This window comes from Chamaea fasciata, unplaced genomic scaffold (genome assembly GCF_029207755.1).
Source record: "Chamaea fasciata isolate MVZ Bird 193981 ecotype frontalis unplaced genomic scaffold, bChaFas1.0.hap1 SCAF_23, whole genome shotgun sequence".
Classification (NCBI taxonomy): Eukaryota; Metazoa; Chordata; class Aves; order Passeriformes; family Sylviidae; genus Chamaea; species Chamaea fasciata.
The window spans coordinates 7,843,573-7,910,170 of record NW_027094108.1 but is presented as its reverse complement, the minus strand read 5'-3'; the positions used below and the strand labels follow the sequence as shown (position 1 = coordinate 7,910,170).

The 66,598-nt window shown below is 56.7% G+C and overlaps 3 protein-coding genes across 3 annotated transcripts; 1 reads left to right on the top strand and 2 right to left on the bottom strand.

The window, feature by feature from the left end:
* Window positions 1–45,055: 45,055 nt before the first annotated feature.
* LOC136300696 (maestro heat-like repeat-containing protein family member 7) lies at window positions 45,056–48,584 on the bottom strand. The gene is given in 10 exon segments (XM_066203257.1): window positions 45,056–45,418; window positions 45,687–45,788; window positions 45,944–46,099; window positions 46,233–46,409; window positions 46,618–46,755; window positions 46,931–47,045; window positions 47,321–47,504; window positions 47,507–47,735; window positions 47,973–48,120; window positions 48,469–48,584. Coding segments are annotated over 10 exon segments (1,728 nt in total).
* A 7,936-nt stretch (window positions 48,585–56,520) lies between these two features.
* LOC136300679 (LETM1 domain-containing protein 1-like) lies at window positions 56,521–60,345 on the top strand. Its single transcript, XM_066203241.1, has 6 exons — window positions 56,521–56,615; window positions 56,996–57,182; window positions 57,599–57,700; window positions 58,107–58,259; window positions 58,485–58,581; window positions 58,972–60,345. The coding sequence occupies exons 1-6, from the start codon at window positions 56,521–56,523 to the stop codon at window positions 59,040–59,042; spliced, it is 705 nt and encodes a 234-aa protein (XP_066059338.1). The 3' UTR covers window positions 59,043–60,345.
* Window positions 60,346–60,734: 389 nt separating this feature from the next.
* On the bottom strand, window positions 60,735–66,168 carry LOC136300678 (forkhead box protein J1.2-like). The gene is given in 6 exon segments (XM_066203240.1): window positions 60,735–61,090; window positions 63,766–63,878; window positions 64,086–64,328; window positions 64,445–64,623; window positions 64,721–65,372; window positions 66,050–66,168. Coding segments are annotated over 6 exon segments (1,662 nt in total).
* Between the last annotated feature and the right edge of the window lie 430 nt (window positions 66,169–66,598).

The following is a 66,598-nucleotide window of genomic DNA, read 5'->3' as shown; positions in this document are numbered from 1 at the left end:
CGTTCGGGACTGTAGGTGGCCGAGGCCAGGTGCCCGGCAGAGGGAGTTGGGCACAAAGGATGGCCTGTTTCCAGGCGTAAGTAAAGTCAGCTGCCCAGGTCCTTGATGTCAGTTTGTAGGAGGCCTTTGGCCCTCCAAGGGAAGCAAGTCTTCCAGCTTGTGGCAGCTTGCATCTGGAAGAAATCCTGTTCCGTTTGGGATTGTAGGTGGCCGGAGCCGGGTGCCCGGCTGAGGGAGATGGAAAAAATGATGGCCTGTTTCCAGGGGTAAGTAAAGTCAGCTGCCCAGGTGCCTGGTGTCAGTTTGTAGGAGGCCTTTGGCCCTCCAAGGGAAGCAAGTTTTCCAGCTTGTAGCAGCTTGCATCTGGAAGAAATCCTGTTTTGTTCGGGATTGTAGGTGGTTGAGACCAGGTGCCTGGCAGAGGGAGTTGGGCGAAAAGGATGGCCTGTTTCCAGGGGTAAGTAAAGTCAGCTGCCCAGGTGCCTGATGTCAGTTTGTAGGAGGCCTTTGGCCCTCCATGGGAAGCCAGGCTTCCTGCTTGTGGCAGCTTGCATCTGGAAGAAATCCTGTTCCGTTCGGGATTGTACGTGGACGGAGCTGGGTGCCCGGCTGAGGGATTTGGGCGCAAAGGATGGCCTGTGTCCAGGGGTAAGTAAAGTCAGCTGCCCAGGTGCCTGATGTCAGTTTGTAGGAGGCCTTTGACCTTCCAAGGGAAGTCTTCCAGTTTGTGGCAGCTTGCATCTGGATGAAATCCTGTTCCGTTCGGGATTGTAGGAGGCTGAGGCCTGGTGCCCGGCAGAAGGAGTTGGGAACAAAGGATGGCCCGTTTCCAGGGGTAAGTAAAGTCAGCTGCCCAGGTGCCTGGTGTCAGTTTGTAGGAGGCCTTTGGCCCTCCAAGGGAATTAAGTCTTCCAGTTTCTGGAGGCTTGCATCTGGAAGAAATCCTGTTCCGTTCGGAATTGTAGGTGGCTGAAGCCTGGTGCCCGGCAGAAGGAATTGGGAACAAAGGATGGCCTGTTTCCAGGGGTAAGTAAAGTAATCTGCCCAGGTGCCTGGTGTCAGTTTGTAGGAGGCCTTTGGTTTTCCAAGGGAAGCTAGTCTTCCAGTTTGTGGCAGCTTGCATCTGGAAGAAATCCTGTTCCGTTCGGGATTGTAGGTGGCCGAGGCCAGGTGCCCGGCAGAGGGAGTTGGGCACAATGGATGGCCTGTTTACAGGGGTAAGTAATATCAGCTGCCCAGGTGCCTGATGTCAGTTTGTAGGAGGCCTTTGGCTTTCCCAGGGAAGTAAGTCTTCCAGTTTGCGGCAGCTTGCATCTGGAAGAAATCCTGTTCCGTTCGGGATTGTAGGTGGCTGAGGCCTGGTCCCCGGCAGAAGGAGTTGGGAACAAAGGATGGCCTGTTTCTAGGGGTAAGTAAAGTCAGCTGCCCAGGTGCCTGATGTCAGTTTGTAGGAGGCCTTTGGCCCTCCAAGGCAAGCAAGTCTTCCAGCTTGTGGCAGCTTGCATCTGGAAGAAATCCTGTTCTGTTCGGGATTGAAGGTGGCCGAGGCCAGGTGCCCGGCAGAGGGAGTTGGTCAAAAAGGATGGCCTGTTTCCAGGGGTAAGTAAAGTCAGCTGCCCAGGTGCCTGATGTCAGTTTGTAGGAGGCCTTTGGCCCTCCATGGGAAGTAAGTCTTCCAGTTTGCGGCAGCTTGCATCTGGAAGAAATCCTGTTCCGTTCGGGATTGTAGGTGGCTGAGGCCTGGTGCCCGGCAGAAGGAGTTGGGAACAAAGGATGGCCTGTTTCCAGGGGTAAGTAAAGTCACCTGCCCAGGTGCCTGATGTCAGTTTGTAGGAGGCCTTTGACCTTCCAAGGGAAGTAAGTCTTCCAGTTTGTGGCAGCTTGCATCTGGAAGAAATCCTGTTCCGTTCGGGATTGTAGGTGGCTGAGGCCTGGTGCCCGGCAGAAGGAGTTGGGAACAAAGGATGGCCTGTTTCCAGGGGTAAGTAAAGTCAGCTGCCCAGGTGCCTGGTGTCAGTTTGTAGGAGGCCTTTGGCCCTCCAAGGGAAGTAAGTCTTCCAGTTTGTGGCAGCTTGCATCTGGAAGAAATCCTGTTCCGTTCGGGATTGTAGGTGGCCGAGGCCAGGTGCCCGGCAGAGGGAGTAGGGCACAAAGGATGGCCTGTTTCCAGGGATAAGTAAAGTCAGCTGCCCAGGTGCCTGATGTCAGTTTGTAGGAGGCCTTTGGCCCTCCATGGGAAGCCAGGCTTCCTGCTTGTGGCAGCTTGCATCTGGAAGAAATCCTGTTCCGTTTGGGATTGTAGGTGGACGGAGCTGGGTGCCCGGCTGAGGGAGTTGGGCGCAAAGGATGGCCTGTTTCCAGGGGTAAGTAAAGTCAGCTGCCCAGGTGCCTGATGTCAGTTTGTAGGAGGCCTTTGGCCCTCCAAGGGAAGCTAGTCTTCCAGTTTGTGGCAGCTTGCATCTGGAAGAAATCCTGTTCCGTTCGGGACTGTAGGTGGCCGAGGCCAGGTGCCCGGCAGAGGGAGTTGGGCACAAAGGATGGCCTGTTTCCAGGGGTAAGTAAAGTCAGCTGCCCAGGTCCTTGATGTCAGTTTGTAGGAGGCCTTTGGCCCTCCAAGGGAAGCAAGTCTTCCAGCTTGTGGCAGCTTGCATCTGGAAGAAATCCTGTTCCGTTCGGGATTGTAGGTGGCCGAGGCCAGGTGCCCGGCTGAGGGAGTTTAGCACAAAGGATGGCCTGTTTCCAGGGGTAAGTAAAGTCAGCTGCCCAGGTGCCTGATGTCAGTTTGTAGGAAGCCTTTGGCCCTCCATGGGAAGCCAGGCTTCCTGCTTGTGGCAGCTTGCATCTGGAAGAAATCCTGTTCCGTTCGGGATTGTAGGTGGCCGGAGCCGGGTGCCCGGCTGAGGGAGTTGGGCACAAAGGATGGCCTGTTTCCAGGGGTAAGTAAAGTCAGCTGCCCAGGTGCCTGATGTCAGTTTGTAGGAGGCCTTTGACCTTCCAAGGGAAGCTAGTCTTCCAGTTTGTGGCAGCTTGCATCTGGAAGAAATCCTGTTCCGTTCGGAATTGTAGGTGGCTGAAGCCTGGTGCCCGGCAGAAGGAATTGGGAACAAAGGATGGCCGGTTTCCAGGGGTAAGTAAAGTAATCTGCCCAGGTGCCTGGTGTCAGTTTGTAGGAGGCCTTTGGTTTTCCAAGGGAAGTAAGTCTTCCAGCTTGTGGCAGCTTGCATCTGGAAGAAATCCTGTTCCGTTCGGGATTGTAGGTGGCCGAGGCCAGGTGCCCGGCAGAGGGAGTTGGGCACAATGGATGGCCTGTTTACAGGGGTAAGTAATATCAGCTGCCCAGGTGCCTGATGTCACTTTGTAGGAGGCCTTTGGCTTTCCCAGGGAAGTAAGTCTTCCAGTTTGTGGCAGCTTGCATCTGGAAGAAATCCTGTTCCGTTCGGGATTGTAGGTGGCTGAGGCCTGGTCCCCGGCAGAAGGAGTTGGGAACAAAGGATGGCCTGTTTCTAGGGGTAAGTAAAGTCAGCTGCCCAGGTGCCTGATGTCAGTTTGTAGGAGGCCTTTGGCCCTCCAAGGCAAGCAAGTCTTCCAGCTTGTGGCAGCTTGCATCTGGAAGAAATCCTGTTCTGTTCGGGATTGAAGGTGGCCGAGGCCAGGTGCCCGGCAGAGGGAGTTGGTCAAAAAGGATGGCCTGTTTCCAGGGGTAAGTAAAGTCAGCTGCCCAGGTGCCTGATGTCAGTTTGTAGAAGGCCTTTGGCCCTACATGGGAAGTAAGTCTTCCAGTTTGCGGCAGCTTGCATCTGGAAGAAATCCTGTTCCGTTCGGGATTGTAGGTGGTTGAGGCCTGGTGCCCGGCAGAAGGAGTTGGGAACAAAGGATGGCCTGTTTCCAGGGGTAAGTAAAGTCACCTGCCCAGGTGCCTGATGTCAGTTTGTAGGAGGCCTTTGACCTTCCAAGGGAAGTAAGTCTTCCAGTTTGTGGCAGCTTGCATCTGGAAGAAATCCTGTTCCGTTCGGGATTGTAGGTGGCTGAGGCCTGGTGCCCGGCAGAAGGAGTTGGGAACAAAGGATGGCCTGTTTCCAGGGGTAAGTAAAGTCAGCTGCCCAGGTGCCAGGTGTCAGTTTGTAGGAGGCCTTTGGCCCTCCAAGGGAAGTAAGTCTTCCAGTTTGTGGCAGCTTGCATCTGGAAGAAATCCTGTTCCGTTCGGGATTGTAGGTGGCCGAGGCCAGGTGCCCGGCAGAGGGAGTAGGGCACAAAGGATGGCCTGTTTCCAGGGGTAAGTAAAGTCACCTGCCCAGGTGCCTGATGTCAGTTTGTAGGAGGCCTTTGGCCCTCCATGGGAAGCCAGGCTTCCTGCTTGTGGCAGCTTGCATCTGGAAGAAATCCTGTTCCGTTCGGGATTGTAGGTGGACGGAGCTGGGTGCCCGGCTGAGGGAGTTGGGCGCAAAGGATGGCCTGTTTCCAGGGGTAAGTAAAGTCAGCTGCCCAGGTGCCTGATGTCAGTTTGTAGGAGGCCTTTGACCTTCCAAGGGAAGTAAGTCTTCCAGTTTGTGGCAGCTTGCATCTGGATGAAATCCTGTTCCGTTCGGGATTGTAGGTGGCTGAGGCCTGGTGCCCGGCAGAAGGAGTTGGGAACAAAGGATGGCCCGTTTCCAGGGGTAAGTAAAGTCAGCTGCCCAGGTGCCTGGTGTCAGTTTGTAGGAGGCCTTTGGCCCTCCAAGGGAATTAAGTCTTCCAGTTTGTGGCAGCTTGCATCTGGAAGAAATCCTGTTCCGTTCGGGATTGTAGGTGGCTGAAGCCAGATGCCCGGCAGAGGGAGTTGGGCACAAAGGATGGCCTGTTTCCAGGGGTAAGTAAAGTCAGCTGCCCAGGTGCCTGATGTCAGTTTGTAGGAGGCCTTTGGCCCTTCAAGGGAAGCTAGTCTTCCAGTTTGTGGCAGCTTGCATCTGGAAGAAATCCTGTTCCGTTCGGGATTGTAGGTGGCTGAAGCCTGGTGCCCGGCAGAAGGAATTGGGAACAAAGGATGGCCTGTTTCCAGGGGTAAGTAAAGTAATCTGCCCAGGTGCCTGGTGTCAGTTTGTAGGAGGCCTTTGGCCCTCCAAGGGAAGCTAGTCTTCCACTTTGTGGCAGCTTGCATCTGGAAGAAATCCTGTTCCGTTAAAAATTGTAGGTGGCCGAGGCCAGGCGCCCGGCAGAGGGACTTGGGCACAATGGATGGCCTGTTTACAGGGGTAAGTAATATCAGCTGCCCAGGTGCCTGATGTCAGTTTGTAGGAGGCCTTTGGCTTTCCCAGGGAAGTAAGTCTTCCAGTTTGTGGCAGCTTGCATCTGGAAGAAATCCTGTTCCGTTCGGGATTGTAGGTGGCTGAGGCCTGGTCCCCGGCAGAAGGAGTTGGGAACAAAGGATGGCCTGTTTCTAGGGGTAAGTAAAGTCAGCTGCCCAGGTGCCTGATGTCAGTTTGTAGGAGGCCTTCGGTCCTCCAAGGGAACCTAGTCTTCCAGTTCGTGGCAGCCTGCATCTGGAAGAAATCCTGTTCCGTCCGGAATTGTAGGTGGCCGAGGCCTGGTGCCCTACAGAGGGAGTTGGGCAAACAGGATGGCCTGTTTCCAGGGGTAAGTAAAGTCAGCTGCCCAGGTTCCTGATGTCAGTTTGTAGGAGGCCTTTGGCCCTCCATGGCAAGCAAGTCTTCCAGCTTGTGGCAGCTTGCATCTGGAAGAAATCCTGTTCTGTTCGGGATTGTAGGTGGCCGAGGCCAGGTGCCCGGCTGAGGGAGTTGGTCAAAAAGGATGGCCTGTTTCCAGGGGTAAGTAAAGTCAGCTGCCCAGGTGCCTGATGTCAGTTTATAGGAGGCCTTTGGCCTTCCCAGGCAAGATAGTCTTCCAGTTTGTGGCAGCTTGCATCTGGAAGAAATGCTCCTCCGTTCGGGATTGTAGCTGGCCGAGGCCAGGTGCCCGGCAGAGGGAGTTGGGCACAAAGGATGGCCTGTTTCCAGGGGTAAGTAAAGTCAGCTGCCCAGGTGCCTGATGTCAGTTTGTAGGAGGCCTTTGGCCCTCCATGGGAAGCCAGGCTTCCTGCTTGTGGCAGCTTGCATCTGGAAGAAATCCTGTTCCGTTCGGGATTGTAGGTGGCTGAGGCCTGGTGCCCGGCAGAAGGAGTTGGGAACAAAGGATGGCCTGTTTCCAGGGGTAAGTAAAGTCAGCTGCCCAGGTGCCTGATGTCAGTTTGTAGGAGGCCTTTGGCCCTCCATGGGAAGCCAGGCTTCCTGCTTGTGGCAGCTTGCATTTGGAAGAAATCCTGTTCCGTTCAGGATTGTAGGTGTCCGGAGCCGGGTGCCGGGCTTAGGGAGATGGAAAAAAGGATGGCCTGTTTCCAGGGGTAAGTAAAGTCAGCTGCCCAGGTGCCTGATGTCAGATTGTAGGAGGCCTTTGGCCCTCCAAGGGAAGCTAGTCTTCCAGTTTGTGGCAGCTTGCATCTGGAAGAAATCCTGTTCCGTTCGGGATTGTAGGTGGCCGGAGCCGGGTGCCCGGCTGAGGGAGATGGATAAAATGATGGCCTGTTTCCAGGGGTAAGTAAAGTCACCTGCCCAGGGGCCTGATGTCAGTTTGTAGGAGGCCTTTGGTTTTTCAAGGGAAGCTAGTCTTCCAGTTTGTGGCAGCTTGCATCTGGAAGAAATCCTGTTCCGTTCAAAATTGTAGGTGGCCGAGGCCAGGTGCCCGGCAGAGGGAGTTGGGCACAAAGGATGGCCTGTTTCCAGGGGTAAGTAAAGTCAGCTGCCCAGGTGCTTGATGTCAGTTTGTAGGAGGCCTTTGGCCCTCCAATGCAAGCAAGTCTTCCAGTTTGTGGCAGCTTGCATCTGGAAGAAATCCTGTTCCGTTCGGGATTGTAGGTGGCTGAGGCCTAGTGCCCGGCAGAAGTAGTTGGGCACAAAGGATGGCCTGTTTCCAGGGGTAAATAAAGTCAGCTGCCCAGATGCCTGATGTCAGTTTGTAGGAGGCCTTTGGCCCTCCAAGGGAAGCTAGTCTTCCAGTTTGTGGCAGCTTGCATCTGGAAGAAATCCTGTTCCGTTCGGGATTGTAGGTGGCCGAGGCCAGATGCCCCTCAGAGGCAGTTGGGCACAATAGATGGCCTGTTTCCAGGGGTAAGTAAAGTCAGCTGCCCAGGTGCCTGGTGTCAGTTAGTAGGAGGCCTTTGGCCCTCCAAGGGAAGCTAGTCTTCCAGTTTGTGGCAGCTTGCATCTGGAAGAAATCCTGTTCTGTTCGGGATTGTAGGTGGCTGAGGCCTGGTGCCCGGCAGAAGGAGTTGGGAACAAAGGATGGCCTGTTTCCAGGAGTAAGTAAAGTCAGCTGCCCAGGTGCCTGGTGTCAGTTAGTAGGAGGCCTTTGGCCCTCCAAAGGAAGCTAGTCTTCCAGTTTGTGGCAGCTTGCATCTGGAAGAAATGCTCCTCCGTTCGGGATTGTAGGTGGCCGAGGACAGGTGCCCGGCATAGGGAGTTGGGAACAAAGGATGGCCTGTTTCCAGGGGTAAGTAAAGTCAGCTGCCCAGGTGCCTGATGTCAGTTTGTAGGAGGCCATTGGCCCTCCAAGGGAAGTAAGTCTTCCAGTTTGTGGCAGCTTGCATCTGGAAGAAATCCTGTTCCGTTCAGGATTGTAGGTGGCCGAGGCCTGGTGCCCGGCAGAGGGAGTTGGGCACAAAGGATGGCCTGTTTCCAGGGGTAAGTAAAGTCAGCTGCCCAGGTGCCTGATGTGAGTTTGTAGGAGGCCTTTGGCCCTCCAACGGAAGCAAGTCTTCCAGTTTGTGGTAGCTTGCATCTGGAAGAAATCCTGTTCCGTTCGGGATTGTAGGTGGCCGAGGCCAGGTGCCCGGCAGAGGGAGTTGGGCAAAAAGGATGGCCTGTTCCCAGGGGTAAGTAAAGTCAGCTGCCCAGGTGCCTGATGTCAGTTTGTAGGAGGCCTTTGGCCCTCCATGGGAAGCCTGGCTTCCTCCTTTGGCAGCTTGCATCTGGAAGAAATCCTGTTCCGTTCGGGATTGTAGGTGGCTGAGGCCTGGTGCCCGGCAGAAGGAGTTGGGCAAAAAGGATGGCCTGTTTCTAGGAGTAAGTAAAGTCAGCTGCCCAGGTGCCTGATGTCAGTTTGTAGGAGGCCTTTGGCCCTTCAAGGGAAGCTAGTCTTCCAGTTTGTGGCAGCTTGCATCTGGAAGAAATCCTGTTCCGTTTGGGATTGTAGGTGGCCGAGGCCAGGTGCCCGGCAGAGGGAGTTGGGCACAAAGGATGGCCTGTTTCCAGGGGTAAGTAAAGTCAGCTGCCCAGGTGCTTGATGTCAGTTTCTAGGAGGCCTTTGGCCCTCCAATGGAAGCAAGTCTTCCAGTTTGTGGCAGCTTGCATCTGGAAGAAATCCTGTTCCGTTCGGGATTGTAGTTGGCCGAGGCCAGGTGCCCGGCAGAGGGAGTTGGGCAAAAATAATGGCCTGTTTCCAGGGGTAAGTAAAGTCAGCTGCCCAGGTGCCTGATGTCAGTTTGTAGGAGGCCTTTGGCCCTCCATGGGAAGCCAGGCTTCCTTCTTGTGGCAGCTTGCATCTGCAAGAAATCCTGTTCCGTTCGGGATTGTAGGTGGCCGGAGCTGCGTGCCCAGCTGAGGGAGTTTGGCACAAAGGATGGCCTGTTTCCAGGGGTAAGTAAAGTCAGCTGCCCAGGTGCCTGATGTCAGTTTGTAGGAGGCCTTTGGCCCTCCAACGGAAGCAAGTCTTCCAGTTTGTGGCAGCTTGCATGTGGAAGAAATCCTGTTCCGTTCGGGATTGTAGGTGGCCGAGGCCAGGTGCCCGGCAGAGGGAGTTGGGCAAAAAGGATGGCCTGTTTCCAGGGGTAAGTAAAGTCAGCTGCCCAGGTGCCTGATGTCAGTTTGTAGGAGGCCTTTGGCCCTCCATGGGAAGCCAGGCTTCCTGCTTGTGGCAGCTTGCATCTGGAAGAAATCCTGTTCCATTCGGGATTGTAGGTGGCCGGAGCCGGGCGCACGGCAGAGTTAGATGGAAAAAAAGGATGGCCTGTGCCCAGAGGTAAGTAAAGTCACCTGCCCAGGGGCCTGATGTCAGTTTGTAGGAGGCCTTTGGTTTTTCAAGGGAAGCTAGTCTTCCAGTTTGTGGCAGCTTGCATCTGGAAGAAATCCTGTTCCGTTCAAAATTGTAGGTGGCCGAGGCCAGGTGCCCGGCAGAGGGAGTTGGGCACAAAGGATGGCCTGTTTCCAGGGGTAAGTCAAGTCAGCTGCCCAGGTGCCTGATGTCAGTTTGTAGGAGGCCTTTGGCCTTCCAGGAGAAGTAAGTCTTCCAGTTTGTACCAGCTTGCATCTGGAAGAAATCCTGTTTCGTTCGGGATTGTAGGTGGCTGAGGCCTAGTGCCCGGCAGAAGTAGTTGGGCACAAAGGATGGCCTGTTTCCAGGGGTAAATAAAGTCAGCTGCCCAGATGCCTGATGTCAGTTTGTAGGAGGCCTTTGGCCCTCCAAGGGAAGCTAGTCTTCCAGTTTGTGGCAGCTTGCATCTGGAAGAAATCCTGTTCCGTTCGGGATTGTAGGTGGCCGAGGCCAGATGCCCCTCAGAGGGAGTTGGGCACAATAGATGGCCTGTTTCCAGGGGTAAGTAAAGTCAGCTGCCCAGGTGCCTGGTGTCAGTTAGTAGGAGGCCTTTGGCCCTCCAAGGGAAGCTAGTCTTCCAGTTTGTGGCAGCTTGCATCTGGAAGAAATCCTGTTCCGTTCGGGATTGTAGGTGGCTGAGGCCTGGTGCCCGGCAGAAGGAGTTGGGAACAAAGGATGGCCTGTTTCCAGGAGTAAGTAAAGTCAGCTGCCCAGGTGCCTGGTGTCAGTTAGTAGGAGGCCTTTGGCCCTCCAAAGGAAGCTAGTCTTCCAGTTTGTGGCAGCTTGCATCTGGAAGAAATGCTCCTCCGTTCGGGATTGTAGGTGGCCGAGGCCAGGTGCCCGGCAGAGGGAGTTGGGAACAAAGGATGGCCTGTTTCCAGGGGTAAGTAAAGTCAGCTGCCCAGGTGCCTGATGTCAGTTTGTAGGAGGCCTTTGACCTTCCAAGGGAAGTAAGTCTTCCAGTTTGTGGAAACTTGCATCTGGAAGAAATCCTGTTCCGTTCGGGATTGTAGGTGGCTGAGGCCTGGTGCCCGGCAGAAGGAGTTGGGCAAAAAGGATGGCCTGTTTCCAGGAGTAAGTAAAGTCAGCTGCCCAGGTGCCTGATGTCAGTTTGTAGGAGGCCTTTGGCCCTTCAAGGGAAGCTAGTCTTCCAGTTTGTGGCAGCTTGCATCTGGAAGAAATCCTGTTCCGTTCGGGATTGTAGGTGGCCGAGGCCAGGTGCCCGGCAGAGGGAGTTGGGCACAAAGGATGGCCTGTTTCCAGGGGTAAGTAAAGTCAGCTGCCCAGGTGCTTGATGTCAGTTTGTAGGAGGCCTTTGGCCCTCCAATGGAAGCAAGTCTTCCAGTTTGTGGCAGCTTGCATCTGGAAGAAATCCTGTTCCGTTCGGGATTGTAGGTGGCCGGAGCCGGGTGCCCGGCTGAGGGAGATGGAAAAAATGATGGCCTGTTTCCAGGGGTAAGTAAAGTCAGCTGCCCAGGTGCCTGGTGTCAGTTTGTAGGAGGCCTTTGGCCCTCCAAGGGAAGCAAGTTTTCCAGCTTGTAGCAGCTTGCATCTGGAAGAAATCCTGTTTTGTTCGGGATTGTAGGTGGTTGAGACCAGGTGCCTGGCAGAGGGAGTTGGGCGAAAAGGATGGCCTGTTTCCAGGGGTAAGTAAAGTCAGCTGCCCAGGTGCCTGATGTCAGTTTGTAGGAGGCCTTTGACCTTCCAAGGGAAGTAAGTCTTCCAGTTTGTGGCAGCTTGCATCTGGATGAAATCCTGTTCCGTTCGGGATTGTAGGTGGACGGAGCTGGGTGCCCGGCTGAGGGAGTTGGGCGCAAAGGATGGCCTGTGTCCAGGGGTAAGTAAAGTCAGCTGCCCAGGTGCCTGATGTCAGTTTGTAGGAGGCCTTTGGCTTTCCCAGGGAAGTAAGTCTTCCAGTTTGCGGCAGCTTGCATCTGGAAGAAATCCTGTTCCGTTCGGGATTGTAGGTGGCTGAAGCCTGGTGCCCGGCAGAAGGAATTGGGAACAAAGGATGGCCTGTTTCCAGGGGTAAGTAAAGTAATCTGCCCAGGTGCCTGGTGTCAGTTTGTAGGAGGCCTTTGGTTTTCCAAGGGAAGCTAGTCTTCCAGTTTGTGGCAGCTTGCATCTGGAAGAAATCCTGTTCCGTTCGGGATTGTAGGTGGCCGAGGCCAGGTGCCCGGCAGAGGGAGTTGGGCACAATGGATGGCCTGTTTCCAGGGGTAAGTAATATCAGCTGCCCAGGTGCCTGATGTCAGTTTGTAGGAGGCCTTTGGCTTTCCCAGGGAAGTAAGTCTTCCAGTTTGCGGCAGCTTGCATCTGGAAGAAATCCTGTTCCGTTCGGGATTGTAGGTGGCTGAGGCCTGGTCCCCGGCAGAAGGAGTTGGGAACAAAGGATGGCCTGTTTCTAGGGGTAAGTAAAGTCAGCTGCCCAGGTGCCTGATGTCAGTTTGTAGGAGGCCTTTGGCCCTCCAAGGCAAGCAAGTCTTCCAGCTTGTGGCAGCTTGCATCTGGAAGAAATCCTGTTCTGTTCGGGATTGAAGGTGGCCGAGGCCAGGTGCCCGGCAGAGGGAGTTGGTCAAAAAGGATGGCCTGTTTCCAGGGGTAAGTAAAGTCAGCTGCCCAGGTGCCTGATGTCAGTTTGTAGGAGGCCTTTGGCCCTCCATGGGAAGTAAGTCTTCCAGTTTGCGGCAGCTTGCATCTGGAAGAAATCCTGTTCCGTTCGGGATTGTAGGTGGCTGAGGCCTGGTGCCCGGCAGAAGGAGTTGGGAACAAAGGATGGCCTGTTTCCAGGGGTAAGTAAAGTCAGCTGCCCAGGTGCCTGATGTCAGTTTGTAGGAGGCCTTTGACCTTCCAAGGGAAGTAAGTCTTCCAGTTTGTGGCAGCTTGCATCTGGAAGAAATCCTGTTCCGTTCGGGATTGTAGGTGGCTGAGGCCTGGTGCCCGGCAGAAGGAGTTGGGAACAAAGGATGGCCTGTTTCCAGGGGTAAGTAAAGTCAGCTGCCCAGGTGCCTGGTGTCAGTTTGTAGGAGGCCTTTGGCCCTCCAAGGGAAGTAAGTCTTCCAGTTTGTGGCAGCTTGCATCTGGAAGAAATCCTGTTCCGTTCGGGATTGTAGGTGGCCGAGGCCAGGTGCCCGGCAGAGGGAGTAGGGCACAAAGGATGGCCTGTTTCCAGGGGTAAGTAAAGTCAGCTGCCCAGGTGCCTGATGTCAGTTTGTAGGAGGCCTTTGGCGCTCCATGGGAAGCCAGGCTTCCTGCTTGTGGCAGCTTGCATCTGGAAGAAATCCTGTTCCGTTCGGGATTGTAGGTGGACGGAGCTGGGTGCCCGGCTGAGGGAGTTGGGCGCAAAGGATGGCCTGTTTCCAGGGGTAAGTAAAGTCAGCTGCCCAGGTGCCTGATGTCAGTTTGTAGGAGGCCTTTGGCCCTCCAAGGGAAGCTAGTCTTCCAGTTTGTGGCAGCTTGCATCTGGAAGAAATCCTGTTCCGTTCGGGACTGTAGGTGGCCGAGGCCAGGTGCCCGGCAGAGGGAGTTGGGCACAAAGGATGGCCTGTTTCCAGGCGTAAGTAAAGTCAGCTGCCCAGGTCCTTGATGTCAGTTTGTAGGAGGCCTTTGGCCCTCCAAGGGAAGCAAGTCTTCCAGCTTGTGGCAGCTTGCATCTGGAAGAAATCCTGTTCCGTTCGGGATTGTAGGTGGCCGAGGCCAGGTGCCCGGCTGAGGGAGTTTAGCACAAAGGATGGCCTGTTTCCAGGGGTAAGTAAAGTCAGCTGCCCAGGTGCCTGATGTCAGTTTGTAGGAAGCCTTTGGCCCTCCATGGGAAGCCAGGCTTCCTGCTTGTGGCAGCTTGCATCTGGAAGAAATGCTCCTCCGTTCGGGATTGTAGGTGGCCGGAGCCGGGTGCCCGGCTGAGGGAGTTGGGCACAAAGGATGGCCTGTTTCCAGGGGTAAGTAAAGTCAGCTGCCCAGGTGCCTGATGTCAGTTTGTAGGAGGCCTTTGGCCCTCCAAGGGAAGCTAGTCTTCCAGTTTGTGGCAGCTTGCATCTGGAAGAAATCCTGTTCCGTTCGGAATTGTAGGTGGCTGAAGCCTGGTGCCCGGCAGAAGGAATTGGGAACAAAGGATGGCCTGTTTCCAGGGGTAAGTAAAGTCAGCTGCCCAGGTGCCTGGTGTCAGTTTGTAGGAGGCCTTTGGTTTTCCAAGGGAAGTAAGTCTTCCAGCTTGTGGCAGCTTGCATCTGGAAGAAATCCTGTTCCGTTCGGGATTGTAGGTGGCCGAGGCCAGGTGCCCGGCAGAGGGAGTTGGGCACAATGGATGGCCTGTTTACAGGGGTAAGTAATATCAGCTGCCCAGGTGCCTGATGTCACTTTGTAGGAGGCCTTTGGCTTTCCCAGGGAAGTAAGTCTTCCAGTTTGCGGCAGCTTGCATCTGGAAGAAATCCTGTTCCGTTCGGGATTGTAGGTGGCTGAGGCCTGGTCCCCGGCAGAAGGAGTTGGGAACAAAGGATGGCCTGTTTCTAGGGGTAAGTAAAGTCAGCTGCCCAGGTGCCTGATGTCAGTTTGTAGGAGGCCTTTGGCCCTCCAAGGCAAGCAAGTCTTCCAGCTTGTGGCAGCTTGCATCTGGAAGAAATCCTGTTCTGTTCGGGATTGAAGGTGGCCGAGGCCAGGTGCCCGGCAGAGGGAGTTGGTCAAAAAGGATGGCCTGTTTCCAGGGGTAAGTAAAGTCAGCTGCCCAGGTGCCTGATGTCAGTTTGTAGGAGGCCTTTGGCCCTCCATGGGAAGTAAGTCTTCCAGTTTGCGGCAGCTTGCATCTGGAAGAAATCCTGTTCCGTTCGGGATTGTAGGTGGCTGAGGCCTGGTGCCCGGCAGAAGGAGTTGGGAACAAAGGATGGCCTGTTTCCAGGGGTAAGTAAAGTCACCTGCCCAGGTGCCTGATGTCAGTTTGTAGGAGGCCTTTGACCTTCCAAGGGAAGTAAGTCTTCCAGTTTGTGGCAGCTTGCATCTGGAAGAAATCCTGTTCCGTTCGGGATTGTAGGTGGCTGAGGCCTGGTGCCCGGCAGAAGGAGTTGGGAACAAAGGATGGCCTGTTTCCAGGGGTAAGTAAAGTCAGCTGCCCAGGTGCCTGGTGTCAGTTTGTAGGAGGCCTTTGGCCCTCCATGGGAAGCCAGGCTTCCTGCTTGTGGCAGCTTGCATCTGGAAGAAATCCTGTTCCGTTCGGGATTGTAGGTGGACGGAGCTGGGTGCCCGGCTGAGGGAGTTGGGCACAAAGGATGGCCTGTTTCCAGGGGTAAGTAAAGTCAGCTGCCCAGGTGCCTGATGTCAGTTTGTAGGAGGCCTTTGACCTTCCAAGGGAAGTAAGTCTTCCAGTTTGTGGCAGCTTGCATCTGGATGAAATCCTGTTCCGTTCGGGATTGTAGGTGGCTGAGGCCTGGTGCCCGGCAGAAGGAGTTGGGAACAAAGGATGGCCCGTTTCCAGGGGTAAGTAAAGTCAGCTGCCCAGGTGCCTGGTGTCAGTTTGTAGGAGGCCTTTGGCCCTCCAAGGGAATTAAGTCTTCCAGTTTGTGGCAGCTTGCATCTGGAAGAAATCCTGTTCCGTTCGGGATTGTAGGTGGCTGAAGCCAGATGCCCGGCAGAGGGAGTTGGGCACAAAGGATGGCCTGTTTCCAGGGGTAAGTAAAGTCAGCTGCCCAGGTGCCTGATGTCAGTTTGTAGGAGGCCTTTGGCCCTTCAAGGGAAGCTAGTCTTCCAGTTTGTGGCAGCTTGCATCTGGAAGAAATCCTGTTCCGTTCGGGATTGTAGGTGGCTGAAGCCTGGTGCCCGGCAGAAGGAATTGGGAACAAAGGATGGCCTGTTTCCAGGGGTAAGTAAAGTAATCTGCCCAGGTGCCTGGTGTCAGTTTGTAGGAGGCCTTTGGCCCTCCAAGGGAAGCTAGTCTTCCACTTTGTGGCAGCTTGCATCTGGAAGAAATCCTGTTCCGTTAAAAATTGTAGGTGGCCGAGGCCAGGTGCCCGGCAGAGGGACTTGGGCACAATGGATGGCCTGTTTCCAGGGGTAAGTAATATCAGCTGCCCAGGTGCCTGATCTCAGTTTGTAGGAGGCCTTTGGCTTTCCCAGGGAAGTAAGTCTTCCAGTTTGTGGCAGCTTGCATCTGGAAGAAATCCTGTTCCGTTCGGGATTGTAGGTGGCTGAGGCCTGGTCCCCGGCAGAAGGAGTTGGGAACAAAGGATGGCCTGTTTCTAGGGGTAAGTAAAGTCAGCTGCCCAGGTGCCTGATGTCAGTTTGTAGGAGGCCTTCGGTCCTCCAAGGGAACCTAGTCTTCCAGTTCGTGGCAGCCTGCATCTGGAAGAAATCCTGTTCCGTCCGGAATTGTAGGTGGCCGAGGCCTGGTGCCCTACAGAGGGAGTTGGGCAAACAGGATGGCCTGTTTCCAGGGGTAAGTAAAGTCAGCTGCCCAGGTTCCTGATGTCAGTTTGTAGGAGGCCTTTGGCCCTCCAAGGCAAGCAAGTCTTCCAGCTTGTGGCAGCTTGCATCTGGAAGAAATCCTGTTCTGTTCGGGATTGTAGGTGGCCGAGGCCAGGTGCCCGGCTGAGGGAGTTGGTCAAAAAGGATGGCCTGTTTCCAGGGGTAAGTAAAGTCAGCTGCCCAGGTGCCTGATGTCAGTTTATAGGAGGCCTTTGGCCTTCCCAGGCAAGATAGTCTTCCAGTTTGTGGCAGCTTGCATCTGGAAGAAATGCTCCTCCGTTCGGGATTGTAGCTGGCCGAGGCCAGGTGCCCGGCAGAGGGAGTTGGGCACAAAGGATGGCCTGTTTCCAGGGGTAAGTAAAGTCAGCTGCCCAGGTGCCTGATGTCAGTTTGTAGGAGGCCTTTGGCCCTCCATGGGAAGCCAGGCTTCCTGCTTGTGGCAGCTTGCATCTGGAAGAAATCCTGTTCCGTTCGGGATTGTAGGTGGCTGAGGCCTGGTGCCCGGCAGAAGGAGTTGGGAACAAAGGATGGCCTGTTTCCAGGGGTAAGTAAAGTCAGCTGCCCAGGTGCCTGATGTCAGTTTGTAGGAGGCCTTTGGCCCTCCATGGGAAGCCAGGCTTCCTGCTTGTGGCAGCTTGCATTTGGAAGAAATCCTGTTCCGTTCAGGATTGTAGGTATCCGGAGCCGGGTGCCGGGCTTAGGGAGATGGAAAAAAGGATGGCCTGTTTCCAGGGGTAAGTAAAGTCAGCTGCCCAGGTGCCTGATGTCAGATTGTAGGAGGCCTTTGGCCCTCCAAGGGAAGCTAGTCTTCCAGTTTGTGGCAGCTTGCATCTGGAAGAAATCCTGTTCTGTTCGGAATTGTAGGTGGCCGAGGCCAGGTGCCCGACAGAGGGACTTGGACAAAAATAATGGCCTGTTTCCAGGGGTAAGTAAAGTCAGCTGCCCAGGTGCCTGATGTCAGTTTGTAGGAGGCCTTTGGCCCTCCATGGGAAGCCAGGCTTCATGCTTGTGGTAGCTTGCATCTGGAAGAAATCCTGTTCCGTTCGGGATTGTAGGTGGCCGGAGCCGGGCGCCCGGCTGAGGGAGATGGATAAAATGATGGCCTGTTTCCAGGGGTAAGTAAAGTCACCTGCCCAGGGGCCTGATGTCAGTTTGTAGGAGGCCTTTGGTTTTTCAAGGGAAGCTAGTCTTCCAGTTTGTGGCAGCTTGCATCTGGAAGAAATCCTGTTCCGTTCAAAATTGTAGGTGGCCGAGGCCAGGTGCCCGGCAGAGGGAGTTGGGCACAAAGGATGGCCTGTTTCCAGGGGTAAGTAAAGTCAGCTGCCCAGGTGCTTGATGTCAGTTTGTAGGAGGCCTTTGGCCCTCCAATGCAAGCAAGTCTTCCAGTTTGTGGCAGCTTGCATCTGGAAGAAATCCTGTTCCGTTCGGGATTGTAGGTGGCTGAGGCCTAGCGCCCGGCAGAAGTAGTTGGGCACAAAGGATGGCCTGTTTCCAGGGGTAAATAAAGTCAGCTGCCCAGATGCCTGATGTCAGTTTGTAGGAGGCCTTTGGCCCTCCAAGGGAAGCTAGTCTTCCAGTTTGTGGCAGCTTGCATCTGGAAGAAATCCTGTTCCGTTCGGGATTGTAGGTGGCCGAGGCCAGATGCCCCTCAGAGGGAGTTGGGCACAATAGATGGCCTGTTTCCAGGGGTAAGTAAAGTCAGCTGCCCAGGTGCCTGATGTCAGTTTGTAGGAGGCCTTTTGCCGTCCATGGGAAGCCTGGCTTCCTCCTTTGGCAGCTTGCATCTGGAAGAAATCCTGTTCCGTTCGGGATTGTAGGTGGCTGAGGCCTGGTGCCCGGCAGAAGGAGTTGGGCAAAAAGGATGGCCTGTTTCCAGGAGTAAGTAAAGTCAGCTGCCCAGGTGCCTGATGTCAGTTTGTAGGAGGCCTTTGGCCCTTCAAGGGAAGCTAGTCTTCCAGTTTGTGGCAGCTTGCATCTGGAAGAAATCCTGTTCCGTTCGGGATTGTAGGTGGCCGAGGCCAGGTGCCCGGCAGAGGGAGTTGGGCACAAAGGATGGCCTGTTTCCAGGGGTAAGTAAAGTCAGCTGCCCAGGTGCTTGATGTCAGTTTGTAGGAGGCCTTTGGCCCTCCAATGGAAGCAAGTCTTCCAGTTTGTGGCAGCTTGCATCTGGAAGAAATCCTGTTCCGTTCGGGATTGTAGTTGGCCGAGGCCAGGTGCCCGGCAGAGGGAGTTGGGCAAAAATAATGGCCTGTTTCCAGGGGTAAGTAAAGTCAGCTGCCCAGGTGCCTGATGTCAGTTTGTAGGAGGCCTTTGGCCCTCCATGGGAAGCCAGGCTTCCTTCTTGTGGCAGCTTGCATCTGCAAGAAATCCTGTTCCGTTCGGGATTGTAGGTGGCCGGAGCTGCGTGCCCAGCTGAGGGAGTTTGGCACAAAGGATGGCCTGTTTCCAGGGGTAAGTAAAGTCAGCTGCCCAGGTGCCTGATGTCAGTTTGTAGGAGGCCTTTGGCCCTCCAACGGAAGCAAGTCTTCCAGTTTGTGGCAGCTTGCATCTGGAAGAAATCCTGTTCCGTTCGGGATTGTAGGTGGCCGAGGCCAGGTGCCCGGCAGAGGGAGTTGGGCAAAAAGGATGGCCTGTTTCCAGGGGTAAGTAAAGTCAGCTGCCCAGGTGCCTGATGTCAGTTTGTAGGAGGCATTTGGCCCTCCATGGGAAGCCAGGCTTCCTGCTTGTGGCAGCTTGCATCTGGAAGAAATCCTGTTCCATTCGGGATTGTAGGTGGCCGGAGCCGGGCGCACGGCAGAGTTAGATGGAAAAAAAGGATGGCCTGTGCCCAGAGGTAAGTAAAGTCACCTGCCCAGGGGCCTGATGTCAGTTTGTAGGAGGCCTTTGGTTTTTCAAGGGAAGCTAGTCTTCCAGTTTGTGGCAGCTTGCATCTGGAAGAAATCCTGTTCTGTTCAAAATTGTAGGTGGCCGAGGCCAGGTGCCCGGCAGAGGGAGTTGGGCACAAAGGATGGCCTGTTTCCAGGGGTAAGTCAAGTCAGCTGCCCAGGTGCCTGATGTCAGTTTGTAGGAGGCCTTTGGCCTTCCAGGAGAAGTAAGTCTTCCAGTTTGTACCAGCTTGCATCTGGAAGAAATCCTGTTTCGTTCGGGATTGTAGGTGGCTGAGGCCTAGTGCCCGGCAGAAGTAGTTGGGCACAAAGGATGGCCTGTTTCCAGGGGTAAATAAAGTCAGCTGCCCAGATGCCTGATGTCAGTTTGTAGGAGGCCTTTGGCCCTCCAAGGGAAGCTAGTCTTCCAGTTTGTGGCAGCTTGCATCTGGAAGAAATCCTGTTCCGTTCGGGATTGTAGGTGGCCGAGGCCAGATGCCCCTCAGAGGGAGTTGGGCACAATAGATGGCCTGTTTCCAGGGGTAAGTAAAGTCAGCTGCCCAGGTGCCTGGTGTCAGTTAGTAGGAGGCCTTTGGCCCTCCAAGGGAAGCTAGTCTTCCAGTTTGTGGCAGCTTGCATCTGGAAGAAATCCTGTTCCGTTCGGGATTGTAGGTGGCTGAGGCCTGGTGCCCGGCAGAAGGAGTTGGGAACAAAGGATGGCCTGTTTCCAGGAGTAAGTAAAGTCAGCTGCCCAGGTGCCTGGTGTCAGTTAGTAGGAGGCCTTTGGCCCTCCAAAGGAAGCTAGTCTTCCAGTTTGTGGCAGCTTGCATCTGGAAGAAATGCTCCTCCGTTCGGGATTGTAGGTGGCCGAGGCCAGGTGCCCGGCAGAGGGAGTTGGGAACAAAGGATGGCCTGTTTCCAGGGGTAAGTAAAGTCAGCTGCCCAGGTGCCTGATGTCAGTTTGTAGGAGGCCTTTGACCTTCCAAGGGAAGTAAGTCTTCCAGTTTGTGGAAACTTGCATCTGGAAGAAATCCTGTTCCGTTCGGGATTGTAGGTGGCTGAGGCCTGGTGCCCGGCAGAAGGAGTTGGGCAAAAAGGATGGCCTGTTTCCAGGAGTAAGTAAAGTCAGCTGCCCAGGTGCCTGATGTCAGTTTGTAGGAGGCCTTTGGCCCTTCAAGGGAAGCTAGTCTTCCAGTTTGTGGCAGCTTGCATCTGGAAGAAATCCTGTTCCGTTCGGGATTGTAGGTGGCCGAGGCCAGGTGCCCGGCAGAGGGAGTTGGGCACAAAGGATGGCCTGTTTCCAGGGGTAAGTAAAGTCAGCTGCCCAGGTGCTTGATGTCAGTTTGTAGGAGGCCTTTGGCCCTCCAATGGAAGCAAGTCTTCCAGTTTGTGGCAGCTTGCATCTGGAAGAAATCCTGTTCCGTTCGGGATTGTAGTTGGCCGAGGCCAGGTGCCCGGCAGAGGGAGTTGGGCAAAAATAATGGCCTGTTTCCAGGGGTAAGTAAAGTCAGCTGCCCAGGTGCCTGATGTCAGTTTGTAGGAGGCCTTTGGCCCTCCATGGGAAGCCAGGCTTCCTTCTTGTGGCAGCTTGCATCTGCAAGAAATCCTGTTCCTTTCGGGATTGTAGGTGGCCGGAGCTGCGTGCCCAGCTGAGGGAGTTGGGCACAAAGGATGGCCTGTTTCCAGGGGTAAGTAAAGTCAGCTGCCCAGGTGCCTGATGTCAGTTTGTAGGAGGCCTTTGGCCCTTCAAGGGAAGCTAGTCTTCCAGTTTGTGGCAGCTTGCATCTGGAAGAAATCCTGTTCCGTTCGGGATTGTAGGTGGCCGGAGCCGGGCGCACGGCAGAGTTAGATGGAAAAAAAGGATGGCCTGTTCCCAGAGGTAAGTAAAGTCAGCTGCCCAGGTGCCTGATGTCAGTTTGTAGGAGGCCTTTGGTTTTCCAAAAAAAGCTAGTCTTCCAGTTTGTGGCAGCTTGCATCTGGAAGAAATCCTGTTCCGTTCGGGATTGTAGGTGGCCGAGGCCAGATGCCCCTCAGAGGGAGTTGGGCACAATAGATGGCCTGTTTCCAGGGGTAAGTAAAGTCAGCTGCCCAGGTGCCTGGTGTCAGTTAGTAGGAGGCCTTTGGCCCTCCAAGGGAAGCTAGTCTTCCAGTTTGTGGCAGCTTGCATCTGGAAGAAATCCTGTTCCGTTCGGGATTGTAGGTGGCTGAGGCCTGGTGCCCGGCAGAAGGAGTTGGGAACAAAGGATGGCCTGTTTCCAGGGGTAAGTAAAGTCAGCTGCCCAGGTGCCTGGTGTCAGTTTGTAGGAGGCCTTTGGCCCTCCAAGGGAAGCTAGTCTTCCAGTTTGTGGCAGCTTGCATCTGGAAGAAATGCTCCTCCGTTCGGAATTGTAGGTGGCCGAGGCCTGGTGCCCGGCAGAGGGAGTTGGGCACAAAGGATGGCCTGTTTCCAGGGGTAAGTAAAGTCAGCAGCCCAGGTGCCTGATGTGAGTTTGTAGGAGGCCTCTGGCCCTCCAACGGAAGCAAGTCTTCCAGTTTGTGGTAGCTTGCATCTGGAAGAAATCCTGTTCCGTTCGGGATTGTAGGTGGCCGAGGCCAGGTGCCCGGCAGAGGGAGTCGGGCAAAAAGGATGGCCTGTTCCCAGGGGTAAGTAAAGTCAGCTGCCCAGGTGCCTGATGTCAGTTTGTAGGAGGCCTTTGGCCCTCCATGGGAAGCCTGGCTTCCTCCTTGTGGCAGCTTGCATCTGGAAGAAATCCTGTTCCGTTTGGGATTGTAGGTGGCCGGAGCCGGGTGCCCGGCAGAGGGATTTGGGCAAAAATAATGGCCTGTTTCCAGGGGTAAGTAAAGTCAGCTGCCCAGGTGCCTGATGTCAGTTTGTAGGAGGCCTTTGGCCCTCCAATGCAAGCAAGTCTTCCAGTTTGTGGCAGCTTGCATCTGGAAGAAATCCTGTTCCGTTCGGGATTGTAGTTGGCCGAGGCCAGGTGCCCGGCAGAGGGATTTGGGCAAAAATAATGGCCTGTTCCCAGGGGTAAGTAAAGTCAGCTGCCCAGGTGCCTGATGTCAGTTTGTAGGAGGCCTTTGGCCCTCCATGGGAAGCCAGGCTTCCTTCTTGTGCCAGCTTGCATCTGCAAGAAATCCTGTTCCGTTCGGGATTGTAGGTGGCCGGAGCTGCGTGCCCAGCTGAGGGAGTTGGGCACAAAGGATGGCCTGTTTCCAGGGGTAAGTAAAGTCAGCTGCCCAGGTGCCTGATGTCAGTTTGTAGGAGGCCTTTGGCCCTCCAAGGGAAGCTAGTCTTCCAGTTTGTAGCAGCTTGCATCTGGAAGAAATCCTGTTCCGTTCGGGATTGTAGGTGGCTGGAGCCGGGTGCTCGGCAGAGGGTGTTGGAAAAAACTTATGGCCTGCATAAAGGGGTATAGTAAAGTCAGCAGCCCAGGTGGCTGATGTCAGTTTACAGGAGGCCTTTGGCCCTCCAAGGGAAGCTAGTCTTCCAGTTTGTGGCAGCTTGCATCTGGAAGAAATCCTGTTCCGTTCGGGATTGTAGGTGGCCGAGGCCAGGTGCCCGGCAGAGGGAGTTGGGCCCAAAGGATGGCCTGTTTCCAGGGGTAAGTAAAGTCATCTGCCCAGGTGCCTGATGTCAGTTTGTAGGAGGCCTTTGGCCCTCCATGGGAAGCCAGGCTTCCTGCTTGTGGCAGCTTGCATCTGGAAGAAATCCTGTTCCGTTCGGGATTGTAGGTGGCCGGAGCCGGGCGCACGGCAGAGGTAGATGGAAAAAAAGGAGGGCCTGTGTCCAGAGGAAAGTAATGTCAGGTGCCCAGGTGCCTGATGTCAGTTTGTAGGAGGCCTTTGGTTTTTCAAGGGAAGCTAGTCTTCCAGTTTGTGGCAGCTTGCATCTGGAAGAAATCCTGTTCCGTTCGGGATTGTAGGTGGCCGAGGCCAGATGCCCGGCAGAAGGAGTTGGCCACAAAGGATGGACTGTTTCCACGAGTAAGTAAAGTCAGCTGCCCAGGTGCCTGGTGTCAGTTAGTAGGAGGCCTTTGGCCCTCCAAGGGAAGCTAGTCTTCCTGCTTGTGGCAGCTTGCATCTGGAAGAAATGCTCCTCCGTTCGGGATTGTAGGTGGCCGAGGCCTGGTGCCCGGCAGAAGGAGTTGGGAACAAAGGATGGCCTGTTTTTAGGGGTAAGTAAAGTCAGGTGCCCAGGTGCCTGATGTCAGTTTGTAGGAGGCCTTTGGCCCTCCAAGGGAAGCTAGTCTTCCAGTTTGTGGCAGCTTGCATCTGGAAGAAATCCTGTTCCGTTCGGGATTGTAGGTGGCCGAGGCCTGGTGCCCGGCAGAGGGAGTTGGTCAAAAAGGATGGCCTGTTTCCAGGGGTAAGTAAAGTCAGCTGCCCAGGTGCTTGATGTGAGTTTGTAGGAGGCCTTTGGCCCTCCAACGGAAGCAAGTCTTCCAGTTTGGGGCAGCTTGCATCTGGAAGAAATCCTGTTCCGTTCGGGATTGTAGGTGGCTGAAGCCTGGTGCCCGGCAGAAGGAGTTGGGAAAAAAGGATGGTCTGTTTCCAGGGGTAAGTAAAGTCAGCTGCCCAGGTGCCTGGTGTCAGTTTGTAGGAGGCCTTTGGCCCTCCAAGGGAAGCTAGTCTTCCAGTTTGTGGCAGCTTGCATCTGGAAGAAATCCTGTTCCGTTTGGGATTGTAGGTGGCCGAGGCCTGGTGCCCGGCAGAGGGAGTTGGGCACAAAGGATGGTTTGTTTCCAGGGGTAAGTAAAGTCAGCTGCCCAGGTGCTTGATGTGAGTTTGTAGGAGGCCTTTGGCCCTCCAACGGAAGCAAGTCTTCCAGTTTGTGGCAGCTTGCATCTGGAAGAAATCCTGTTTCGTTCGGGATTGTAGGTGGCCGAGGCCAGGTGCCCGGCAGAGGGAGTTGGGCAAAAAGGATGGCCTGTTCCCAGGGGTAAGTAAAGTCAGCTGCCCAGGTGCCTGATGTCAGTTTGTAGGAGGCCTTTGGCCCTCCATGGGAAGCCTGGCTTCCTCCTTGTGGCAGCTTGCATCTGGAAGAAATCCTGTTCCGTTTGGGATTGTAGGTGGCCGGAGCCGGGTGCCCGGCAGAGGGATTTGGGCAAAAATAATGGCCTGTTTCCAGGGGTAAGTAAAGTCAGCTGCCCAGGTGCCTGATGTCAGTTTGTAGGAGGCCTTTGGCCCTCCAATGGAAGCAAGTCTTCCAGTTTGTGGCAGCTTGCATCTGGAAGAAATCCTGTTCCGTTCGGGATTGTAGTTGGCCGAGGCCAGGTGCCCGGCAGAGGGATTTGGGCAAAAATAATGGCCTGTTTCCAGGGGTAAGTAAAGTCAGCTGCCCAGGTGCCTGATGTCAGTTTGTAGGAGGCCTTTGGCCCTCCATGGGAAGCCAGGCTTCCTTCTTGTGGCAGCTTGCATCTGCAAGAAATCCTGTTCCGTTCGGGATTGTAGGTGGCCGGAGCTGCGTGCCCAGCTGAGGGAGTTGGGCACAAAGGATGGCCTGTTTCCAGGGGTAAGTAAAGTCAGCTGCCCAGGTGCCTGATGTCAGTTTGTAGGAGGCCTTTGGCCCTCCAAGGGAAGCTAGTCTTCCAGTTTGTAGCAGCTTGCATCTGGAAGAAATCCTGTTCCGTTCGGGATTGTAGGTGGCTGGAGCCGGGTGCTCGGCAGAGGGTGTTGGAAAAAACTTATGGCCTGCATAAAGGGGTATAGTAAAGTCAGCAGCCCAGGTGGCTGATGTCAGTTTACAGGAGGCCTTTGGCCCTCCAAGGGAAGCTAGTCTTCCAGTTTGTGGCAGCTTGCATCTGGAAGAAATCCTGTTCCGTTCGGGATTGTAGGTGGCCGAGGCCAGGTGCCCGGCAGAGGGAGTTGGGCCCAAAGGATGGCCTGTTTCCAGGGGTAAGTAAAGTCATCTGCCCAGGTGCCTGATGTCAGTTTGTAGGAGGCCTTTGGCCCTCCATGGGAAGCCAGGCTTCCTGCTTGTGGCAGCTTGCATCTGGAAGAAATCCTGTTCCGTTCGGGATTGTAGGTGGCCGGAGCCGGGCGCACGGCAGAGTTAGATGGAAAAAAAGGAGGGCCTGTGTCCAGAGGTAAGTAAAGTCAGCTGCCCAGGTGCCTGATGTCAGTTTGTAGGAGGCCTTTGGTTTTCCAAGGGAAGCTAGTCTTCCAGTTTGTGGCAGCTTGCATCTGGAAGAAATCCTGTTCCGTTCGGGATTGTAGGTGGCCGAGGCCAGATGCCCGGCAGAAGGAGTTGGCCACAAAGGATGGACTGTTTCCACGAGTAAGTAAAGTCAGCTGCCCAGGTGCCTGGTGTCAGTTAGTAGGAGGCCTTTGGCCCTCCAAGGGAAGCTAGTCTTCCTGCTTGTGGCAGCTTGCATCTGGAAGAAATGCTCCTCCGTTCGGGATTGTAGGTGGCCGAGGCCTGGTGCCCGGCAGAAGGAGTTGGGAACAAAGGATGGCCTGTTTCCAGGGGTAAGTAAAGTCAGGTGCCCAGGTGCCTGATGTCAGTTTGTAGGAGGCCTTTGGCCCTCCAAGGGAAGCTAGTCTTCCAGTTTGTGGCAGCTTGCATCTGGAAGAAATCCTGTTCCGTTCGGGATTGTAGGTGGCCGAGGCCTGGTGCCCGGCAGAGGGAGTTGGTCAAAAAGGATGGCCTGTTTCCAGGGGTAAGTAAAGTCAGCTGCCCAGGTGCTTGATGTGAGTTTGTAGGAGGCCTTTGGCCCTCCAACGGAAGCAAGTCTTCCAGTTTGGGGCAGCTTGCATCTGGAAGAAATCCTGTTCCGTTCGGGATTGTAGGTGGCTGAAGCCTGGTGCCCGGCAGAAGGAGTTGGGAACAAAGGATGGCCTGTTTCCAGGGGTAAGTAAAGTCAGCTGCCCAGGTGCCTGGCGTCAGTTTGTAGGAGGCCTTTGGCCCTCCAAGGGAAGCTAGTCTTCCAGTTTGTGGCAGCTTGCATCTGGAAGAAATCCTGTTCCGTTCGGGATTGTAGGTGGCCGAGGCCTGGTGCCCGGCAGAGGGAGTTGGGCACAAAGGATGGTTTGTTTCCAGGGGTAAGTAAAGTCAGCTGCCCAGGTGCTTGATGTGAGTTTGTAGGAGGCCTTTGGCCCTCCAACGGAAGCAAGTCTTCCAGTTTGTGGCAGCTTGCATCTGGAAGAAATCCTGTTTCGTTCGGGATTGTAGGTGGCCGAGGCCAGGTGCCCGGCAGAGGGAGTTGGGCAAAAAGGATGGCCTGTTTCCAGGGGTAAGTAAAGTCAGCTGCCCAGGTGCCTGATGTCAGTTTGTAGGAGGCCTTTGGCCCTCCATGGGAAGCCAGGCTTCCTGCTTGTGGCAGCTTGCATCTGGAAGAAATCCTGTTCCATTCGGGATTGTAGGTGGCCGGAGCCGGGCGCACGGCAGAGTCAGATGGAAAAAAAGGATGGCCTGTGCCCAGAGGTAAGTAAAGTCAGCTGCCCAGGTGCCTGATGTCAGTTTGTAGGAGGCCTTTGGTTTTCCAAGGGAAGCTAGTCTTCCAGTTTGTGGCAGCTTGCATCTGGAAGAAATCCTGTTCCGTTCGGGATTGTAGGTGGCCGAGCCCAGATGCCCCTCAGAGGGAGTTGGGCACAAAGGATGGCCTGTTTCCAGGGGTAAGTAAAGTCAGCTGCCCAGGTGCCTGGTGTCAGTTTGTAGGAGGCCTTTGGCCCTCCAAGGGAAGCTAGTCTTCCAGTTTGTGGCAGCTTGCATCTGGAAGAAATCCTGTTCCGTTCGGGATTATAGGTGGCCGAGGCCAGGTGCCCGGCAGAGGGAGTTGGGCACAAAGGATGGCCTGTTTCCAGGGGTAAGTAAAGTCAGCTGCCCAGGTGCCTGATGTGAGTTTGTAGGAGGTCTTTGGCCCTCCAACGGAAGCAAGTCTTCCAGTTTGTGGTAGCTTGCATCTAAAAGAAATCCTGTTCCGTTCGGGATTATAGGTGGCCGAGGCCAGGTGCCCGGCAGAGGGAGTTGGGCAAAAAGGATGGCCTGTTCCCAGGGGTAAGTAAAGTCAGCTGCCCAGGTGCCTGATGTCAGTTTGTAGGAGGCCTTTGGACCTCCATGGGAAGCCTGGCTTCCTCCTTGTGGCAGCTTGCATCTGGAAGAAATCCTGTTCCGTTTGGGATTGTAGGTGGCCGGAGCCGTGTGCCCGGCTGAGGGAGTTGGGGACAAAAAATGGCCTGTTTCCAGGGGTAAGTAAAGTCAGCTGCCCAGGTGCCTGATGTCAGTTTGTAGGAGGCCTTTGACCTTCCAAGGGAAGTAAGTCTTCCAGTTTGTGGAAACTTGCATCTGGAAGAAATCCTGTTCCGTTCGGGATTGTAGGTGGCTGAGGCCTGGTGCCCGGCAGAAGGAGTTGGGCAAAAATAATGGCCTGTTTCCAGGAGTAAGTAAAGTCAGCTGCCCAGGTGCCTGATGTCAGTTTGTAGGAGGCCTTTGGCCCTCCAAGGGAAGCTAGTCTTCCAGTTTGTGGCAGCTTGCATCTGGAAGAAATCCTGTTCCGTTCGGGATTGTAGGTGGCCGAGGCCAGGTGCCCGGCAGAGGGAGTTGGGCACAAAGGATGGCCTGTTTCCAGGGGTAAGTAAAGTCAGCTGCCCAGGTGCTTGATGTGAGTTTGTAGGAGGCCTTTGGCCCTCCAACGGAAGCAAGTCTTCCAGTTTGGGGCAGCTTGCATCTGGAAGAAATCCTGTTCCGTTCGGGATTGTAGGTGGTTGAGGCCAGGTGCCCGGCAGAGGGAGTTGGGCAAAAAGGATGGCCTGTTTCCAGGGGTAAGTAAAGTCAGCTGCCCAGGTGCCTGATGTCAGTTTGTAGGAGGCCTTTGGCCCTCCAAGGGAAGCTAGTCTTCCAGTTTGTGGCAGCTTGCATCTGGAAGAAATCCTGTTCCGTTCGGGATTGTAGGTGGCCGAGGCCTGGTGCCCGGCAGAGGGAGTTGGGCACAAAGGATGGTTTGTTTCCAGGGGTAAGTAAAGTCAGCTGCCCAGGTGCTTGATGTGAGTTTGTAGGAGGCCTTTGGCCCTCCAACGGAAGCAAGTCTTCCAGTTTGTGGCAGCTTGCATCTGGAAGAAATCCTGTTTCGTTCGGGATTGTAGGTGGCCGAGGCCAGGTGCCCGGCAGAGGGAGTTGGGCAAAAAGGATGGCCTGTTTCCAGGGGTAAGTAAAGTCAGCTGCCCAGGTGCCTGATGTCAGTTTGTAGGAGGCCTTTGGCCCTCCATGGGAAGCCAGGCTTCCTGCTTGTGGCAGCTTGCATCTGGAAGAAATCCTGTTCCATTCGGGATTGTAGGTGGCCGGAGCCGGGCGCACGGCAGAGTTAGATGGAAAAAAAGGATGGCCTGTGCCCAGAGGTAAGTAAAGTCAGCTGCCCAGGTGCCTGATGTCAGTTTGTAGGAGGCCTTTGGTTTTCCCAGGGAAGCTAGTCTTCCAGTTTGTGGCAGCTTGCCTCTGGAAGAAATCCTGTTCCGTTCGGGATTGTAGGTGGCCGAGCCCAGATGCCCCTCAGAGGGAGTTGGGCACGAAGGATGGCCTGTTTCCAGGGGTAAGTAAAGTCAGCTGCCCAGGTGCCTGGTGTCAGTTAGTAGGAGGCCTTTGGCCCTCCAAGGGAAGCTAGTCTTCCAGTTTGTGGCAGCTTGCATCTGGAAGAAATCCTGTTCCGTTCGGGATTGTAGGTGGCCTAGGCCTGGTGCCCGGCAGAAGGAGTTGGGAACAAAGGATGGCCTGTTTCTACGGGTAAGTAAAGTCAGCTGCCCAGGTGCCTGGTGTCAGTTAGTAGGAGGCCTTTGGCCCTCCAAGGGAAGCTAGTCTTCCAGTTTGTGGCAGCTTGCATCTGGAAGAAATGCTCCTCCGTTCGGGATTGTAGGTGGCCGAGGCCAGGTGCCCGGCAGAGGGAGTTGGGAACAAAGGATGGCCTTTTTCCAGGTGTAAGTAAAGTCAGCTGCCCAGGTGCCTGATGTCAGTTTGTAGGAGGCCTTTGGCCCTCCAAGGGAAGCTAGTCTTCCAGTTTGTGGCAGCTTGCATCTGGAAGAAATCCTGTTCCGTTCGGGATTGTAGGTGGCCGAGGCCTGGTGCCCGGCAGAGGGAGTTGGGCACAAAGGATGGCCTGTTTCCAGGGGTAAGTAAAGTCAGCTGCCCAGGTGCCTGATGTGAGTTTGTAGGAGGCCTTTGGCCCTCCAACGGAAGCAAGTCTTCCAGTTTGTGGTAGCTTGCATCTGGAAGAAATCCTGTTCCGTTCGGGATTATAGGTGGCCGAGGCCAGGTGCCCGGCAGAGGGAGTTGGGCAAAAAGGATGGCCTGTTCCCAGGGGTAAGTAAAGTCAGCTGCCCAGGTGCCTGATGTCAGTTTGTAGGAGGCCTTTGGCCCTCCATGGGAAGCCTGGTTTCCTCCTTGTGGCAGCTTGCATCTGGAAGAAATCCTGTTCCGTTTGGGATTGTAGGTGGCCGGAGCCGGGTGCCCGGCTGAGGGAGTTGGGGACAAAAAATGGCCTGTTTCCAGGGGTAAGTAAAGTCAGCTGCCCAGGCGCCTGATGTCAGTTTGTAGGAGGCCTTTGACCTTCCAAGGGAAGTAAGTCTTCCAGTTTGTGGAAACTTGCATCTGGAAGAAATCCTGTTCCGTTCGGGATTGTAGGTGGCTGAGGCCTGGTGCCCGGCAGAAGGAGTTGGGCAAAAAGGATGGCCTGTTTCCAGGAGTAAGTAAAGTCAGCTGCCCAGGTGCCTGATGTCAGTTTGTAGGAGGCCTTTGGCCCTTCAAGGGAAGCTAGTCTTCCAGTTTGTGGCAGCTTGCATCTGGAAGAAATCCTGTTCCGTTCGGGATTGTAGGTGGCCGAGGCCAGGTGCCCGGCAGAGGGAGTTGGGCCCAAAGGATGGCCTGTTTCCAGGGGTAAGTAAAGTCATCTGCCCAGGTGCCTGATGTCAGTTTGTAGGAGGCCTTTGGCCCTCCATGGGAAGCCAGTCTTCCTGCTTGTGGCAGCTTGCATCTGGAAGAAATCCTGTTCCGTTCGGGATTGTAGGTGGCCGGAGCCGGGCGCACGGCAGAGGTAGATGGAAAAAAAGGAGGGCCTGTGTCCAGAGGTAAGTAAAGTCAGCTGCCCAGGTGCCTGATGTCAGTTTGTAGGAGGCCTTTATTTTCCAAGGGAAGCTAGTCTTCCAGTTTGGGGCAGCTTGCATCTGGAAGAAATCCTGTTCCGTTCGGGATTGTAGGTGGCCGAGGCCTGGTGCCCGGCAGAGGGAGTTGGGCACAAAGGATGGCCTGTTTCCAGGGGTAAGTAAAGTCAGCTGCCCAGGTGCCTGGTGTCAGTTAGTAGGAGGCCTTTGGCCCTCCAAGGGAAGCTAGTCTTCCAGTTTGTGGCAGCTTGCATCTGGAAGAAATCCTGTTCCGTTCGGGATTGTAGGTGGCCTAGGCCTGGTGCCCGGCAGAAGGAGTTGGGAACAAAGGATGGCCTGTTTCTACGGGTAAGTAAAGTCAGCTGCCCAGGTGCCTGCTGTCAGTTAGTAGGAGGCCTTTGGCCCTCCAAGGGAAGCTAGTCTTCCAGTTTGTGGCAGCTTGCATCTGGAAGAAATCCTGTTCCGTTCGGGATTGTAGGTGGCCGAGGCCTGGTGCCCGGCAGAGGGAGTTGGGCACAAAGGATGGCCTGTTTCCAGGTGTAAGTAAAGTCAGCTGCCCAGGTGCCTGATGTGAGTTTGTAGGAGGCCTTTGGCCCTCCAACGGAAGCAAGTCTTCCAGTTTGTGGTAGCTTGCATCTAAAAGAAATCCTGTTCCGTTCGGGATTATAGGTGGCCGAGGCCAGGTGCCCGGCAGAGGGAGTTGGGCAAAAAGGATGGCCTGATCCCAGGGGTAAGTAAAGTCAGCTGCCCAGGTGCCTGATGTCAGTTTGTAGGAGGCCTTTGGCCCTCCATGGGAAGCCTGGCTTCCTTCTTGTGGCAGCTTGCATCTGGAAGAAATCCTGTTCCGTTTGGGATTGTAGGTGGCCGGAGCCGTGTGCCCGGCTGAGGGAGTTGGGGACAAAAAATGGCCTGTTTCCAGGGGTAAGTAAAGTCAGCTGCCCAGGCGCCTGATGTCAGTTTGTAGGAGGCCTTTGACCTTCCAAGGGAAGTAAGTCTTCCAGTTTGTGGAAACTTGCATCTGGAAGAAATCCTGTTCCGTTCGGGATTGTAGGTGGCTGAGGCCTGGTGCCCGGCAGAAGGAGTTGGGCAAAAATAATGGCCTGTTTCCAGGAGTAAGTAAAGTCAGCTGCCCAGGTGCCTGATGTCAGTTTGTAGGAGGCCTTTGGCCCTCCAAGGGAAGCTAGTCTTCCAGTTTGTGGCAGCTTGCATCTGGAAGAAATCCTGTTCCGTTCGGGATTGTAGGTGGCCGAGCCCAGATGCCCCTCAGAGGGAGTTGGGCACAATAGATGGCCTGTTTCCAGGGGTAAGTAAAGTCAGCTGCCCAGGTGCCTGGTGTCAGTTAGTAGGAGGCCTTTGGCCCTCCAAGGGAAGCTAGTCTTCCAGTTTGTGGCAGCTTGCATCTGGAAGAAATCCTGTTCCGTTCGGGATTGTAGGTGGCCTAGGCCTGGTGCCCGGCAGAAGGAGTTGGGAACAAAGGATGGCCTGTTTCTACGGGTAAGTAAAGTCAGCTGCCCAGGTGCTTGGTGTCAGTTAGTAGGAGGCCTTTGGCCCTCCAAGGGAAGCTAGTCTTCCAGTTTGTGGCAGCTTGCATCTGGAAGAAATGCTCCTCCGTTCGGGATTGTAGGTGGCCGAGGCCAGGTGCCCGGCAGAGGGAGTTGGGCACAAAGGATGGCCTGTTTCCAGGGGTAAGTAAAGTCAGCTGCCCAGGTGCTTGATGTGAGTTTGTAGGAGGCCTTTGGCCCTCCAACGGAAGCAAGTCTTCCAGTTTGGGGCAGCTTGCATCTGGAAGAAATCCTGTTCCGTTCGGGATTGTAGGTGGCCGAGGCCAGGTGCCCGGCAGAGGGAGTTGGGCAAAAAGGATGGCCTGTTTCCAGGGGTAAGTAAAGTCAGCTGCCCAGGTGCTTGATGTCAGTTTGTAGGAGGCCTTTGGCCCTCCAAGGGAAGCTAGTCTTCCAGTTTGTGGCAGCTTGCATCTGGAAGAAATCCTGTTCCGTTCGGGATTGTAGGTGGCCGAGGCCTGGTGCCCGGCAGAGGGAGTTGGGCACAAAGGATGGTTTGTTTCCAGGGGTAAGTAAAGTCAGCTGCCCAGGTGCTTGATGTGAGTTTGTAGGAGGCCTTTGGCCCTCCAACGGAAGCAAGTCTTCCAGTTTGTGGCAGCTTGCATCTGGAAGAAATCCTGTTTCGTTCGGGATTGTAGGTGGCCGAGGCCAGGTGCCCGGCAGAGGGAGTTGGGCAAAAAGGATGGCCTGTTTCCAGGGGTAAGTAAAGTCATCTGCCCAGGTGCCTGATGTCAGTTTGTAGGAGGCCTTTGGCCCTCCATGGGAAGCCAGGCTTCCTGCTTGTGGCAGCTTGCATCTGGAAGAAATCCTGTTCCATTCGGGATTGTAGGTGGCCGGAGCCGGGCGCACGGCAGAGTTAGATGGAAAAAAAGGATGGCCTGTTCCCAGAGGTAAGTAAAGTCAGCTGCCCAGGTGCCTGATGTCAGTTTGTAGGAGGCCTTTGGTTTTCCCAGGGAAGCTAGTCTTCCAGTTTGTGGCAGCTTGCCTCTGGAAGAAATCCTGTTCCGTTCGGGATTGTAGGTGGCCGAGCCCAGATGCCCCTCAGAGGGAGTTGGGTACAATAGATGGCCTGTTTCCAGGGGTAAGTAAAGTCAGCTGCCCAGGTGCCTGGTGTCAGTTAGTAGGAGGCCTTTGGCCCTCCAAGGGAAGCTAGTCTTCCAGTTTGTGGCAGCTTGCATCTGGAAGAAATCCTGTTCCGTTCGGGATTGTAGGTGGCCTAGGCCTGGTGCCCGGCAGAAGGAGTTGGGAACAAAGGATGGCCTGTTTCTACGGGTAAGTAAAGTCAGCTGCCCAGGTGCCTGGTGTCAGTTAGTAGGAGGCCTTTGGCCCTCCAAGGGAAGCTAGTCTTCCAGTTTGTGGCAGCTTGCATCTGGAAGAAATGCTCCTCCGTTCGGGATTGTAGGTGGCCGAGGCCAGGTGCCCGGCAGAGGGAGTTGGGAACAAAGGATGGCCTTTTTCCAGGTGTAAGTAAAGTCAGCTGCCCAGGTGCCTGATGTCAGTTTGTAGGAGGCCTTTGGCCCTCCAAGGGAAGCTAGTCTTCCAGTTTGTGGCAGCTTGCATCTGGAAGAAATCCTGTTCCGTTCGGGATTGTAGGTGGCCGAGGCCTGGTGCCCGGCAGAGGGAGTTGGGCACAAAGGATGGCCTGTTTCCAGGGGTAAGTAAAGTCAGCTGCCCAGGTGCCTGATGTGAGTTTGTAGGAGGCCTTTGGCCCTCCAACGGAAGCAAGTCTTCCAGTTTGTGGTAGCTTGCATCTGGAAGAAATCCTGTTCCGTTCGGGATTATAGGTGGCCGAGGCCAGGTGCCCGGCAGAGGGAGTTGGGCAAAAAGGATGGCCTGTTCCCAGGGGTAAGTAAAGTCAGCTGCCCAGGTGCCTGATGTCAGTTTGTAGGAGGCCTTTGGCCCTCCATGGGAAGCCTGGTTTCCTCCTTGTGGCAGCTTGCATCTGGAAGAAATCCTGTTCCGTTTGGGATTGTAGGTGGCCGGAGCCGGGTGCCCGGCTGAGGGAGTTGGGGACAAAAAATGGCCTGTTTCCAGGGGTAAGTAAAGTCAGCTGCCCAGGCGCCTGATGTCAGTTTGTAGGAGGCCTTTGACCTTCCAAGGGAAGTAAGTCTTCCAGTTTGTGGAAACTTGCATCTGGAAGAAATCCTGTTCCGTTCGGGATTGTAGGTGGCTGAGGCCTGGTGCCCGGCAGAAGGAGTTGGGCAAAAAGGATGGCCTGTTTCCAGGAGTAAGTAAAGTCAGCTGCCCAGGTGCCTGATGTCAGTTTGTAGGAGGCCTTTGGCCCTTCAAGGGAAGCTAGTCTTCCAGTTTGTGGCAGCTTGCATCTGGAAGAAATCCTGTTCCGTTCGGGATTGTAGGTGGCCGAGGCCAGGTGCCCGGCAGAGGGAGTTGGGCCCAAAGGATGGCCTGTTTCCAGGGGTAAGTAAAGTCATCTGCCCAGGTGCCTGATGTCAGTTTGTAGGAGGCCTTTGGCCCTCCATGGGAAGCCAGTCTTCCTGCTTGTGGCAGCTTGCATCTGGAAGAAATCCTGTTCCGTTCGGGATTGTAGGTGGCCGGAGCCGGGCGCACGGCAGAGGTAGATGGAAAAAAAGGAGGGCCTGTGTCCAGAGGTAAGTAAAGTCAGCTGCCCAGGTGCCTGATGTCAGTTTGTAGGAGGCCTTTATTTTCCAAGGGAAGCTAGTCTTCCAGTTTGTGGCAGCTTGCATCTGGAAGAAATCCTGTTCCGTTCGGGATTGTAGGTGGCCGAGGCCTGGTGCCCGGCAGAGGGAGTTGGGCACAAAGGATGGCCTGTTTCCAGGGGTAAGTAAAGTCAGCTGCCCAGGTGCCTGGTGTCAGTTAGTAGGAGGCCTTTGGCCCTCCAAGGGAAGCTAGTCTTCCAGTTTGTGGCAGCTTGCATCTGGAAGAAATCCTGTTCCGTTCGGGATTGTAGGTGGCCTAGGCCTGGTGCCCGGCAGAAGGAGTTGGGAACAAAGGATGGCCTGTTTCTACGGGTAAGTAAAGTCAGCTGCCCAGGTGCCTGGTGTCAGTTAGTAGGAGGCCTTTGGCCCTCCAAGGGAAGCTAGTCTTCCAGTTTGTGGCAGCTTGCATCTGGAAGAAATCCTGTTCCGTTCGGGATTGTAGGTGGCCGAGGCCTGGTGCCCGGCAGAGGGAGTTGGGCACAAAGGATGGCCTGTTTCCAGGTGTAAGTAAAGTCAGCTGCCCAGGTGCCTGATGTGAGTTTGTAGGAGGCCTTTGGCCCTCCAACGGAAGCAAGTCTTCCAGTTTGTGGTAGCTTGCATCTAAAAGAAATCCTGTTCCGTTCGGGATTATAGGTGGCCGAGGCCAGGTGCCCGGCAGAGGGAGTTGGGCAAAAAGGATGGCCTGTTCCCAGGGGTAAGTAAAGTCAGCTGCCCAGGTGCCTGATGTCAGTTTGTAGGAGGCCTTCGGCCCTCCATGGGAAGCCTGGCTTCCTTCTTGTGGCAGCTTGCATCTGGAAGAAATCCTGTTCCGTTTGGGATTGTAGGTGGCCGGAGCCGTGTGCCCGGCTGAGGGAGTTGGGGACAAAAAATGGCCTGTTTCCAGGGGTAAGTAAAGTCAGCTGCCCAGGCGCCTGATGTCAGTTTGTAGGAGGCCTTTCACCTTCCAAGGGAAGTAAGTCTTCCAGTTTGTGGAAACTTGCATCTGGAAGAAATCCTGTTCCGTTCGGGATTGTAGGTGGCTGAGGCCTGGTGCCCGGCAGAAGGAGTTGGGCAAAAATAATGGCCTGTTTCCAGGAGTAAGTAAAGTCAGCTGCCCAGGTGCCTGATGTCAGTTTGTAGGAGGCCTTTGGCCCTCCAAGGGAAGCTAGTCTTCCAGTTTGTGGCAGCTTGCATCTGGAAGAAATCCTGTTCCGTTCGGGATTGTAGGTGGCCGAGGCCAGGTGCCCGGCAGAGGGAGTTGGGCACAAAGGATGGCCTGTTTCCAGGGGTAAGTAAAGTCAGCTGCCCAGGTGCTTGATGTGAGTTTGTAGGAGGCCTTTGGCCCTCCAACGGAAGCAAGTCTTCCAGTTTGGGGCAGCTTGCATCTGGAAGAAATCCTGTTCCGTTCGGGATTGTAGGTGGCCGAGGCCAGGTGCCCGGCAGAGGGAGTTGGGCAAAAAGGATGGCCTGTTTCCAGGGGTAAGTAAAGTCAGCTGCCCAGGTGCCTGATGTCAGTTTGTAGGAGGCCTTTGGCCCTCCAAGGGAAGCTAGTCTTCCAGTTTGTGGCAGCTTGCATCTGGAAGAAATCCTGTTCCGTTCGGGATTGTAGGTGGCCGAGGCCTGGTGCCCGGCAGAGGGAGTTGGGCACAAAGGATGGTTTGTTTCCAGGGGTAAGTAAAGTCAGCTGCCCAGGTGCTTGATGTGAGTTTGTAGGAGGCCTTTGGCCCTCCAACGGAAGCAAGTCTTCCAGTTTGTGGCAGCTTGCATCTGGAAGAAATCCTGTTTCGTTCGGGATTGTAGGTGGCCGAGGCCAGGTGCCCGGCAGAGGGAGTTGGGCAAAAAGGATGGCCTGTTTCCAGGGGTAAGTAAAGTCAGCTGCCCAGGTGCCTGATGTCAGTTTGTAGGAGGCCTTTGGCCCTCCATGGGAAGCCAGGCTTCCTGCTTGTGGCAGCTTGAATCTGGAAGAAATCCTGTTCCATTCGGGATTGTAGGTGGCCGGAGCCGGGCGCACGGCAGAGTTAGATGGAAAAAAAGGATGGCCTGTGCCCAGAGGTAAGTAAAGTCAGCTGCCCAGGTGCCTGATGTCAGTTTGTAGGAGGCCTTTGGTTTTCCAAGGGAAGCTAGTCTTCCAGTTTGTGGCAGCTTGCATCTGGAAGAAATCCTGTTCCGTTCGGGATTGTAGGTGGCCGAGCCCAGATGCCCCTCAGAGGGAGTTGGGCACAATAGATGGCCTGTTTCCAGGGGTAAGTAAAGTCAGTTGCCCAGGTGCCTGGTGTCAGTTAGTAGGAGGCCTTTGGCCCTCCAAGGGAAGCTAGTCTTCCAGTTTGTGGCAGCTTGCATCTGGAAGAAATCCTGTTCCGTTCGGGATTGTAGGTGGCCTAGGCCTGGTGCCCGGCAGAAGGAGTTGGGAACAAAGGATGGCCTGTTTCTACGGGTAAGTAAAGTCAGCTGCCCAGGTGCTTGGTGTCAGTTAGTAGGAGGCCTTTGGCCCTCCAAGGGAAGCTAGTCTTCCAGTTTGTGGCAGCTTGCATCTGGAAGAAATGCTCCTCCGTTCGGGATTGTAGGTGGCCGAGGCCAGGTGCCCGGCAGAGGGAGTTGGGAACAAAGGATGGCCTTTTTCCAGGTGTAAGTAAAGTCAGCTGCCCAGGTGCCTGATGTCAGTTTGTAGGAGGCCTTTGGCCCTCCAAGGGAAGCTAGTCTTCCAGTTTGTGGCAGCTTGCATCTGGAAGAAATCGTGTTCCGTTCGGGATTGTAGCTGGCCGAGGCCTGGTGCCCGGCAGAGGGAGTTGGGCACAAAGGATGGCCTGTTTCCAGGGGTACGTAAAGTCAGCTGCCCAGGTGCCTGGTGTCAGTTTGTAGGAGGCCTTTGGCCCTCCATGGGAAGCCAGGCTTCCTGCTTGTGGCAGCTTGCATCTGGAAGAAATCCTGTTCCGTTCAGGATTGTAGGTGGCCGGAGCTGGGTGCCCGGCTGAGGGAGTTGGGCAAAAAGTATGGCCTGTTTCCAGGGGTAAGTAAAGTCAGCTGCCCAGGTGCCTGGTGTCAGTTTGTAGGAGGCCTTTGGCCCTCCAAGGGAAGCCAGGCTTTCCGCTTGTGGCAACTTCATCTGGAATAAATACTGTTCCGTTCTGGATAGTCGGTGGGAGAGACCAGGTTCCAGAAACAGCAAGTTTGTCACAAAGTATGGTCTCTTTCCAGGGGTAAGTAAAGTCACCTGCCCAGGTGCCTCAGGTCAGTTTGCAGAAGGCCTTTGGCCCCCAAAGGGAAGCCAGGCTTCCACCTTGTGGCAGCTTGCATCTGGAAGAAATCTTGTTCTGTTCAGGATTGCAGATGGCAGAGGCTGGGTGCTCCGCACAAGGAGTTGGCTACAAATGATAGCCAGTTTCCAGGCGTAAGTAAAGTCAGCTGCCCAGGTGCCTGATGTCAGTTTGTAGGAGGCCAATGGCCCTCCAAGGGAAGCCAGGCTTCCAGCTTGTGGCAGCTTGCATCTGGATGAAATCCTGATTCGTTCGGGGTTGTAGGGGCAGAGGCACGATTCCAGGCAGAGGGAGTTGGGCACGAATGATGGACGTTCTCAAACGGAAACTGAACTCACCTGCCCTGGTGCCTGATGTCAGTTTGTAGGAGGCTTTTGGCCCTCCAAGGAAAGCCAGCCTTCCAGCTTATGGCAGCTTGCATTGGGATGAAATCCTGATTCGTTCTGGGTAGTAGGGGGCAGAAGCACGATGCTAGGCAGAGGGACTTGGGCACGAATGATGGTCTTTTTAAAAGCGAAACTGAACTCACCTGCCCAGGTTCCTGATGTCAGTTTGTAGGAGGCCTTTGGCCCTCAAAGGGAAGCCAGGCTTCCAGCTTGTGGCAGCTGGCACCTGGAAGTATTCCTGATTTGTTCGGGATTGTAGGTAGCAGAAGCACGATCCTTTACACCCATTTGGGAGATTTAATAGTGATTTCAGGCTATTTTTTGCGGGGTTTTTTTAAACCAATTTTTTCAACTTTAGGCCTTTTGGTTGAATTTTAGGGCTTTTTGGATTCTTTTAACTCCATTTGGCTGATTTGAGGCCTAACCATGGAGATTTAGGGTGTATTTTAGTGCCCTTTGGGTAATTTTTGGCCACTTTGTGGGGATTTTAATCCCATTTGGATAATTTGAGGCCTAACCTGATCCAGTTTAGGGAGGATTTGAGGCCCCTTTGGAGAGTTTTAGGCGCATTTTGGGTGATTTCAGGGCAAACCGGGCCCTTTTACGACCGTGCGTCCCCTTGGCCGCGCCCCTTTCCCCTCACAGTTCCCGCCCTTTCTCAGACCACGCCTCGTTCCATTCGTTCCCCGCCCTTTCATTGGCCACGTCTATTTTCCCTTGGGCCCCGCCTATCTCTTGGCGCGTTCGGTCCAGTGCATGCGCAGATGACCCGGAAGTGGCTCCCCCGGTCGCCGCCATCTTTGCTCCCTGTCCCCCGATCCGGCTCCGGCGTGTCCGAGACCTACGGTAGGGCAATGGGGGATCGATAGGGGATCTCTAGGGGATCTCTAGGGGATCTCTAGGGGTCTGGGGGGACTTGGGGGTGTCTTTAGGGGGTTTAGTGGGTGGTCTGTATGGGGTTTAACGGGGTCCATATGGGATTTAGGGCCGTCTGGGCATCCCTAAAGGGAGTTGGGGGGCCATAGGGGCTCCATAGGGGTCTGAGGGATCTATAGAGGGTCCGTAGGGGTCCGTAAAGGGGGTCGGGGCGTCCCTAAGTCCGGGGGTCTGGGGGTCTCTTTTGGGGATTATTGGGGGTCTGGGTGGCCTTTCCGGGGGTTGGGGGGGTCTATAGGAGATCTGGGGGAGCCTGTAGAGGCTCCGGGGAGGTGTGGGGGTGTCTGTGGGCCCCTGTGTGGGATTTTGGGGCGGTCTGAGGGTCCCCAAAGGGGGTCTGAGGGGGCTCTAGGGGATATATAGGGGATCTCTAGAGGGTTCAGGGTGGCCTGGGGGTTTCTCTAGGGGATCTGGGGGTCTCCCTAGGGGATTTTGGGAGGGCCTGGGGGTCTCTAGAAGGGGTCTGAGGGTACATTTACGGGATCTCAGTGTCTCTGCAGGGGATTTGGGGAGGGCTTGGGGCTTCCTAAAAGGGGCTGGGAGGGGAGGATCCTATAGGGGATTTGGAAGTGGGCTGGGGGTCTCTATAGGGGATTTAGGAGGGGTCTGGGGGGTCTATAGGAGTGCCGTGGCAGAGGAATTCCCTCAGTCGCTGCTGTGCATTGTCCCTGCTGAGGGTCAGACACTGTCAGGACGCATTCCCTGGTTGTAGGATTCGTGCCCGACCCAAGCACTACGCTTATGTCTCCAGCATTACTTTGCAACAAAAACAGGGGAAGGCAAACTCTGTGTACGGCCCATGGTATTTTCGAGTGTCTAAAACTCACTAAGTCATCGATCTGAGAGGTCCATTTGGAATTAATGGCACGGAGAAGTAGTGCAACACGGAAAAGGGAAGCATAGAAATAAATGGAGGAAAACGTCTTGGTTTATTTCTTGCGTTTTCATTTCACTTCTGGAAAGCTGTTTCAGTTTTCCAGCAACCTTCACCACGGTCCCAGCTGCTCTTTTCAAGAACCTTTCGTGGAGAACGAGGTCGAGCTTCTGTCACAAGATGTGCCACCAACTGCAGCTTCTCCTGGATTTCTATACTGAGTGCAGCACGACTTTTGCAGCAAAGCAGGACAAATGTTTGGAAAACTTTACAATTTGTCCTTTCTTTTTTCCTTGTGGCCTGGGGAGTTGTGCCATTGGTAAGGTTTTCCTTGTTACTGTTTTAATCCAAGAAAACAGGAGGTGGCACCACGACTTGTTGGGGAATGCAACCCTGACTGAATCCAGAGACAGAATCTCCCTGACACTGTGTGAGCTCCCCGGGCTGGGCTCAGGTTCCTGCTGGGACTCTGCAGAGAGCTCCAGCTGGGATCAGCAGCAGCTGGAAATATCTCTGGGCATCTCCCTTTTCTGCTGCTCGGAGGAAGCAATGAAGTGAGTCAAGAAGTTCTGGTTTTTCTTTCTCCTGGTGCATTTTTTCATTTTGTTTGACACCCCAGCGGCAATTTTTGTGATGGCCTTTCTAAGTTGATTCTATTTCAGCAGCACCAGCAGCAGGGCTGTGTTGGAGCGCTGCAAATGTGGCCTGTGTGGCTTTAATTCCCCTCGACTTAGTGCCCAGGGACTTGGGAGCATTTCAATCTCTTCTTTGCACGGTGCCTGCAACAGAAATACTGAGTTCACTGTCACAAAAGCACAGTGGGTAGCAATGATGGAAAAAGGCAATTGCAGTTGTCCTGATAAAATCCAGTCGGCAGCCAGAGGGGTGCAGCAGCAGCCGCGATCTCCAATTGCCAAGGCAAAGGCAAGAGCAGCCTCCTGCCGTCACCTCAGGCTGAGTGAAACAGTGCTGAAAACAGCGCTGGAAGCCGACCCTTTCTTTCTCTGGAGGCTGGGTCGGGGCAGCACAGGCGGGCCCTGAGCAGTCTGGGCTGTTGGCGGGTGAGCGTTGCTCCAGGCCGCAGTGGAGCCGGACAAAGGCCTTGGAAGGCGACGCAGGAGCAGGTGGGAAGGGGCCGGCGCTGCTGCTGCTCCTGCCCGGGAGCCCCGGCCGGGCCGGGCCGGCGCCCGCTGCGCTGCAGCTCCTGCTGCTGCCAGAGCCGGGCGGGCCTCGGGGACAGGGAATGGACACGGGGGGACAGCAAAGGCCGGCGGGGCTGCGGGGATGGTGGTGCTCGGGCCAGCGCCAGCACGGAGCTTTGGCTGCAATTAACCCAGAGGGAACCGCTGGGCAAAGGCTCCATTTCAGCCTTTCTTGACTCATGGCTGGGAAGGGACCGAAATAAAAGGAGAACCAGCAGGGCCCGGCCCCTTCTCCTTCGGGAGGAGCTCCACGCCTGGGGCCGGGAGGGGCCATGAGGGGCAATGAAGGGCCATGAAGGGCTGTGAGGGGCCAGGAGAGGTTCTGTGTAGCCAGGAGGGTTTTTGAGGGGCCGTGAGGAGCCTCAGCCCTGGCAGCAGCGGAGTCCCACCATGTCCCCAGGGCAGGGCAGCCGTGAGGGGCCGCGAGTGCAGACGTGGCAGCAGAGCGGGCTTGGGGCACCTCCGGGAGGGGATGAGAGCCTTCCCCAGCTCCAAAACACACCAAACCCACCACTAACAGGATTTCCCATCTTTAGAATCCACTGGCAACTTGGAGTCGACTGAACCGTTTAATCCCAGTGGAAAATGCAAAGGAATTTTCCTAATGACTTACATCCAGCCTTAGTTAATCATGTCTAAGATTTAAAAATCTGACCAATGAAAAGTAACACTAATAAATAATAATAACAATAGCAAGAAATAAACTCCCAAATCCCAACACTCAGCATCACACCAAAATGACAAACCTCATTTTTCTTTACTAGCACAAGGTTCATGAAAACAAATCCCGTTAACTTTCTCCACCTCACATCTTCCCCACCAGACAAATGAGGCCATTTGCAGTGTTTAATACAAGTCACAATTGAGGGCTGGAGGGAAGAATGGGGAGACACTACCAATTTACATGTCAAACCCAGCGGTCCAGCTTCAAAGTGGAGAGAATAAAATGGGATGGGGGCAGGGGCTGGTCAGATGTTCCTCTAAAGGATGGCAAAATCACCTCCAAGTGAACAGGAGGGGAAAATCAATCCCTATAAACCACCCAGTGTGTTCAGGGACTCAGCTGTGAGGAGCTGGACATGGACAGAGGCATCTGGAGCAGTTCTTTCCTCAGGCTGAGCTCTCCAGCCTGGCCCTGAAGTCAATCAAGTGCTTTCCCAGAGCATTCCATGGTTGCCAACCACCCTTCAAGATGTGGCTCACAGGAGCAGAGAACCTTTCTCAAGGTTCTGAGCAGAAAAAATGGCAAGAGATGCCCAATTCAGAGCTCTGTTTAAAAACCTGGAAAATAAAAATCAGTTGAACTCTGAAGCCCAGCGGTGGCTCCCAGAATCTCAGAGCCAAGGGAAAACGGGAAAGGCTTTTTACAAGAACCAACGCTGAAGAGCTCCCAGATGAATGTGTGACATTTTGAGAGGCTTCCAATTTTCTACAGTTTTCCTTGAATTGTTGAAATTGATTTTGCCTTTGCCTCCTCTTGCACTAAAGGAGCCTCATTTCAGCAGCCAGGAAGGCAAAGCTCATTCCTGGCCCTGGCTGCTGCTGTCCATGCAGCATTTCCATCCCTCCCGTGGCCTCTTCCCTCAGGGTCCCCAGCAGCAGCAGCTGCTGGAGCAGCACATGGAAGCTGCAGATGGAAGTGCTGCCCACCCCAGCCTGAAGCTACACAAGGATCCTGCTGCCAGGAACCCCAATATTCCCTCCCAGGGGCCCTGCAAACAGTCACCAATTTTCAGAAGAGCAGTGTGGACAGCAGCTGCACCTGGCCGTTATCCTCTATGAAAGGAAGAAAAAAAGACCTCAGCATCGGCTGCTCGGGGCTCAGCTGGGCGTGAGCCTGCAAACCCACAGGGCACCAAGTGTTTGGTGGGCACACAGTGGCCGTGGCTGGGGGCACAGAGCCTTGCATGGTCAAAGAGTGGCAGGAGCACCGCAACCAGCTGCAGGGCGACAGGGCTGGGTCTCAGCATGTCCTTGTCCAAAACTGCAAAGCTGAGTATCATGGCCGTCATCCTGACTGACTGTTCATCTGTGTCCCCCAGGAGCTCCACAAAATGTTCAGTCAGGGGCCACACTTTTTTGGTCTGTGAGGAACACAAGTCGTGAAACGCCGCCCTGGTGCCAACAGGGCCCAGAGGCCAAAGGCCTGTCCCGAGGTACTCGGGCAGCCGAACCAGGAGGCAGGAGAGCTGGGAGCAGCTGCCTGAGCTCTCGAAGCCCAGACAAGCCCAAGCGACTGCATTCCCCAGCTCAGCTCCAGCCACTGCCCCCTTGTCACCATTGAGGGAGGGATCCTCAGTGAGCTCGAGAAGGGCCCTGAGCGCAAGGTGTCCTGGGTTGAAGTATATTCTATCACCATCTTCATGAACTGTTGAAACCAGGTGAGGCAGTGCTCCCTGCCTCCTCCACTCTGGCTTATCTTCTGTTAATGGGCCCATCAGCACCTTTGCTACACAGCTCACAGATAACCCCCTCCTGGACTACCTCCTGTTAATGGGCCCATCAGGCCTTATCACATGACTCACCATCCCATTGTGGGATGCTCCGCCCAGAGGGAGAAACCAAGCATTCCAGCCTGGATATAAGCTGAGACTCTGAACACCAGAGGGGCGCTTACCCACTGGATTCCCAGAGGACCCGAGCTACCAGACCTTTCTACAGGATCACTGCTTCAGGAAGACCACCTCATCTGGACTGCTTCCATCACTACGCTCAGGTTGTATTCTGACTCTGTCAGCGGTCTTTTGTATTATTGCATCGATTTTATTTTACTTTCTTTCCTTTTTTCTTTTTTCCTATTAAATTGTATCTCTGACTTGGAGCCTCTCATTTGTTTTGCCTTCAAACTACTACACAAGGTTACACCTTTCCCTGCACTCTGCAGGTACTTTGGGGGAGCGCCAGAGCAGCCGGGTGGCAGGAACATGGCAGCTCCCCAGGGGCTGCTTGTGGCCTCTGACACCCAATTCCTCAGGGCTTCCCACCAGCCCAGCCCCTCAGAGTCTCCCCCAGCCCGGCCAGCCTGCCCGGCAGCAGAGGCGCAGCCCCACAGCAGCTCCAGAGGAGCCCGATCAAGAGGCACCGCGGAGCCCTCAGCAATCCAGCCAGCAGCACACGGGCAGGAGGACACAGACGGCGGTTCCTGGCTGGCACAGGGCTTGTGGCCATCTCCAGGCTCTGGCCTCGCAGGGATCCCCACAGCTCTGGCCCCCGCCCACGCGCTCTCTCGGCAGTGCAAAGGCTTCCGCAGGACCACCGAGGGCCGAGGGGCTTCTGGCCATTTTCCCTGCAAGACTGCACGCCTGGGCAGCTTGCTGAGCACTAAGCACCCTTTTCCCCCTCTTCCCCTGTGCACCCAGGGCAGCAAAAGAAAAATCCTAGGGGTCTGTGTATTGTAACACATATCCTATATTTACATACTGAAGAAAAAAAAGAAGAAAAGAAGAATCCTTTAGAAGAAGAAAATCCCCGCTGGCTCAGTTGGCCCCAGCAGACAGAGTGTCCCAGATCAGCTCTCCGCAGGGCTCCAGCAGCGCAGCCAGCCCAGGCCCGACAGTCGAGGCCGTGTCTTCCGTGCTCTGCGGAGCTGATCTCGCAGCTTCCGCAAGATGGAGTACGGAGCTCTCTGGACTGCCCGGAGGACCAAGGCTGTATGGCCAGGTTTCTGATGGCAGGGCTGCTGTCATCTGCCGTGTCTTCAAGGGCTGCAAGACAGAGGAACATGGGGTCATAGCCCTGATCAGCAGGGACCCGAGGAGAGCCCCCTGCCAGGGCCACCCCAGCCCGCTCTTGCCATGGCCACGAGGGAGCAGGGACCAAGGGGATTGAAACATTAATTTTGAAGAATTAAAGACTTTAACTGGATATTGCTGAAGTAAGACAGATAGACTTCCCTTTTGATAAGCAGAAGCCGGATTCAAGGAACTGATAAATCATGGGGCCTGTCAACTTATGTTTGTGTATTCTGACTAATCAGTAGGCTTCAAGAAGGACAATGAATTCAGAAATCAAATACTCCTGGGAAAACAGGATTCAGTTGTCACGCAACGCTAAGAGGTTAAAAAGTCAAAGCGAAGAAGACTCACTTACTTCATCATTTTGAGACCCTGCCCCAAAAAAAAGACCACCGACCCATTTCAAAGAACAAACCACGCATGCTTAATAGCTTTTGGCGAATTACCATATGAAGCGGGGAATGGGACGTACTAAAGTCATGAATATACATTTGTGTTTTGGGTATTCAATCCTTCTGTACATAAAAAGACCCTGTGATCTTCTGTGAGCGCGCGTGTGTTCGGGAGCTATCCCGCACACTGCCCGGTGTCGTAATTAAACATTCACTTTCTAACTCTAAACTGCTGGAGAGTCTTTTGTCCGTCATAGTTGGATATCGGCATTAGGGCGATATTCCTATTTTTTTTAATAATTCAGGATCAGCCCAAAGCTGCTGGCCATGAATCCCCGACGTGTCCCCGAATTCTCCATGTGCTCTGCCCTCACCACCCCTCGTCTGCACAGGGAGCACAGCCCTCCACATCTGGGCCAGAGCGTGCGGCTTCCCCCGGCAGCCCCCGCTGACAGCCCGCTGCCCCCACTCACCCGCACAGATGAGCTCGAGCTCTTCCTTCCTTCCCCTCAGGTGCCGCCCGGCGAGCCCTGGGAACACAGAGCCTGTCAGGGCCCCAGCGGCACGGCGCCCTGCCAGCGGCGCTGCCAGCCCTGTGGCCACATGGCCTCCTGCCCCGGCAGGGCTCGGCCCGGGCCCTTGCCGCACGCTGCCACCCAAGGGCACGGCTGCCAGAGGGCGGCAGCAGCCCCGAGGGCAGGCGCAGCTTCACGGCGCCGGGCGCGGATGCTGCTGCAGCCTGGCCTGCAGCCGGGGCCAGGGCCGAGCTGCGGCGGGCCGGGGATGGGGGCTCGGGCTCGTGGCTCACCCATGAACCTGATGGCCGCCTCTCGCAGGGGCTCCTGTGGGTGCTTCAGGTAGGGCAGGGCCCGGCGCAGGTGCTCGGCCGCTCGGCTCCTGTCGTCTGCCAGCTGGAGAGAGCGGCAGCAGGGAAGGGCTGGCGCGGGCTCAGCCCCTCGGCCGGGCTCTCGCCACGCCCAGACCCGGCCTCCCCTGCCCGCACAGCCCCGAGGCCTGGCCCGCAGGCGCCAGCGCCGGGCTCTGCAGGGGACAGAGGGCCGGGTGCTGCCCGGGGAAGCACGGTGCCGCCTCACCCCGTGGCCCCGCTGGGCCGGGGCTCTATGGGCACCGCACTCGGGGGCCTTCTCCGGGCTGAGGCTGCGGCTTTCAGTCCCTTACCAGTCCCTCGCCGAACCTCCACGTCTGATCCACCTGCAGCATCTGTTCAAGATCCCTCCTCCTCAGGAATCTGGCTGAAGAATGCAGTGTTTCCCAGGCGGCCTGGAGAGCAGCAGAGAGCCGCAGATGGCCCCACAGTTCAGGGCACAGGAGTGTCCCTGTGCCAAGGCCTGCAAGAGGCTCCAGCCTGCAAGGCTTCAGGGCAGGAGGCAGCCGAGCCCCTGCCCAGGGGGAAGCAGCAACTCACAAGTGCTCACCTCAAGCACACACTTGTTCTGGTCATGGCAGTGGAAGGAGAGTGGGAGCAGGCTCTGGCGCACGTGTGACTTCAGCGCCTTTCTTCCCTCTTCCGTTAATGAAACCATCATGTCTTGAAAGGCAAACATAGCGCACAGCTGCACCTGTCTATCATTCTGTATGAAAGGAAGGAAAAAAGACATCATCACGGGCTGCTTCTGGCTGACCTGGGCACCGGCCTGCAAATCCACATGGCACAAAGTGTCCATGCAGCACTCGGTGGCCGTGGCTGGGGGCACAGAGCCTTACAGTGTCAAAGAGCGGCAGGAGCGCCTCAGCCAGTCTCAGGGCAATGGGGCTGGGTATCAGGATGCCATTGTACAGAAACAAATATTTCAGTAGAACAATGGTCATCCTGATGATGTCGCCATCACTTTCCTGCAGGAGCTCGATGAGGCTTTCAGTCAGGTTCCACATTTCTTTGGCCTGTGTGGAACACAAGTCTGTGTAAGCCCAGCCTGCTGCCACAGGGCTCAGAGGCCAAAGGCCTGTGTGGAAGCACTCGGGCAGCTGAAGTGGGAGGCAGGAGAGCTGGGAGCAACTGCCTCAGCACCCAAAACTAAGGCAAGCTCAAGCAACTGCCTTCCCCAGCCCCACGCTGCCCGCACAGCCTCAGCCGCTGCCCCCTTCTCACCATCAGGCGATTCTTTCCGAGCACCACGAGGCCTCTGAGTGCCAAGAGACGCCTCTCCCTGCACTCGCTCCGCAGGTTCTTGGACAGGATCTCCAGAACGATGCCGCTGCACTTACTCAAGTTCAGGCACTGGAGGACCTGAAAGGCACAGGGCAGTGACAGGGGTCCCGGCCGACAGCAGCCCAGACCCGCACAGGGCCGGGCCCAGGCAGCAGCAGCACAGGGTGCGGGCACCGTCCCAGGCAGCTGCGGCTACGAGAGGGCACAGAGCTGGGAGGCAGCTCAGCCAGGCAGTGCTGGCCTTCAGGCTCACCTCCACAAGGAATGCCAGGGCGGGCAGATCCCAGCGTGGCTCCTGTGTGCTGAGCAGCCGGAGCAGGTAGTGAATGATCCAGGAACACAAGGGTTTGGAAACAGAAGATATCTGCCTGGCAGGAGAAAAAGTAACCAACACTGTGAACCAGGGGGACAAACCTTACCCAGGAGTGACTCAGAGAGGTCGGCTCTTTCAGCATCATCCTGCATGGGGACCTCAGGCATTTGGGAGGTGGCTCCTTGTGGGCACCCGCCTCTCCCAGCCTTTTCCAGTCTGCCTGGTGTTCCGGGGTGACAAGGCCCTCTGGCTCATCACCACAGAGACTCTGTGGGGGACCCCGAGCACAGAGCACAGATGCCGGGGGCAGTGGCGTCAAGGGGGTCTCACCTGGCCAGCAGACCCAAAGTATAGTGGTGGGTGTCAGCATGGAGCAGCTTGTCCCAGCCACGCTGGCGTTCCATTGTCACCACCACATTCTCACAGTGCATTCGGCAGAGCAGGGACTTGAGGGTCCACACTGCAAACCTGTGTGCAGAGCAAAGCCCAGGTCATGCTGGGAGCACTGGCTCCTGCCCTGGGGACGTGGCAGGGACAGGAGGACTGGGATGGAGCACCTGTTGGGGCTGGTGGCAAGGCCGTCTCGCTCCTGGCATGCCTTCCAGAAGGTATCGACCTCCTCTGGCGGATCCAAAGTCCTGGAGAGCACTTGGAAGAGCAGACGCACAAGTAGGCGGGGGAAACACAGCCTCACTACGTGTGGGACACGGCACTCCTGGAGGATCTTCCACATCACCGCAGTTGCCTGCAAAGGACAAATCCCCCTGAGACAGTGCCGAGGTGTTGGTGTGGCAGGGCCCCAGAGTGGCAGGGAGAGGCCAGGGGAGACGCAGGGGGAGCACCGGGCCCAGTGCCTCTGAAGCTGCCCCTAGGCCAGGCTTCATCCCAGCGCCTGAGGCAGGGAGATGCGGCGGGGGAAGGAGGGTGAGAGCTGCTGGAAAGGCAGCCGTGGGGTGAGCTGGGGCCAGTTCCAGAAACTCACAGCCAGGGCAAAGACACCAGTTTTGTCCCCATCCGAGGTGCACGTGCTGTGCTCTGGCCAGTCCTCCAGCACACGGAGGAGCGTCATCTGCGCCGGCTTCGCAGTGCTAGGGGAGCACAGGATGGCCTTCCACATGGACAAAGCAGCTCTGCAGGGTCAGAACTCTGTCTCAGGGGTGCCTCGGACACAGTACTGTGGCCTGGGCTGCAGGGGGGAGCTGAGCTGGCTGCCAGCTCTGCCTCTGCCCACTGGCCCTTGCCAGCAGCATGCAGGCAGCCCGGCCCTGTGGGGACAGACCCCCGAGGGGCAGGGAGGGAGCATGGCAGCAGGCTCGGGGCCTGCCATGCCAGAGCTGGAAAAGGGAGCAGCCAGAGGGCCCTGGTTTTCTCCTTTGCTCAGACACCTGGGACAGGCTGTACAGGATGATGGGCTGGGGAGCCCTGAGCCCTCTGGGCAGGTGGGCCCCATACCTGTCACACGATGGGGCCACACACACAGGAGAGTCATCACCATGTCAGCAGGCTGTGCCTCGGTGAGATCCAGCAGGGTCCTGAACAGCTTGTGCTCAGAGTACTGATTGGCCAGGAGCCACTGGTGGATGTACCTGACCATGGCAGGTGCTTGGGGAAGGCACGGGAAGATTTGGAAAGCTGCCAGAGGGAGAAATGTCCCCAGCTTCCCCAGAGAAGTGCTTCCCTTCCCGCACACTGGGTGGCCTGGGAGGGTTACAGGGACCAGCAGGGGTGGCTTGGGAGGCCAAGCAGTTCCTGGGAGGATCAAACCCTGGTCACAGGCTTCTTACTTGCTTTGGCTTGGAAAATCCCTCCTCTACAAGCATATCCAGCAGGGCAGCACTGGACTTGGTTTTGAAGAGGTCCTCAGAGTATCCTCTGAGCCCAGTCTCCTCTACTGGGGCAGCTCCAGGACCTTCCTCTTCCACGCTGGCCAACTTGGGCACTCTTGGGGATCTCTGCTCCATGTCAGCGACTGGTTTGATGGGGACTTGCAGGAGAGATGCCTCGGGAAAGCTCCGAGTCAGCAAGTCCTGCAGCGGTGCCTGGAAGGCACCGGCACAACTGAAGTGCTGGGAAGAGTTCAGGACAGCAAGTCCTGCACTCTGCTCTGGAGGGCTCCTGCCACAAGGACAAGTGACTCTTGGTCAAGGATTGTGCTTTGGCCTTGAGGTCAACCGGCGGCAGGAATAACGCCTCGGAAAAGCTCTGGGTCAGACACAAACGAGTGTGCTGTGAGGGGGCTCCTCACGACACCGCTCTATCCTGTCCTGTCCCATCACATGCTTCGAGCACAGTGGCACAGCTGCATCACCACCAGCACCTGTGTCACCATGTGTCACAAAGGCTCCTTGGACACCCTGTGCCGTTCCATGCCACGGTGACCACGCTGCTGCACCGTGTCACAAAAGGCCAATGCACACCCTGCCACCTGCCCTGGGGCCGCCCCCAGCCCAGCCAAAGTGGCCCAGGTTGGAAGGAATCCCTCGCCCCAAGCGTCTAAGACAGCCCTAAGACAGGATCTTTTGGAATGCCTCAAACCACAGGCAAACGCTGCCCTGCTCTGTGGGCTCAGGGCAGCAGAAGGAGCCCCCAAGGCTGCCAACGCAGCTGCAGTGGGAAGGGCACGGGGCCTTGCACAGAAGCTGGCACGGCCTCCTTGGGACACGTCTCGGCCGGTGGCCATCCTAAACCCGCGGGTGTGACACAGACGAGGAACGTGTGGGCCAGGGCACCAGCGCTGCTCTGACCCCTGGGGCCAGGGGAGCGCTGAAATCGGCAGGTGTGGCAGAGTCCCCGCACAAGCAGAGCTGCCACCCCCTGAGCCCTGGCAGTGCTGGTGTCATCTCCTGCCCCAGAGACCTGTGCCCCGGGGCGCATCTCTGCCACAGGGCAGCCAAAGCCCAGGTGCATTGGGGGCTGTGCTCCTTCCTACAGGGGATGTTAGCAGGAGCACCTGGAGCAGCTGCTGGCAACACTTGGTCTCTTGTCAGAAGCTGTTACTCCATGCTGAAATTGTTTTCTCATTGGAGTAATATCCTGCAGCACAAAATCACCCTGGCAGCGAAGGCATAGAAGGATCCGGCATTTAAGAATGCCCAATTCAGGAAAGCTTTACGTCCCATTGCTCAACTCAAGTAGTTCCAAAAAGTTGCAAACTTCCTAAGTTCATGGGAATGGCCTGAGAAGGTGATAGGTTTGGAAGTTTCCTTGCCATCTCAAAGCAGCAACACATTTGCCTTAAGGTCATCCATTGAATGTCACTGTACAAAACATAAGACTACACAGGGGCAAAAGAACGGCCTTGCTTTGGTTTCAAACATTTTTCTATGAAGGGATAATAAGAACCCAATTCTCTTAAGGAATAAAGGCTCTCCAGCAAGTGAAAGTCCACTCAGTGTTACAAAAGTAGCCCAAACAAATGAGTAGACTGCAGGAGGGCTAATCCTCCCTATCCTGCTACAGATATCTAAGTGGTCAAGAAAGTACAGCTCTCCCCTCTTCTCTGCATGAGAAGCAGGACCACGAACAGAAAAAGTCCCAGCTATTCCTTCTGTCCTCCATAACCAAAGCCGTGCTAAACCACAGATGCTGCCTTCAAACTGACTCCAGTTCCAGCCTCAACCTCTCACCTTCCAGACAACTCCTCCGCCAGCACCCTGCCAAGTCCCCCAGGTGTCCCCATCCCTCAGCAGAGCTTTCCCGTCTTCCAGCAGAGCCCCTGGTTCCCTGCACGTGCCATGGGATGGCACTCAGGACGATGTGCTCCAAGGCCTTCCCCAGTAGTGAGCTCAGGCTGCCAGGTCTACGGTTCCTGGATCATTCTTCCCGCCGACCCTTCCTGTGCATGGCTCTTCCATTTGCACGTTTGCGCTCAGCTGGGACTTGTCCACTTCACCAGGACTGCTGCTAAAGGATGGAGAGCAGCCTGGCAAGCTCCTTCTCCAGCTCCCTCTTTACTCTCGGGGGAGGTAGAACATGCCACAGGAAAGCAAGCGGTGCCAAAAGACCTGGGCGGCATCAGGCACATTTAGGAATGAAACAAGGCCTTTGTTTGATGGAAGTAAGCACAAGCAATTTAGAGCAGTAAAGAGTACTTAGCACAGATATCCTTAAGTACTTAGCACCAGTTAACATAAGAAAAACCTGGAAGCCTAACATGACAGGAGAGTGACTTGACAAAAAGCTTTAGACATAACCTTCCAGAAGACCTAAGGGCGGCCACAGAATCAGCCCTGTGCAGGCAAGGGATGAGGAAGACGAGCTGCTTTGGTGCGCTGAGACCGATCCTGGCCAGCAGGTGGACATTAGCTTCAAGTCTAGGAATCTGACACAATGGATTTCTTTGTAAACTCCCTGCCTATCCAATCACCTCAGCAGTGTAAAGATGGATGGTATTTTTAATAGAATTCCTACATAAAACCACTGAAATTTAGACCAGGCAAAGAAGCCTTGTGGTGGAGTGCAGACCCCTAACCTCCTGCCAATAAAAGAGCTTCTGGTGGACGATGCATTTGTCTGCTGATTTCTTTGAATTCTAGAGACCCCTCAGGACTGCTCTATCCTGAGGACACACCCTTGGCCTTGACCCGTAGGCACCCGCGCAAGCTTCAACTCAGCTGCCTCAGCTTGCAGGACCTCTCTTAGCCAGCATCCTGACGTGAATGCAGGACTGCTGCGAGGCGCTGCTGGGACCCAGCAGGACAGGACCAGCCGTCTCGTGTCCACGTAGCACCCCCTGACACAGCCAGGGTCATTCCGAAAGCAGACAAGGCTCACGTGTCAGCAGAGAGGAGCAAGGAGTGCTGGGCTCCTCTCAGGGTGTCTCAGCTGGGCCTGCTCCACAACATGCCCCCATCTGAAGGCCTGCTCATGCCCAGCTGCCAGAAATGCCTGCCTTGTTCTCTCCAAGATGCACAGGAAGAGCCGATGAGAGGACGCCTTGGGAGGCAAACCTTCCAAGCCTTTTCTGAGGCCAGGGACACAGCAAGATCAGCCAAGACTCTCCGTGCCGCCTGGCCCACACAGCCCAGCTTGGTGCTGGCCCTCTGGGCCGCAGCAGCTTCCAGCAAGCAAGAGGCAAATGCATATTGCCAAGAGTTGAAACACAGCAGACAGGTGAGATGTGAGACGTGTGTGCATGAAGGCCTTTGAATTCACAGCTCTCCAAGACAGCTTTGGGGCTCACAGCTGTTCAGAGATGCTCCTGCTCACACCTGTGTCCACAGTGGGGGTAACACACCCTGCTGCAGGTGCTTGCCTTGGTCTCTGCAGGTCCGGGTGAATTCCAAACCTGCTCTTCACAGCCTTCTCCCTTCCCTTCTCCATCTGCCAAGTGCCACGGGCCTCAAGGACTGAAAGGACCACAGACAGCTAAAGGGGGACACTTGCACCTTCCTCACTGGGAGCTCCATGGAAAGCGCTTTCCTTGAGAAGCAAGCCTCTTTTCCCCAGAGGCATTTCCCCACATTGGGAACTTTCCTGGGGAACACCAACACACTCTTAAGAAACCCTGGCAAGGCTGAATTCCTTCTGGTCCTTTCTGGACAGGCACTCCAGCTCTAGCTGGGATTTCCCCCAGTGTGATTCCAGGTGGAGGTTCGCACATGCAGCCCCAGGCCCTCTACAAACACAAGCTGCCCGCTGCCTCTTCACCTGCCTCCACTCCTGCCTGCGCTCACAGCAGCAAAACCAGGCTGTTCCCGGCCAGAGACCAGAGCCCTGTTCCCGCGGGACACTCTTGCCAGCACCTTCCAGGACTCTCCGCTGTGCATGCAGCACTTTTCATGCCCGCTCTCCACAGCCTTTGGAACACAGAGCACAACCTGGCTGGCGCTGCCATCAGCACACCCCAAACACAGGCGGAGGAAGGAGAAGCAGGGGCTGCTTTGTGGCCATGCCCAAGAGAGACTGGAAGGGTGCCCTCCCTCTGCTCTCACTTGGGTGCCTTTCTGACAGGCTCTGAGGCAGGGGCTGCGATTCCTCAGCTCTGGGCACCAGAACCGCAGCCGGGATCCCGGCACTGCCTGACGGCGCTCCGGGCAATTGGCACGGTCGCGCGTCCCAGCTTCGGCCACCGTGCTGCTGCTTCACTTGCCCTCAGGCACAACAAAAGCTCAGTGTTTAGTTGTCAGGGATGCTCGGGAATAAAACAATCTGAAACGTACTTGTGACTGCAAAACAAGTTTTCTTTGATGAGTTGCTGATGCAACAAATACATCCCAACCCCTGGATTGGTGAAAAGCTGCTGAGCAGCAGCAGGAGACAGAAGGTGATGCTCAGCTGGGAGATGCGGGCAGCCCATCCAACTTCAGGGCATGCCCTGCATCAAAAGAGCGTGAATTTAGTCCTCGTTGCCACTCCACCCCAGAATCAGGTTTCATAGCTCCTCCTCTGGACTGGAGCTTCTCCAGTTACATCATCACCTCACAGATGGCCAGAGCAGGAGTGGTGAATGTGGGCAGAGCTTCGGCCACAGAATCAACCTGATCCAGCACCAGAACATCCACACTGGGGAAAGGCCGCACAAGTGTGGGGAATGTGGGAAGGGCTTCAGTCACAGAGCCAGCCTGAGCTTGCACCAAAAGATCCACACCAGGGAGACCTATGAGTGTTCCCAGTGTGGGAAGGGGTTTCGGGTCAGCAGCAAGCTCCTTGAACACCAGCAGACACACACAGAGGAGAGGCCCTTCCGCTGCCCTGACTGCGGGAAGGGCTTCAGGCACAACCCCAACCTCATCATCCACCGGCACATCCACACTGGGGAGAGGCCCCAAGAGTGTCCCCAGTGTGGGAAGAGCTTCTCACAGAGCTCAGCCTTGACCCAACACCAACCAAGGCACCATCAGGAAAGCCCTGCCAGTGCCCCCAGTGCAGAAAGAGCTTCGAGCTCGGCTCCAGCTCCAGCCCCCACTGGAGGAGCCACATTGGGCAGAGCCCCGGTGACCCACATTCCCTGTGTTCTGTGTTGGGAAGTCACCTTGCTGATTATCCTTTTGATTTTGCCTTAATTATTTTCTCTTCTCCCTCTCTCTGTACTGCAAAAGCCAAGAGAGATTGTAGCCCTGCTTTCGTGCCTGTGATCTTTTGGTTTTGTGAAATTCTTTTCTCAGGGAATTTTCTGTAAACAAGAGGAGTGTTTTTCTAAAATCTGTAGCATTGTTTTTCATTTCTTTTCCTAGGAGGGACTTCTTCTTGATGTCCCTCTGGTCTGACCAATGTGATTGACGAGGTTTGTCTTTTTGTCACCAGTCAGATTGGTCTGTGTAAAATACTAAGGGAGACACATTCGAAAAAATAAAGGAGTCATTTTCAGCCTTGGGAAGCTCCGAGTCTCCCAGCTCGGTCCCGCCCAGTCCCGCCCGGAGGCGCGGCCAAAACTCCCCGGAGCGAGCGCGGCGGCCCCAGAGCGATCCCGGGTCCGATCCCCGTCCCGGTTTCGGGCTCGGTCTCAGTCTCGGTCCCGGAGCGCTCCCGGTGCTGATTCCGGTCGCGGTGCCGATCTCGATCCTGGAGCGGTGCCAGTCTCGGTGCCAGTGCCGGTTCCAGTTTCAGTCCTGGTCTCAGTCTCGGTGTCGGAGTGGTGCCGGTGCCGTTTTTGGTCCCGGAGTGCTCCCAGTGCCAATCCCAGTCCTGGTCCCGGAGCGGTGCCAGTCTCGGTGCTGGTTCCGGTGCCGGTCTCGGTCTCGGTCTCGGTCCCGGAGCGCTCCCGGTCTGGGTTCTGGCCGCAGTCCTGGAGCAGTCCTGGTGCCGGTGCCGGTTCCGAAGCGCTCCCGGCGCCGGTCCCAGTGTCGGTGTCGGTCTCAGTCTTGGTTCCGGTACCAGTTCTGGTGCCGGTTTCGGTGTCGGTCCCACAGTGCGGGTCCCGGAGCGGTGCCGGTCTCGGTTCCGGTGTCGGTCTCGGTCTTGGTGCTGATGCTGTTTCTGGTGCTGGTCTCGGTCTCAGTCCCGGAGATTTTAGGGTCTTTTGGGTGATTTTAAGCCAAACTGGGCTCTTTTAGGACTGCGCGTTCCCTTGACCCCGCCCATTCCCCCTCAGAATTCCCGCCGTTTCCTGGACCCCGCCCCTTTCCCCTCACAGTTCCCGCCCTTTCTCTGACCCCGCCTCGTTCCAGTCGTTCCCCGCCCTTTTATTGGACACGCCCCTTTTTCCCTTGGGCCGCGCCCATCTGCTGGCGCGTTCCCTCGAGCGCATGCGTACATTACCCAGAGGTGGCTCTCCCGGGCGCCGCCATCTTTGTTCCCGGTCCCCCGAGCCGGCTCCGGTGTGTCCGAGATCTACGGTGGGGCAATGGGGGTTCTATAGGGGATCTATAGGGGTTCTATAGGGGTCTGAAAGGACCTGGAAGTCTCCTTAGAGGATTTGGTGGGGGATCTGCAGGAGATTTGGGGCGGTCTGTAGGGGATTTAGGGCGGTCTGGGGATCCCTAAAGGGGGCTGGGCGGGTCTAGGGGCTCTATCGGGATCTGGGGGCTCTGTAGACGATCCGTAGGAGTCCGTAAAGGGGGTCCTGGCATCCCTAAATGGGGTCTGGGTGTCTGTAGGGGATTTGGGGGGTTTCTGTGGCATTTTGGGGGGTTGGGGGGTCTGTAGGGGATCTCTAGGGGTCAGCGGGAGCCTGTAGCGGGTCCGGAGAGGTCTGGGGGTGTCTGTGGGTCCCTGTGGGGGATTTGGGGGGTCTGGAGGTCCCCAGGGGGGTCTGAGGGGATATGTAGGGACTCGATAGAGGGTTCTGGGGGCACCTGGGGGACCCTATAGGGGATCTGGGGTTCTCTACATGGGATGTAAGGGGGTCTGGGGGAGTCTTGGCATCTCTATAGTGGAGTTTTGGGGTCCATAAAGGAAATTTTTGTGAATTTTTGGCTCTATACAGCTAATTCTTGGAAATCTGGGGTCCAAATTGGGCAATTTGGGGTGTTCTTTTGAATTATTTTAAAAAAATATGAATAGCGCCCTAATGCCAATATCCAACTATGACGGACAAAAGACTCTCCAGCAGTTTAGAGTTAGAAAGTGTATGTTTCATTACGATGCCGGGCAGCATGCGGGATAGCTCCCGAACACACGCGTGCTCACAGAAGATCACAGGGTCTTTTTATGTACAGAAGGATTGAATACCCAAAACACAAATGTATATTCATGACTTTAGTACGTCCCATTCCCCGCTTCGTATGGTGATTAGCCAAAAGCTATTAAGCATGCGTGGTTTGTTCTTTGAAATGGGTCGGTGGTCTTTTTTATGGGGCAGGGTCTCAAAATGATGAAGTAAGTGAGTCTTCTTCGCTTTGACTTTTTAACCTTTTAGCGTTGCGTGACAACTGAATCCTGTGTTCCCAGGAGTATTTGATTTCTGAATTCATTGTCCTTCTTGAAGCCTATTGATTAGTCAGAATACACAAACATAAGTTGACAGGCCTCATGATTTATCAGTTCCTTAAATCCGGCTTCTGCTTATCAAAAGGGAAGTCTATCTGTCTTACTTCAGCAATATCTGGTTCAACTAAAATCTTTAATTCTTCAAAATTAATATTTCAGGAATGGAGCTGGAGCACCGGGAGAGGCTGAGGGATGTGAGGGGGCTCAGGAGGGACCTCCGTGGTCTCTACGACTCCCTGACAGGAGGGGCAGCCGGGTGAGGGTCAGGCTCTGCTCTCAGGTGAGGATGAGGCAGAAGGGCTCCCAGGGGAGGTTTAGGTTGGATCTGAGGGAAAATTCCTCCTGGAAAAGGCAGTTAGTTCTGTCTTGGCACAGGCTGCCCGGGGCAGGGGGACTGCCCATCCCTGGGGGGGTTTCACAGCTGTGTGGATGTGGCACTTGGGGACGTGGCCAGGGGTGACCACAGCCTTTTCCAACCTCAGCCATCCCCTGATCCCTTTGGGACCAAACACCAAAAACTCCGGGTTTAATTGTGCCTCCTCACCCCGGGGGGCTTTCCTTGGCCTCTCCCCCCAGCCTGCCTCCTGCCTGCCCTGCTCTTCCCTCCCTGGAATCCCCCCCTTTTCCTCTCCCCAGGTACTTCTTCCCCCGGCAGCTGCTGATCCGGCAGTTCTGGACCCCCAGGCAGCAGCTGGAGTTCCTGGACGCCTATGACAGTATCCGCAGGGGCTGGTACCTGGCCGTGCTGCGGAGCCTGACGCTGGCAGCCGCGGCCCTGCCCGAGCCCCAGCCCCGGCAGCTGCTGCAGCAGCTCTGTGCACAGGTCTGTGTGCCCCCCAGCAGCCTGCCTGGGGCTCTGCGAGGTGTCTGTCACCTGTCGGGGGCTCTGCGAGGTGTCTGTCACCTGTAAGGGGCTCTGGGAGGTGTCTGTCACCTGTCAGGGGGCTGGGGGAGGTGTCTGTCACCTGTCAGGGGCTCTGCGAGGTGTCTGTCACCTGTCAGGGGGCTGGGGGAGGTGTTTGTCACCTGTCAGGGGGCTGGGGGAGGTGTCTGTCACCTGTCAGGGGCTCTGCGAGGTGTCTGTCACCTGTCGGGGTCTCTGGGAGGTGTCTGTCACCTGTCAGGGGGCTGGGGGAGGTGTTTGTCACCTGTCAGGGGCTCTGGGAGGTGTTTGTCACCTGTCAGGGGGCTGGGGGAGGTGCTTGTCACCTGTCAGATGTGCTCCTGGGGCTCTTGCAGGTGCAGGGAGGCGCCCGGCCCCACCTGGCCCAGCTCTTGGCTGTGAGGGGTTTGTTCTCTGGGTCTCTGCTGGCGCTGAACAGGCTGCAGGTGGATCATGTGGTGAGCTCAGCTCAATCCAGGTGCTCACCCCACTCAGGTGTGCCCCAAAGCCACTCCAGGTGCAGGTGAAAAGCTGCAGAGACGCCCTGGGGTCCTGGGTTCAGCCCCACGCTGCGGCAGCAGGTGAAGGGGGCTCAGGTGAGGCCCCACCTGCAGCGCTGCTGCCTCCACCTGTGGGGCCTCCAGCATTAGAGGGACGTGGAGCTGCTGGGAATGAATCCAGAGGAGGATCTGGGGAAGGAATTCCTCCCTGTGCAGGTGGGAAGGCACTGGGAGGGATTCCCCCATCCCTGGGACTGTTCAAGGCCACGTTGGAGCCATGTGGGCAGGTGGGGGAGTGCCTCGATGTGTCCCCGCCCTGCTTTAGGAGGGGGCTGGACCTGTCACAGGTGCTCCTTCCTCCAAGAGAGCCCTGAGCCAGGTGCTGTTCCTGACCCCACACCTGCCGGCCTTTTTCCTGCAGCACCGCCTGCGGAGCCACGTCCTGGAGATCCAGCACCTGGACCGTGCCCTGCTGCTCCTGGGCCCGGGGCAGCTCTCTGAGGAGGAGCTCCGAGCGGTGAGGACACCTCAGCACACCTGGCCCGGCCTTGTGGCACCTTGGGTGTCACCAGGCGTGGCCTTGGGGCACGGGCTTGATCTCTCCTGGGGAAGGTTTTCCGCGCTGGAATCACACCTGGGGTGGGGAAGAGTTCCTCCCTTGTCTTCCCCTTCCTCCAGGGGGGTCCTGGTGTGATGCTGGAGTGCTGTGTGTCCCTCCCTGACTGTGTCCGTGTGTCCCCAGGCCTGTTACCTGCGTGGGCTGAACTCCACTCACCTGGGCCAGGCCGAGTGCCCAGCGTGGCTGGAGCAGTGGCTCAGGCTCTCCTGGGAGCTCCAAGGTGCTTCACCCAAAAGCCTTCTCTGGGCACTCCTGGGGGATTTGGGGCTGATGAGGGAGAACTCTGTCCCCACCTGGGCTCACCCCCCACACCTGTGCTCAGGCGTTGCCGCCCTGCAGCCCCGAGGGAAGGGAAACAGGACTGGGATGGGAATGTGGGACCAGGAGCCCGGTGCTCCCCCCGTGCCCATCCCAGTGTTCCCAATCTGCCAAATTCCTGTCTCAGTGCTGCCCAGAGCCCCCGTGTGCCCACCCCAGCACCCCCAGTGTCTCTCCCAGTCTGCCCAGTGTCCCCCAGTGCCTCTCCCAGTCTCCCCAGTGTCCCCCAGTGTCTCTCCCAGTCTCCCCAGTGCCCCCCAGTGTCTCTTACCCTGCTCCTGTGCTCTTGCAGCCTCGGAAGCCTCTCTGCTGGCCCACAGCATGGTGCTGCTGTCCCTCAACTACAGGCAGCCCCCGGAGTGACAGCCCCGTGTCCCTGAGCCCGGCCTGGAGCCCAGGCGGATCGTGGGGCGGCAGCTGCATGTCCCTCACCTCAGCCTGGTGATTCCCAGCCTGGTGCTGCCAAAATTCCGGCCTTTGACTGAGCTCTTCCCTTCCCTTGGAGCCCGCAGAGTGTGAGGAGACGTGGCTTCTGTTGTTCCAGTAATTAACTGCACCTCGTTAATTATGGGAGAGAGCCCGGCGGCCGCCTGACCTGGGGGTGATCCTGTGGGACCTGCTGGATGCTTCCTGTGGGATTTGGTGGGATTTGGTGGCCGTGACTCCTTGCCTGGAGGGTTTTCCTCTGCTTCTTTTCTCAGTCTCAAATGTCACAGGCCACCTTGAGGGCTTGAGAAGTGCCCTGGGATTTCCCCCCCAGATCCCTGTGGGATTTTCCTGAGAGCCTTGTGGGGTTCTGGGTTTGGAGGGGGTCAGGCCTGGGGGTGTCACTGCTCACTCCGAGGGTGGGAAGCATCAAAGGGGGGGTCCCCGGAGTGCAGCCCCCAAATTCAGCCTCGTTGAAGCCCCTTACACCTTTCCCCCCCCCCTCCCCGCCCTGGATTTCCCACTCCAAGGACTTTGGGGGTTAAACCCCGCCCTGCACAAAGAATTCCTGCTGGCAAAGTGAATTTTACCCCAGATCCGTTGGTTTATTAAAGCCCAAAGGAACTGGTGGCTCTGGTGTCTTTGGGGGGCCGCCCTTGGTGGCTCTGTGTGCCCCCACCAGGGGACACGGGGACACCTGGAACGTTCCTCCACCTTTTGAAGCATGTTTGGGGTGTAGAGGGGTAGGAGGCATCCCCTTCCTCACCACTCCCTGCTGGTTTTTGTGGATTTCAGAGCTCCCCTCCCAGGAATTCACTGCTGGGGGGGGTGTTTAACCCCTTTTCAGCCACAACTCACATCTAAGTGCCATTTGTTTTGTTTTTTCCACTTACCTGTTCCCCTGAAATACAGTGTTGTTCAGGAAGAGGAGTGGGCAGGGCTGGAAAAACAAAAATTATCGAGGAGAAGCTTTGGCTTCACAAAATTTGGGAAAATCAAGATGAAAACCGCAGTGGGAGCTCGGAGGGATTTAAGGGGATGTCTGGATTTTGGGGGGCAGGGGGACTCGGAGCACCAGGATGTGGTGGAAGTGTGGATTGAGTCCAATAAAAATGATATTAAAATGCACAGATGCCTTTGGGTTGCTGCAGTAACACTGAAGTGTGGGTGAAAGTGGTTAAATTCTGGTGGTTCTTGTCATTTGGGAAGGACTGTCACCCCTGAGCCCCGTGTCACCTCAGCCTGTGTGACCCCTCAGCCTTGTGTCACCTCAGCCTGTGTCACCCCTGAGCCCCGTGTCACCCCTCAGCCTGTGTGACCCCCCCAGCTTTGTGTCACCCCTGAGCCCCATGTCACCCCTCAGCCTGTGTCACCCCCCAGCTTTGTGTCACCCCTGAGCCCCATGTCACCCCTCACTCAGCCTGTGTCACCCCCCAGCTTTGTGTCACCCCTCAGCCTGTGTCACCCCTCAGCTTTGTGTCAGCTCTGAATCTGTGTCACCTCTGAGCCCCGTGTCACCCCTCAGCCCTGTGTGACCCCTCAGATCCGTGTCATCTCTGAGCCCTTTGTCACTTCGTAGCCTGTGTCACCTCTCAGCCCTTTTGTCACCCCCCAGCCCCATGTCCCCCCTCAGCCCGTGTCACCACCCCTGGGGCCACGCCAGCGGCAGTGGCGGCTGGGGGCAGGTGTCCTCCTGGTCGCCGCCGGTGCCGCCAGCGGGGCCGTGCTGTCCCCGGGGTGGCGGCGGCCCGGCCGGGCCGTGTCCCCACGGGCGCTGTCCACGGGCGGGACGTGGCCTTGACCGCGGGCGGGCGGCTGCTGCCGCTCCGCGGGGCCACCCCGCTCCGGTGGCAGGTGCGGCGGCCCGGGGACCCCCCCTGGACTCGTCCCTTCCTTGTCCCCGCCGCCTACGTGGCCGAGGAGGAGCCGGGGAGCAGCGGGAGGCAGAGGCCGGGGACCCCCACGGGTGAGCGGGGCGGGGGGCGCTGCGAGAACGGAGCTGTGGGGCTGAGAGGGGCGGGGAGTTCAGGGTGGGGGGCTGGGCTGGGGGACTTTGGGGATGGGGGACTTTGGGGGCTCCTTTGGGGGCCCAGGGCTCGGAGGAGCCCATGAGGGACGCCAAGGGCGGGAGTGTCACTGGGGGCACACTGGGGACAAACTGGGGACACACTGGGGACAAACTGGGAGCAGTGGGGCCACACTGGGGCCACACTGGGGACACACTGGGGACACACTGGGAGCACACTGGGGCCACACTGGGGCCACACTGGGGCCACACTGGGGACAAACTGGGGACACACTGGGGACACACTGGAAGCACTTGGGGCCACACTGGGGCCACACTGGGGGCACACTGGGAGCACTGGGGGCACTGGGAGCACTGGAGCTGCGCCCCGGGGTTGGGGCTGGGGGTGTCTGTGCTCCCCACCTGCTGCACAGAGGATTATTTGGGGTGGGGGTGGGGGATGCACTTCCCTTTGCCCCCAGGCCTGGGGGGGCCCCAGAGCTGCTCACGGGGGGTCCCGTGTGTGCCCCCCCCCTCAGGTGCCGGTGGCCTCAGCAGGGGGGCATTGAGGGGGTCAGGAGGGGCCTGGGGGGGGCAGGGGGCGCTGGGAGATATGGGGTGGGAGCACTGGGGGGGGCTGAGCACAGCGGGGACAGGGAGGCACTGCCCGTGTCCTCCCATCCCGTTCAGGTCCTGTCCCCCCCCCCGGGTCCCACCAAGGAGGGGAAGCAGCGCCCCCCCCTGTGCCCGCAGGGGCCCCCCTGCAGGTTTTGGGGTCCTGGGAGCGGCACCGGGACCCCGAGAGCGGCAGCAGCTCCTGGAAACGCCCCCGGGGGCACCGGGGGGACACGGCGGGAGGGGGTGTCCCCGAAAACAGGTGGGCACTGGAGCTGGGGGTGCCCGGGGGGGTGGGCACGGGGGGCCAGGCTGCCCCCAGTGAGGTCTGCACCCCCAGCCCAGATCCCAGCCTCGTGTCTCCCTTGCCCCCCCCGTTCCCCCTCTCGCCCCCCACTCCTCGACCCCCCCAATTTACTCCCCCCCCCAGTATATTCTGTCCCCATCCTGACTGCGGGGCCACCTGGGGATGGACAATGGGGGATATCGGGGGGGTCTCCCACACTGTCCCCGCCCCCCCAGAACCACCCCGAGCCGCCCCCCCCGTCAGTGGAGGTGCTGAGGCGGCCGGGGGAGGCACAGGGGGCTCAAGGGGTCGGCGCTGACCCCTCCCATGGGTGGTGGACAGGAGCGGGGTCACCCAGGAGGGCTCAGGTGGGGGGAACCGGTGGGGCTGGCCGTGGGTTTTTGGGGTCCCTGTGGGTCCGGGCTGCGCCTGGCTGGGGTCTCCAGGGGGTTTTGGGGTCCCTGTGGGTGTGGGGGGCACAGGGGGTGACTCTGGGAGTGGGCAGCATGGCAGGCAGCAGGGGGAGAGGGCTGTGAGGGAGTCTGGGGTGCTGCGGAGGGATTGGGGGAATTTTGGAGGAATTTGGGGTGCTGTAAAGGGATTGGGGGGATTGTGGAAGAGTTTGGGGTCTTGGGGAGGGATTGGGGGAATTGTGGAAGCGGAGGTGACAGCCACCCCTGCCACCCGGTGCCCCACAGTGCCTGGGCTGCAGCTCCCCAGGAGCACAGTGGGGTTTGGGGGGGCTTTGCTGGGGGGCCCCCGACTGCCTAGAGCTGGGAGAGGATCCTCATCCTCCAGGTGGGTGAGCTGGGACCCCAGGCTGGGGGAATGAGCTGCCCCAAACCAGGGGCTGGGGGACATGCAGGGTCCCCAAAATGGGACAGAAACTGCTCTTGGTGTCCTTCCCTGGGGGGCAGCCCAGACCCCCGTGGGTTAGGGGCACCCCCAGAGCCCCTCATTGCCCAGAAACTGGTCCCAGTGTCCTTCCCTGCCCTGTCCCCCCCCTCCACTCCCTCCTGCGTCCAGCCAGCCCCATCTGCCCCCCACTTCTCCCCATCCCAGTTTTCCCAGCTCCCCCCATCCCAGTGTCCCTGTCCTGGGGTGACACTGGCTGGGCCAGGGACCCACGGGAGCTGCTGGTCACTCCCCTCTGGTGCTGGACAGAGCAGGGAGAATTGAACAGAGGGCTCATGGGCTGAGATAAGGACCGGGAGAGATCGCCACTCTGCGAGTCATTATTCATCCTGTTTGAAATCGGGATGAATAATGAATAATTAATGAATGAATACTGACTAATGACTTTCTTTCCTCTGCTCAGTTCCAGAGCCCAGCTGAGGATTCCTGCTTTGGGCTGTCTGTCCTGGAACACTGGGTCAGAACAAAGCCCCACCTGTGCCCCGGGTGGTGGCACATCTCAGGGATCAGGAGTGCTGGAAAAAAACTTGTTCACCACATACAACGCGCTCGCAAGGCAGTTCTTAGCTGCTGAATTATTTTAATCTATCTCTTAAAAATTGTTAATAAAATGAAAAAAATAAAAGGCGAAGTGGACAAGTTTCTGTGGAGTTAACATCACTCCCCAAGTTAAAAACAGAACAGAAAGCGGCAAAAAGAAACTTTGTCCATAAAACCATCTATACCCCCCTCCCCCAGAGCCCCTCCTAAATCCATCTCATTAACTATAATTTTATCTTATCTATCTTATCTTATCTATCTTATCTTATCCTATCTAATGTAATCTAATCCAGTCTAACCGCCCATCTCTAAGAGCGATTTAAAGGGGTTGTCCACAAAGTCCCAACGCATGACATCCATGTTGGGCAGTGAGGCCTGGATGTTTTCAGCCCCTTGCTCCAGGAGGCTGCAGCTGGGGAGGAGATTCTCCGGTGTCTCCTCGTTTCAGGCGACCTCCAGGAAAGCCGCGGCCGTCAGGTTTTCATCCAAGCCCAGCGTGGTGAGGCCAGGCTCGGTGGGGATTTGCTGCTGCTCTTGCTCCCCTGCCGGGCACAGGGGCAACACTTTGGCCAGGGTGGAAGGTGGCAGCTCCAGGTTGTCAAGAGCGAGGAAATCTTACTCCAGGGAGGGGCTGAGCAGAGCCTCCCAGTCAATGCTGCCCATCAGCGTGGTCAGCTCGCCCGACTCCTCGGGGTCGCCCGGGGCATCGCTGGGCAGGCAAGAAGCCTCGGCCACCGGGGCTGTGGGGCAGGGCTCTGGGAACTGCTCCGGAAACTGTTCTGGGAACTGCTCCGGGACCTGCTGCGGGAGCTGCTGTGGGAACTGCTGCCCCTCCTCGTTCCCCACGGGATCGCTGTAGCGGCTGCTCGCAAAGTCCTCGAAGTCTTGGAGCAGTGCTGCAGCTCCGCACCCACCTCGAAGCCGCCGTGGGAGCTGCGGGCCGGGCTAGGCACGCGCTGAGCTGCTGGCTGGGCTCACCTGCCGGAGGCTGGCGGGATTTGCTCTGGAAATGCCCCGCGGCCCTTGCAGCTGCTGTTCTTGGGCCACTTGGCGTATTGAGGGTGAGGCTTCCAATAGGCGCCTCTGCCCGGCTCCCCCTTGTCCCGGGGAACTTTGACGAAGCGCTTGTTGACGCACAGCTTGTGCCAGATGGCGCTCTAGATGCAAAAGAGAACAAACCCCAGGGCTGAAGTCCTGCCAATGGCTCCCAGCATGGCCACGGGGCCCTGCCTTGGGCTGCAAACCTCCTCCTACCTGCCAGCTGGGATGAGCGCGGCGGAAGTAGCTGAAGTTTTCGCGGATCCACTTGCAGATGGCGGCCAGGGTGAGCTTGGCCTTCCCGCTGGCTTCCATGGCCATGCAGATGAGCGTGGTGTAGGAATAGGGCGGCCTGACGTGCGGGTTGGTTTTGTAGTCGACGTCCTCGGCAGGCGGAGGGGACCTGGGCATGGTCTGGGGCAGGGACGCAGTCACCTCGCCTGTGCTGGAGGCGGAGGAGGAGGACGCGGCCGTGCTGGGAATGTCGAGGAAGTCGAAGAGCTCCTCGGAGGTCAGGGGAAAACCTGGGCTCTGGAAGTCCACCAGGCTCACCAGGTTCTCCCAGATGCTGCAGCGATAATTGGGATCCTCAGAGATGGGAGGCAGGCCGAGGTTGGCGCCCGTGAGGTTGACCAGCCACAGCAGGTTGGGCTCCTCGGAGCGCTGCTGCTGCTGCTGCTGCTCCTGGCTGGAGCTGGATTGCTCCTGAGCCTCGAGCACGGGGCTGGGGCTCGCCATGGCCTCGGCGCCGGGCAGGACTCACGTGGAGGCAGAAAATGCACGGGGCAGATGCTGCAGGGAGAAGAAGCAGAGGGTTGAGGTTCAGCGAGAAGCAGCACCCGGACAGTACCAGGTGTCCCCGGTGCCGCTGGGTGACCCGCATCCCCGGGGCGCTGGGCATGGGAGCCGCAACGTCCGCCCTGGGGGGGGCTTTAGCAGCCCCGAGTCTTGGGGAAATTCCCTCGAAGCCTCGCGTCCCCGGCCCCCCCAAAGTCAACCCCGCCCAGTGCCCGGCAAGGTTTTGGCCGCAGAAAGAACGAAAGAAAATCAACATCCCCTCCCCGCCCTCAAACAACACGAATCCAGTTCTGCCATCCCACCAAGCAAGGCGGTTTCTCACACCTGCCATGGGTCAGGACGGCACCTCAGAGTCCGACACCTCCACCCTACGGACCCTAAACCACTCGTCCATCCCCTCCCGCCCCATCCTATCCCATCCCCGCTCCCTTCACTCTGCTGCTGTTTGCCATTCCCCCTGCCCCCGGTCCCCCAAACTAACCTGGAGCAGGGATCCATCCCAAGCGCAGCGTCCCTTGGAGCGACCCGGCGGCTTCAGCCTTGGGGAAATGCCGTGCAGGGGACGCGGCCTTGGCTCTGGCCTTGCAAAGCCGGGATGCCGGCGCTGCTTTTGGGCCAGGAGACCGAGAAGCAGAGAGAGCCAGAGCGCGGCTGGAGTGCAGCAGCTGCCGCTGTGCAGGCTGGAGCGGCTCTGGGGCAACAGCAGCGCTGCCGAGCCTTGGGCTCGAGGGGGACGCTGCCACCAACGGGCATTTCCCCGCCCGGCCGCTTAACGGGCTCCTCTGGCGCAGTGTGGGGCTGAGCCCAGCCCCCGCCGCTTTCCGCAGCCCCTCGAGGGCAGCCCCCCGAGCCCCCGCGCCCCCCATGCCCCCCGAGGCCCAGCCCCGCGGGCTGTCGTGGGTCAGGAGAGGGACAGTGGGTTTTGGAAGTGCAGGAGGGCACAAGACATGAGAAAAACAATGTGTGGGTGAAAAAAAAAAGAAAAAAAAAAAGGGGGCAAAAGCAGGGCGGTGCCCAGGGAGGCGCCGTGCCCAGAGCCGGCAGCCACCAAAGTTGTGTTCTGACCCCCAAAGCCGTGTCCTGCCCCCCAATGTTGTGTCCTGCCCCCCAAGAGCACCCTCAGCCCTTTGGCTGCTCCCCGTGCCCCCAACCCCACTGTGGCCCCTGATGCACCCCCAGCCCTGCGGGTAAAGCCGGGGGGCGGGGGGGGGCTGGCAGAGCCCCGAATTAAAGGACGAGAGGAGTGTGCCCTTGCTGAAAGCACGAGATCACAGCCCGAGGTTTGTAAGAGAAACC

Coding starts and splice junctions, on each gene's coding strand:
- LOC136300679 (XM_066203241.1), top strand. CDS start 56,521: ATGGAGCTGGAGCACCGGGAGAGGCTGAGGGATGTGAGGGGGCTCAGG. Junction 56,616..56,995: donor CTGACAGGAGGGGCAGCCGG/GTGAGGGTCAGG, acceptor TCCTCTCCCCAG/GTACTTCTTCCCCCGGCAGC. Junction 57,183..57,598: donor TGCAGCAGCTCTGTGCACAG/GTCTGTGTGCCC, acceptor GGGCTCTTGCAG/GTGCAGGGAGGCGCCCGGCC.